General features: G+C 42.7%; 1 protein-coding gene and 1 long non-coding RNA gene across 7 annotated transcripts; both read left to right on the top strand.

Annotated features, from left to right (window-relative positions):
• The first annotated feature begins 404 nt into the window (after nucleotides 1-404).
• On the top strand, nucleotides 405-16,043 carry LOC109284699 (uncharacterized). Of its 3 annotated transcripts, XR_002092253.1 has the most exons (4): nucleotides 405-510; nucleotides 15,310-15,407; nucleotides 15,683-15,811; nucleotides 15,891-16,043. It is a non-coding gene; the product is annotated as an uncharacterized LOC109284699 (long non-coding RNA). The 3 variants fall into 3 exon arrangements; XR_002092252.1 differs by having other exon boundaries at nucleotides 15,683-16,043; XR_002092254.2 differs by lacking the exon at nucleotides 405-510 and adding an exon at nucleotides 14,492-14,632 and having other exon boundaries at nucleotides 15,683-16,043.
• A 2,744-nt stretch (nucleotides 16,044-18,787) lies between these two features.
• NADK (NAD kinase) lies at nucleotides 18,788-59,170 on the top strand. 4 transcript variants are annotated; one of them, XM_014610430.3, is made up of 12 exons: nucleotides 18,788-18,915; nucleotides 26,180-26,399; nucleotides 36,475-36,558; nucleotides 45,753-45,882; nucleotides 46,463-46,571; nucleotides 46,822-46,907; nucleotides 47,626-47,728; nucleotides 48,831-48,982; nucleotides 49,555-49,654; nucleotides 51,601-51,758; nucleotides 54,375-54,457; nucleotides 56,403-59,170. In XM_014610430.3, exons 2-12 carry the CDS (start codon nucleotides 26,221-26,223, stop codon nucleotides 56,548-56,550), a joined length of 1,332 nt encoding a protein of 443 aa, XP_014465916.1. In that variant the 5' UTR covers nucleotides 18,788-18,915; nucleotides 26,180-26,220; the 3' UTR covers nucleotides 56,551-59,170. The 4 variants fall into 4 exon arrangements, with proteins under 4 accessions (XP_014465916.1, XP_014465915.1, XP_019349525.1 ...); XM_014610429.3 differs by lacking the exon at nucleotides 18,788-18,915 and adding an exon at nucleotides 18,949-19,069; XM_019493980.2 differs by lacking the exon at nucleotides 18,788-18,915 and adding an exon at nucleotides 24,230-24,330.
• Nucleotides 59,171-59,538: the final 368 nt, after the last annotated feature.

Here is a 59,538-nt window from a genome sequence, read left to right as displayed (position 1 = left end):
AACAGGTAGACTTTGCAGTCTGAAGTATAATTGTCCACCCCTTACTCACTCACGTAGGGCTCAATCCTGTTTTCCTGAACCTTGTGCATTCTCCTACCAGAGCAACACGAGTACACAAGGCCGCCCCATTGGCATAAATGCATTCTGCACCAATCTTGCAATCACTTTCTGCTGATCTGCAATGGCACAAAGTGCAGTCCAGCAGGGAATCGGACCAAAGTGCTGCTGCTGACTTAGCGGACTGAGCTTGTTCGCAGAACCCCTGGCCTGCCTACGACCCAGGGAGTTCTCCAGGGTTCAGGAACACAAAGTTGTTATCCTTTAAGCTCCTAGGTAACTATTGCTGGTTGAAACTAAACTAATAAACAGAATAAGTGTTTACAGATGCTGGCCCCTGCTGTTGATCTGAATTAGTGAGCTACAAACTTTTAATCACATGTGCTTAACAGGAGGAAAGATGAACTGATGGTGGTGGATGAGGATGTGGACAGACTGCTCCCAGCTGCAAAAGTATGACACACACTTATTTATAGTCCAGTGGCAGATGGGGCTTCCTCATTCTGGGGGCCACACTTTGGGAAGCGGGTAGAGAAGCTCAAGAGTGTCCAAAAGAGGGTCACATGAATGGTTACAGGCCTAGAGACCAGGTCATATGAGGAGAGGCTGAGAGACTTGGGACTGTTCAGCCTGGAGAAGAGAAGACTCAGAGGGGACTTGGTGGCAGCCTATATCAGGAGCATACATCAGGCCCTGGGGGAGCATCTGTTTGCCAAAGCCCCCCAGGGGAGGGCAAGAAACAGTGGGCACAAACTGATTGAAGATCGCGTCAGACTAGACATAAGGAAAAAACTTTCCAAGTCGAGTGCTGAGGGTTTGGAACAGGCTCTCCCCAGAGGTGATGCAGTCACCCACCCTGGCCATCTTCAAAAAGCATCTTGATGCCCATCTTGCTGGGGTCATCTCACCCCAGCGGTCTTTCCTGCCCACGTGCAGTGGGGCTGGACCTGATGATCTTTAAAGTCTCTTCCAGCCCCTAACAGCTATGAAACCATGAATATTTCAAAGGCCCTCAAAAATGTGAAATATTAAAGAAAAGTCAGAAATGTTCCTGTTTTAGTTCTGGTTGCTTTCCCCTGCTTGTTCCACAGCTTTTAATAATATATATTTTTAAGCCAGTAAGTATAATGAGATCTATTTTCATATTAGGAAAATATTAAAAATGAAAATAAACTCATGTCCTCCAGCCCTAAATCAAATGAAGCAGATGTTCATCTCACAGGCACTAGGGGGCACTGCCTCAATGATGTTTAATTGGTGTAGCGCAAGCGATCTTTACCAGGGGCCACATTCATGGCTATGAATTTTGCATCTATAGATCTGATTTTGGCAGGTGAGGTTCCCTGGATAGATGCGACATCCTTTATTAGACTTATTAAATAGCTGGAAAAAAAGTTATTTGAAAGCTTTTGAGCACAAAAGCCCTTTGTCGGGCATAGGGAGACTCCGCTGGTGTTGTGTTCTCCAAGGTAGAAAAAGGGTGGATTTTCACACTCCCCCTCTCCTTATAATTACTCCACATGCTTGCATGGCTGCTTCTCACAAGAGTATTGTATTGCTGATGAATGTCAATCTTGAATGGCATCTGCTTCCACTGTTTGGGTGACCAGAACCGCTGGGCATTGGCAGGCTGGAACAGGGTTTCATCAAAAATTGAAGGAAAATTTAATATTTTGATTTTTTTCTTCCCGAAAATTTGTTCATTTTTGATTCTGTGCGAAAATACCTCCTCCCTCTTTTTCCTTGTCCTGAATGTGAGAGTGCACAGCAATCCCTACTATGGGCTGTGCTCCATCAGTAGTGCCTGTTGGCCTGGTTACTGAGACGTTCTTGATCATTATGTTGGTTTGACACAACAATTTTTTTCCCCTCAACAGATGTGTTGGAGGAGAAAGAATAGCTTAAGGTAAGTCATCTTCCTGCAAAGAGATGAGGGCAATCAAGGGCTAATGCCAGGACTATAAACTGACCACTGTGCCCCCTTCAGAACATGCAAAACTGGTCAGTGTGGACAGGAAAGAGACTTAGAAGTGCAGGAGATGAGCTGTGGGTTTTGAACAGGACCCGTTCCCAAGACTTCTTTTGAGAGGAACAGGCAACATAGGGCCATGCAATGAAGTCTGAAGACTTTAGGTCTGTCTAGGCAATCATAACCTTTGGGTAAAAAAAGGCAGGTGTGGATTTTAAAATAAAGATACTCTTTCTAACTGTAGTTCCTACTGCTCACATAAATGCTGCATTGGTTTTAAAGTTGCCAGCCGATCAGATGCTACAGGTGCCTCACCTCAGCTAGACCGGGCAGGCAAGCACAGTACATACGCAAGGTCCTGAAGGCCATGGCCTGCTCTGAGGTTGGAGATGAAGAATTCCCCCTGTGACAGGCAAAGCCACCAGGCTTGAATAGTCTATTCCTTCCATCCAGGAAGAGCACATATCAACTGCAGAGGCTTCCTCAGCCTGATGAAGGGTTTTTAAACCCAAAAGCTTGCTAAGAAATGTTTTTTCCAACTATTTAAGTTGGTCTGATAAAAGATACCAGATTCACCCAAAGAACTTTGTCTGCCTGTTCTTGGATCAATACGGCTACCACCTACACCCCTGCATGCACCCAGTTATTCCACAGTCTCCCAGGAGAAGTGTGTTCCTGCTTGATCCCAGCGGGAGAGGAGCTTCTTTCACCTGGAACAGCAAAACCTGGCAGTTCCTGTACTCTACTGTACGTACAGATGTTGCTGTTCTTTCATTAACTCTCTAATCCTTTTGATTTGAAATTGAGTTTACTCTGTGTCACCAATGGAAGGAGTGTCAAGTTGGGTGCAGCTTTTCTTTTCATTCAGAGAACCCCTCAACCAAGGTCATCTTCCTTTGTTGCTGAGTTAAGGACTTTATTTCCCTTTACATTTCTATGGCTTCCTGAACTATGAGGAAGGGCACTGAATGATGAGGTTGTCAAATACATCTGTGGCTTACAGCTAAGACAAATGCATGAAAAGAAGATTGTTACTAAGGGTGGGAGAGTGGTGGGGCGGGGGATTGTAATATAAAAGAAACTGGGGTTGAGAGGCTGGATCCCCTTTAATCTGTTTTTGACACTTAGTAGAAAAAGCAATGCTGAGTACAGAAGGGAAGAGTGTAATGTCCATTGTTGCTCAGGGCTTGCAACCATTACCGGTTAGTTCTTCATTTGCACTGTACACGATTGCACAACTTTTTCCACAAGCCCCTGTTCTCAAAACAAGAAGGACTTTTTGCAAGGGTAAAAGAGAAAAATCTCAAGCAGTGTGTTGCAATTGGAGTGTTCCCAGCCGGCCTTCTGCTTAAGTGTTGCTCTTGGTGTTCAGGCTGCTTGGGTCAGTGTGCTCTACAAGGCCATTGCCTGCAATGAACCTCTTGGGGCCTGGGTACAGTGCAGAAATGATGACTCAAATTCATGTTCAATGGTAAAAGTGCAGAGAGGTTTATTGTCTCTTAAGACAGTATATTAGCTGGTCTGTATAGCTGTTGGGCCAGCTCAGTGAAACTACCCAGAAACAATGGTGATGATGTGGTACATACACAGTCCGCGTTCCCCAAGGTCACTACAAGGGGCAAGTTTCATGGCCCCTAATATTTACAATTGACATTCCCCCCCCCCCCCCCCCCGCCCTGTCCTGTCCCAGTTCTTGGTTCTCTTTCTGTTGAGATGTCCCTTGTTACTTGAAAGATGAGGCTGTCATATGTCATTTGGGTCACTGCATGGGGAATGTAGGCGTTCTGTTTATACTAAGCCATATGCTAACCTACTGTTGAGCTAAGGTACTGAAAAGGAGCTTGGGAAGAGCGGGTTTCACTGACCTCTGAATGACCTGGTAAATGAAGCAGTGAGCAAAAACACATTCAAAGAGAAAAAGCAATAGCTGAACAACCTGAGAAGTATAAAGTAGAAGCTCTCTAACCGAGTAGAGGTAACAGCAGTGAGTTGCCAGTGTCCAAAGTTCATAGAAATCATAGAAAATGAGGGTTGGAAGAGACCTCAGGATGTCATCTAGGCCAACCCCCTGCTCAAAGCAGGACCATCCCCAACTAGATCATCCCGACCAAAGCTTTGTCTAGCTGGGTCTTGAAAATGTCCAAGGATGGAGACTCCACCACCTCTCTGGGTAACCTGTTCCAGCATTTTACTACCCTCCTAGTAAGAAAATTCTTCCTAAAATCTAACTTTAAACTTCCCTTGCTGCAACTTGAGCCCGTTCCTCCTTGTTCTCTCATCTGTCACCACTGAGAACAGTCCAGCTCCATCCTCTTTCGAACCCTGCTTCAGGTAGTTGAAGTCCGCTATTAAATCCCCTCTCAGTCTTCTCTTCTCTAGACTAAATAAGTCCAGTTCCCTCAGCCTCTCCTTGCAAATCATGTGCCCCAGCCCCTGAACCATTTTTGTTGCCCTCCGCTGGGCTCTTTCCAATTTGTACACATCCTTGCTGTAGTGGGTAGCCCAAAACTGAACACAGGACTCCAGATGTGGCCTCACCAGTGCTGAATAGAGGGGAATAATCACTTCCCTTGAGCTACTGGCAACCCACTACCAATGCAGCCAGGTATGCTGTTGGCCTTCTTGGCTCATGTTCAGCTTATTGTCTGCTGTAACCCCCAGGTCCTTTTCCACAAAGCTGCTTCCCAGCCAGTCAGCCCCAGCCTGTTCTGGTGCATGGGACTGTTCTGCCTTAAGTGCAGGACTTTGCACTTGTCCTTATTGAACTTCAAGAGATTTCTTTTGGCCCAATCCTCCAATTTGTCTAGGTCATTTTGAATCCAACCCTACCCTCCAGTGTCTACTACTCCTCCCAGCTTGGTGTCATCTGCAAATTTGCTGAGGGTGCACTCTGTGCCATCTTCCAGCTCGCTGATGAAGACATTGAACGCAACCAAGCCCAGGACCAACTCCTGGGGCACTCCACTTCATACCAGCTGCCAACTAGACATCAAGCCATTGATTACTCTCTGAACCTGATGCTCCAGCCAGTTGCCTATCCCCCTTACAGTCCATTCATCCAGCCCATACTTCCCTAGCTTGCCTGTGCGAATGTTGCGGGGGACCGTATCAAAAGTCTTGCTAAAATTACACCACATCCACCAGTCTCCCTGCATCCACACCTCGTCACCTCATCATCCAGTCACCTTGTCACAGAAGGCAATCAGGTTGGTCAGGCAGGACATGCCCTTGGTGAATCCATGCCGACTGTTCCTAATCACCAGGGATCCTGGTTTTCCATGATAAAGAAATCACAAATTCTCTGATAAAGAACTGCAAATTCTCTGATAAAAATCCCAAAATCCATGGTTAAAATTAAATGCCCCCCCAGCAGCCCCTGCCCCCCAGCCCTGCTGAAGAGGGCTCCCAGGGCCATGGGGCTGGGGACCCAGGTCCGCATCCCCCTGCCCCCAATGGAAGGCAGCGGCTCCGACAGTGGGAGCACAAGCCAGCTCCCCGACTTGCTGCTGCCTGCTGCAGGCTCGGGCGGGACTGGCTCTCCGTGACAGAGTACACTCCCAGGGGGGACCCGCGACCCCAGATCTGTGTGCATGGGGGCAGGGCAGGTGCGCGCTGCCTCTGTGCACACAGAGGAAGTGTGGCCAGGGAAGCACGGAGCTTGCAGCGGCAGACAGCTTTCGCAAGTGGCCTGCTGTGCCTTGCTGCGCCAGTCGCACACGCTGTGCTCTGGAAGGCCTGGGGGAGGGCAGCAGGGCAGGGGGCACAGCGTTTGCGATCCAGGATTTGCAGCACTCCAGCTGGGGGGGGATTGCAGTCTCACCACTCCCGGCCAGAGTGGCTGGCTGACTGCAAACCCCCCCTCCTTGCCAGAGCGTGTCCAAGCTGGCTGGGGGCTAAGGGAGCGGGGGAGGCTGCAAACACCACTGCCCCCCCTCCTCCCAGCTAGAGTGCCCAGCTGGCTGCAAACCTCCCCGCTCCCTCAGCCCCCAGCCAACTTGAGTGCTCCCTGGCCAGGCACTCTGGCTGGGGCAGGGGGCAGGAGGGTTTGCAGCTGGCTGAGCACTCCAACCAGGAGCAGGCAGGCTGCAAACCCTCTCCTGGCCGGAGTGCCCAGCCAGGGAGTGCCCAAGATGGCTGGGGGCTGAGAGAGTGGGGAGGTTTGCAGCCGGCCAGGAGCAGTGGGGGTTTGCAGGCAGCCGAGCATAGGTGACTGGTAGGGGGTGAATGGGGATGTACATGCCCCCCCCCCCCCCCCCCCCGACAGGGCCGGTGCCCCCCTGACAGCTGATGCTGATGCTGTCAGTAGGGCTGGTGCCCCTCCTGACAGGGTCAGCGGCTTCTGCGGGTGTCCCCCCAGACTCGGGAGGCACCAGTCACTCATGCGGCCAAGCATTCCAGCCGGGAGCGGGGAGGCTGCAAACTCCCTCCTGGTCGGAGAGTCCGGCCAACTGCAAACCTCCCTGCTCCCTCAGCCCCTAGCCAGCTTCCCACTCCAGCCCTGCCCCGCAACCCTCAAGCCCCACTTACCTCCAGCAAAAACAGTGAGCCTGAAGCAGCCTCCAGTAAGTGCCACTGTTGGGCCCCACCCTTTCTCCCTCTCCCTTCCCCTCCAGGCAGGGTTGGGGCTTTCGTGCCCCTTTTGCAAACAGCTTTTGTAGGCTGGAACTCTGCCAGCCTGCAGAGCTCTTTGCAAAAGGGGGAAATCCGAGGTTTCTCTTCTAAGAGGGAAAATCCACATTTTCTCTGATAAAAATGGGAAATCCATGGTTTTCTCTTTTTTTCCGTGGGAAACAGAAAACCCAGATCCCTGCTAATCACCTTCTCCCCTTCCAAGTGCTTAGAAATGGATTCCTTGAGAGCCAAGACATTCGTTATAGATTTCTTATAACATTTTGGCATACAACTGACATAATCTGGATAGGTAAACTATTTTGAAAACTAAACATATAGCCAGTTTACTAAAACAGAGACATGTATAAATTAAACTTTATGACGCCAACCTTTCTTGAAAAGATTTTAATACTGAGCTCTTTGTGTTTAATTAATGATGTGGACACTGGAGTCAGTCACATTAATGATGTGGACGCTGGAGTCAGAAGCGGACTGGCCAAGTTCGCCGATGACACCAAACTTTGGGGCAAAGCATCCACACCAGAAGACAGGCGGATGATCCAGGCTGACCTGGACAGGCTCAGCAAGTGGGCGGATGAGAATCTGATGGTGTTCAATGCCGATAAATGCAAGGTTCTCCACCTTGGGAAAAAAAACCCGCAGCATCCTTATAGGCTCAGCATTGCTATGTTGGTTAGCACTATGGAAGAAAGAGACTTGGGGGTCATCATTGACCACAAGATGAACATGAGCCTGCAATGCGATGCTGCGGCTAGTAAAGCGACCAAAACACTGGCTTGCATCCATAGATGCTTCTCAAGCAAATCCCGGGATGTCATTCTCCCCCTGTACTCGGCCTTAGTGAGGCCGCAGCTGGAGTACTACGTCCAGTTTTGGGCTCCACAATTCAAAAAGGATGTGGAGAAGCTTGAGAGAGTCCAGAGAAGAGCCACGCGCATGATCAGGGGTCAGGGAAGCAGACCCTACGATGACAGGCTGAGAGCCCTGGGGCTCCTTAGCCTGGAAAAGCGCAGGCTCAGGGGTGATCTGATGGCCACCTACAAGTTTATCAGGGGTGACCACCAGTATCTGGGGGAACGTTTGTTCACCAGAGCGCCCCAAGGGATGACAAGGACGAATGGTCACAAACTACTACAAGATCGTTTCAGGCTGGACATAAGGAAGAATTTCTTTACTGTCCGAGCCCCCAAGGTCTGGAACAGCCTGCCACCGGAGGTTGTTCAAGCGCCTTCATTGAACACCTTCAAGATGAAACTGGATGCTTATCTTGCTGGGATCCTATGACCCCAGCTGACGTCCTGCCCTTTGGGCGGGGGGCTGGACTCGATGATCTTCCGAGGTCCCTTCCAGCCCTAATGTCTATGAAATCTATGAAATTTAGGAAAGAATATTTTTGAGTGATGTTTTTCCCTTTTTTGCAACAGGGTACTTGATAGAAGTTATATTACTTAGAGTGTGTGCACAAAAAAAGAGAAAAGCTTTGTATTTATTGGTTAGAACTCTTCTTTAAAATTAAATAGTACTTTATTTTTTCATTTCTTTTTATTTTGCCAAAATAAATGACAAAAAACCCCCCAAGTGTTGCCTTTAAAAGAAAAAAGGAAAAGTAGTTGCTGAGGAAGGCGTTAAGATCAGGAATACATACAGTAACTGAAGTTTTCTCTCTTTGTTTTTCCCTGCATGCTGCCTCTCTGCTAACCAGCTCATTTTTTCATGCCTTGGTTTAACAGTAGATTAGCATAACTGGAACTCCTATAGGAATCAACTTGAATCTGGCTCAAGTGGAAAGACCTAAAAGCTGGTTGAAGAGAGAACCAGTCTAGTAAGAAGCTACCCACTGCACTCCCTGCCTGCACTGCCTAATCCAAATCCAATGTTCAGTTTTTCTTAAGTTTTTCCCATGAAGCTTTTGAACAGCTCCCGTTTCTGTTAAAACGCCAGGACCCCGGCGGAACGGAGCAGCGTGCTGTTCTGTGACCCACAGCGCAGCTAAACATAAAATACAGTCTGAGAAATAAAAACACTTTCTCCCAGCCCAGTCACCCAGCAGGAGAGGAAGCTCTTGGGCCAAGGACCATCTTGGAGGCTTCACCCTGACCCTGCTGTTCAGGGCCGAGTTCTGCAGAGAGAACACGATAGCTCGACCTCCCTGTTTGCTGCTGCCTGCCCTTGGGTTCCACTCCCAGCATCTGGAAAACACGTTCCATTCAAGCCCTGTCAAAATACTGGGCCTACGAAGATGTGCAATGCTAATCTATCCCAACCTGCCATGTTGCTGACAGCAAGAAAAAGCCTAATTGCATCTCTGGAGTTTTTTTCCACTTAATGCCCTGCTAACTCATGCCCTCATCACCTCAGCTGCCTATTTCATGCTTATAATTACCGGAGGATGTTGAAGCTTAGAAGGTGATGACAATATGCTAGGCTACAAACTATGACACCAAAGCATATGGAATCTATGAGACCAAGCTATGAAAGTACCCTTGTGTTAGAGGATGGACCACAAGCTGTTATATGGAAGTGCTTCATTAAATACTGATGTTTGAAGCAAAAGAGCAATACGCTACTGTGGTGGAGCACAGCTGGGGTGCTCACCACGTGGTAGGGGCTGCAGTAGTCTGGGACAAAGCCAGCAGAGAAGGCAGCCAAGCGAAGCCCCTGAATGTCATTCTAAGGGGGGAGGTGTGTGGCGGAGCACCTTTGGGAGGCAGGGTGTTATTGCAAGAATTGTGTGTGCTGGCAAGCCTGTATTATTTGCAATTTAAGAAAAGCCATAGCCTGCCAAACAGGTTCTAAACAAGTGGCAATGCACATTGGTAACCAGTGATGTATCTAGACCGGGGGCAGGCAATTATTTCAGGTAGAGGGCTGCTTACTGAGTTTTGACAAGCTGTCGAGGGCCACATGGGTAGCCCCGCCTCTTGACAGGTGTCCTGCCCCTGGGTTACCATCTTGTGACCAGAAGTCCCTCCCCTTACCCCAAGAAGTATTCCTTTCAGAAAATGGTTTTGCCATCTCAGAAACAAAAAATACCAAATTATATTCTAAAAACTGGGGGGAAAAAAGCGATCACCTATGGTCCTCCTCTGCCTCCCCGCAACTCTTATCTAAATTTCCTTCTCTGGCGCAGGGAGGCAGGAATAGCCCCACAGTCCCAGGCCAGGCTGTGGCTTCTGGTTTGTGGGGGGTGGGGAGGGGGCAGGGCCAGGCACACCTTGCTGCTGAGTCCTGCTGCAGGCTTTCCCTGGATCCTACTGCCCCTGGCTTTTGTCATGTTTCACAAACAGCCGGGGCAGATAAATATTAATTTTCTAAACTTTTCAGGGGCACCGCAGGCTGGATACAATGCCCTGGCAGGCCGGATTCAGCCCGTGGGCCGTATTTTGCCCCCCCCCGATCTAGACAGTTGTTTAGATTTCAAAATGGAGAAAGTGTTTCTATTACTTCTAGATTTACATTGTTGCCAGGAACTAAGTGTTCTCATAGACCAGGTGGTTTTGAAAGCGCATGACTCAACTTGCTCCATTTTCATGCAGATCATTTCATCTGTTTGAGTTGCCTGGTTTCTGGCAAATAAAGGACTCAAACCAGCTCATTAGTTAGCTAAGGCTGTCTAGTAGATTAATTTGAAGCTTGGAATCTTTTAACTGTAGAGCCCTGTTTCTTCTGTTGTGCTGAGGGAATGTCTGAATCCAGACTAGATGACAGCAGCCAGCCAGTGCTCTCAAGAGTTTGAAAGATGCTTAGATTTCATAAAGTCAAGTTCCAAGTTCCTAAATCATTGAAAACTCCCATGCTTTTTGCCAAAACTTGATGCACTGTTCAGTGTTCACCTTCCTCTAGGACATATAATACAGGGCATTGTTGGTGGCAAGAGACTGGACTGAAGGGACTGTTGGTCTGCTCTGGTACAGCAATTCTTATATACTTTACAGCTGCTTATAACCTAGATAATAGACCAAATGCCTGCAAAATGTTAAGGGTTCTTGGTGTTCAGTTGTTGTTCGTTTTTAGCTTTGTTCTTTTTTAATGTGGAACTTTGGGCGTGACAAGAGGGAGCAAAAGAGATCAAACCCTCCAGGGGCTTCTGAATTTACCATGATTTAAAATAATCCAGTTCACAATTCTTGATCTGAGGGGTTTTTGTTTGGTTGTTTGAATTCAGAATGATGGTTATGCTTCCTGGCCTGGCAACCCTAGGTTGGGGAGAGGCCAACAGTGTTAAACACTACTGAGGTTCTCAAGACTGAGAATGGATGTTTGCCCTCTATCTACCAGCCCAAGGTCCCTGATACAAAGCTGTTCCTGTCCTGTAACCTGGCCTGAATCCAGGTTGCACTGCTCCAATTAGATTATTTTATAGTTGGCTTTTGGTTAGCTCCATCATGTTTGAGACCCAAAGAACACGGTGACCTCTTCTCCTCCTTTTTCAGTACAGACAAAGGTGTTCAGATGAGAAAGCTGTGTTTCCCATAGCCACGTTTCTTGAAGTTCTTACCCCTACATGGCATTCTCTGTAGCTAGACACATTTATCAATGTCTAGCTGACTTTTCAAATCATGGCTCTATGTTCCTTTTGCCCAGTCAAATCTCTGTTTAAACCTCTATTAAGAATGTTTCCCTACAAATAAATCCCTACTTAATGTTGCTAAGAATTCCTCTGAAACTCTTATGAAATCAGTGCACGTGTACAACCCAAAGTGAACCACATGACAAACCCTGTTGCTCTCTACCGCAGCTTCTATTTTGTCCCTTTTGCTCATGAGTAAAGATTTTGCCGTGTGGTTCCCACATGCCCTGTTGTAACATTTCACCTTTCTCCTGTTAAAGTGCTCTGCTCACCATTTAACTGAACTTTACACTACCTGCAAACAGCTCTCAATCTTATTGTTACATTGTCAGAGACAGGCAGCTCAGTCAAGTAGATTAAGCCTGGGTAGGGCCGGAAACCAGAAACTTCAGATCTTAAGGCCCAGTAATGCCACTGACTTGCTAGCTCTTCTGCAAGGCAATTGATCTGTTTCTCAGTCTTTCAAATGGAAATCATAACATTTATGTAACTCAAGAGGTTTTGAGAGATTGTAGTTAGAATTTGTAAATTAGCCTGAAAAAATTAATGCAAGAGGACTGCATAATTTCCAGTCGACTCATTAACTTCGCAGCAAACATTGTATGTCTACACATGCTGCCCTATTAGGCCACAGGAAAATAACTAACTCCACAGGGTAGTACTTGTAAATACAAGTACTATTCTGGTTTGGACTTTTTACTCTGCAGCACCACATGTGTAGACAGGTGGCTGGGGCAGAAGGGTGCTTCGGTGTGGGGGCTGCCTGCTGGTTACCCTCGTGCCCCAGCCAGCCCCTCTGCAGCACATTGAGCTCTGACCCAGCTCAACGTGCTGTGATCCCAGGTGCACATGAAAATGCAGTCAGCGCTCAGGAGCAATAAACTCTGGTACAATATGCACCAGGGTTTATTGCTGTGCGCTAATAGCATGTGTAGATGCGCCCCATCTTTCTGGGAATATTTATGTGGTGCCACAACATCTTAGTGACTGGTATCTCACACCTCCATGTGTCATGGGATCTAATTGCAGGATTTAAGCTTTCTTAAAGATTATGTACATGGTTCATGGCTAGACATGAAATGAATTGGTAGACAGTCAAACTTGAAGGGGTGGCTCTTGAGACTAGAACTGGGTATTCAGCTCGACTGGGTGTTGACTTGGCAGCTTCATTGACAGTTCAGTAGTTGATTATTTCAATTCTTAGTGGAAATATGCCACTATGGTGGGAAGATGGAGCCCGATTACAGCCCATCTACAGGATGGATGTGGCACTAACTTCTTGTGCAATTGGTTGGGATGCTGCCTATCTACATAAACCTGTCTACCTAGTCCTGCAATCCATGGTTCAGAAGGCTAACGACCTAGGTAAGCATGAGCATATCCTGCTTTCTCTGTCCCTGGTTGTTAGCAGGAGAGATTTTTCTTATTGCTCAATCTTACCAAATGGGGCAGAGGGGAGTTTTGAATTCTTCATACCTTTCTCATGCCTTTCTCAGACCTGGGGCCACCTTCCCTACATCTTACTTCTCTTCTCCTCAATCCTTCATACCTCATCCAGAGAATGTATAACCTAAAGCTTCATGCAACCTGAAGGGCTCTGTGCTTGGTACAGACTAGGAGGTGCAGCTCTTTTCTACTGGACTGGTCAAAGCAGTTTGTAGCAAAGAGAGGGTATATCAAAGCATTGTATGCTATATTGCTATCTCCCGCTTCAGGAAGCAGGGCATGCAAATCATTGTTGGACCTGGAAGGCTCACATCACCACTGCCACACCAAAGGGTTTGCTCAAAATAAGAGTCATAGCTGGTTATCCATCTCATCTAATCTCCATCAGTTAATAAAGATAAGTGCTCCCCAAGCCTGGAGTTTGTGGCATTTGCAAGACTTCCAGCAGCTCCATGCAGGCAAGGCATGCAGTCACATGGCTGAAAAATCTGTATTCTTACAGAAGGAGATTGTAACTACTTTCCATCTGAACAAAAACCAAAGGGAAACTCCTGGAGAGTCATTGCCCACTTATCCCCTGTGCAAACTGAACAGCTCATCCAAGGTCTTGGTACAACACCCATTTGGCTCCTTGTCTGGTTATTGTACCAGGGAACTGAAAATGGGTGGTTTATGCACATAGAGTCCCTAAGCATGCCTCCTACCCATGGGGACATACTTGTTTTGCTACTGCTGATAAAAGGAACTGACTCTCTAAGAAGTGCCTTGTGTAGGAAACGAAGAATTGGGAAAGCTGGATTCTGTTTGTGACTCCATGTGGGTCTGGGCGGACCCCTTCCCCTCGCTGTGTCTTTATTTCCTCATTTGTGAAATTGGTCTAAAAAAAAAGCCAGCTCCCCACCTTGCCACTAAAGGCACAAGATGTAGTGCAGGGTATCCCCCTCAGTGCCCCAGAAGCTGACCCTTGATCCCAGCTTAGAGGGAACAGGCATAGGAGAAAACCTTGCAGTTCCTGCCTGGGGAGAAATTCCTTCCTACCCTCAGGTTGCCTCGCTGGTTTACATTTCTGAATCTTTTAAGCATAAAATCATAGGAAACTAGGGTTGGAAGGGACCTCAGGAGGTCATCTAGTCCAACCCCCTGCTCAAAGCAGGACTGTCCCCAACCAAAGCTTTGCCTAGCCAGGTCTTTAAAACCTCCAAGGCTGGAGATGCAACAACCTCTCTAGGTAATCTGTCCCAGTGCTTTAGCATCCTCCAAGTGAGAGAGTTTCTCCTAATATCTCACCTAAACTTCTCCTGCTGCAATTTGGACTTCTCTTCCTACAACTTGAAGCATCATAATAATTTAATCTCCAAGCCACCACTGGCATCAAGAACCTATATGCACTGTTCTCTTCAATGAAAGGGGTGGAGGGGGGAAGAGTAATTACTTGGGGACCTATCAAATTCACAGGCCCCAGCAGCCAATTACACAGCTGTAACATAGCCAGGACCCCCGATTTCACAGCCGTATCGAGGCCGGGGCTGCCATTTGAAGGTGGAGCAAAGCCCCCACACTTCTGATTGGCTGAGGGGTGCTGCAAGTCCCACCCCCACTAGGCATTTATTGAAAGTCCTAGCTGGAGCTGCCTGGTTTGTTATTCAGTAATTATTACCCTCTTCAAGGGTCAGAGAGCGATAATTACTGAGTAAGCAAACAATGAACTCTTGGGGGGGCTTCCCTGCTCCCCCCGCCCCTTCTGGAGACAAAGAGATGGGAACTTTTCCTGCCTCTTTTCCCCCTCGCCCCGTTATGCTGCCTTTTTTTTTTTTTCCTCTCTGCTCCCTTCTCCCTCCTCCTGTCCTTCTAGGAGACGGCTTTTTGAGCATAGCCGGTTTCCTGCACTCTTTCACAGGGGAACCGGCTATTTCACAGGAGACTGCCAATTACACAATTTCTGTGAAACTGTGCATTTGGTAGGTCTCTGCAAATACTGTTTGTTCTCTAATGGGGTGGCAGGAAGGGGAGAAACCGCTTGGGCATTTCTCCACCCAAGCTGGGTGCTTTCTTTTTTTCAGTATGTATTACCATACCATTTCCTCCCATGAACTTCCCCACTGAAACTTCCCAATTCTTTGAAAATACTCTTCTTCTGAGGAAATGTGACTTCTCAAAACAACCCTTCCCAACCCCTCCCCAGTTTCCGTTGGAGCTCCCCGTTTTATGTGTCTTTTGCAGGGGACTGGTACATTTGCTAGGAGGGAAAAAAGCCTTAGTAAGCCAATAATGGATCATATTGTCAGATGGAGAAAACTATCCTGGCTCTGGCTTGGTATTCTTTGGTCAGAGCTGCCTTGGATAAGCCCCGCATTTAAGCCTGGGTTAGCAAATGTTATTGAATGCAACTTAAGTAATATTCAGTCAGTGGACAAGACTTCCTCTCAGACAATTGTGTAGACAGGGGCAGCATTGTATTTACTATGCAGCTGTACCAGGGCCCCATCCTACTCCTTTTCACATCTATGACAAACTTCCTCCAGATTTCCAGGGAAGCAGGAGAAGTAATGTAACCCATCACGTTAATGTCAAAAGGCCAAATCCTAAGATGCTGGAGCCCTCCTGCAATTTCCTGTTGGAATATTTTGTTTTACAGAGTCGGTGGCCAAATCCTACTCCCAATGAAGTGAGTTGCATTTTCTCAGCCTTGCTCAGAAGTTGGGTCCATGTGATCATTTCAAGGTCAAAATGCAGGTTTGTGGCTGTCATTACATTCTCTGTGTTAAGGCAAAGTCCTGAGCAACAGTACAGCAAGCCTTTCCCTGCCAACATGCTTTATACTTGACATGTTGGGGACCTTAAATTTCCATAGTTAATCCAATCCTTGACCTGTCTGCTTGTGATGATCAGGGCAAGGGCCAGTTAGAGACAGTGTTTCTGTGATAAAGATATCCCCTGGGACACTCGTTATCAGTCGGAGTGGAAGTTAGTCTTGCCCAAACTCCATCCCCTGATCTCTTCTTTTTAAGGGTCCTGAAGAACTAATCCTTTCAAGCAGCCCTACCACTGTAATGAAGAAGAATTCCTCATGTGAAAAATGCAGAAGTGGACCTTGGAAGTTATGGGAATGAGATAGTGGATTAGAGTGTCAATCTCAGGTTGGTTTTCGCCTACTCAGTTGGTGATGCATTTTGACAACTATTTGCAACAAGGTGAACTAAAGTTTTATACTTTCAGAAATAACCATGAGAAAAGAATTTAAGACAGAAGTGCCTTCCTGCTGCCCCATCCCTCCATGCAACAACAAAAAATTAACTGATTCTCGGTGTGCTGCCATTATATCACTGTGCCATGCTCGTGTGACTTTGAATCATTAAATGCTCATCCTTCTCCTGTGTCATCATCTTACATAAGCACCTGGACTACATCTTGGCTGAATCATTCCAGGAATTTGCTGTGCGGTCTACCTAACACATCTGTGTTACCTCAGGGGCGGTGATCTGGTAGTATAACTTGAAACTGCAGCAGATAGCATGTTAGGATACTGATTCAAGTTCTTTTTGTTGACTGTATGGGTGACTGGTGCCATTTTAGTCGGCAACCAGTCAGGAACTGGGGGGGGGGGGTCCCCCCACGGCCTATCTCACTGACGTGGCCAATTACACTAACCGGGAAGTGGTCATCTGGGTGCTCCCGCTCCCCAGCCAGCGTTTGCAGGGGGAGCACCCTGCCCATTGCCTAAAATGGGGAGCATGGCCTCTCAGGGGGTGCACATGCACCCCGTGCACCCCCTACTCATTGCCACTGGTTGACTATACGGCACACACAACCCACATTATGTTGCACTTCAGTGAAAGTTGATTAGATTCTGGATTTACCTTTATCCTGCTTCAGCTGAAAAATAAACAGTAAGTCAAAGGCACAACAGATAAAGTTACAGCATAGCTGGAAACCATGTACAGATACAAAAGGCTTACCTTTGAGCTTGATAGCTTGCTGCACAATAATGAAACATGCTAACAACAAGGGGTTGATGCCGTGTGTATTCATAACAGGTTATACTTGGATGCTTGTTGGATGCTTAAAATAAGTAATTGAACAGGATTTTTAATTAATCCTAATCAGAACTCCTTGCCACACATGCTTAGCAAGTCCTGAAGCTGCACCTGACACACATTTAGTGTACCCATAATTACATGAGCTAGAGATCTTGAATGGGATGTGAAAACATTGTAATTCCTACAGTTTCTTACATGTCATTCCATAACAGCAGCACTCCCAATAATAGCCCTGCACCTGTGATCTATCAGCACTCAGAGAGGAGGTACATAGCTCCTCTCCATGTTTTAGGGATGAATGCAAAACAGTCCATGTTTTACAGTGTCTAGGTGTGTGTGAAGCATCCTACACAACTAGCAGAAATACCTAATCCTTGCCTGAGGATATTGCAGTTCACCTGAAGACATCATGACTCCTGATGAACAGGGCCATTATTTCACCAACTATCTAATGAAAGATCCTGCACCTGACGCTGAAGCATCACACCCATTTATCGGAGTTCTGTCTGTGCTCCTGTTTGCAATCCTGTGTAGGAGGCTGCCTGGTGCTAATTTTGCCTGGTGTCTAGATGAAGCCGGTGAGTGAGTCAGTCTTATGATGATACACTTATTATAAGACGCATCTAAACATTTCCAACTATAGCAGCTCCACCTGTAGCATGCTGTGGCCGGAGGAGGGAGTTTGTTATGCTGATGTTCTGTCATATCCCTGCTCCAAGCATGTCTACATGACACTGGTGTCAGCACCTCACCTACTCCAAAGAAATCTACATCACAGCTTCTACAAGTGCATCTGCATTTGCTGGTGAACCTGCTACCACCAGGCAAGTACCTTCCCTCCCAGGCCCATCAGTCTGGGGCTGCTGATACCCACAAATCCTGGCAGGCATCAATGCGCTAGCACCAGGCCCAGAGGCCTTGGCATTTCCTAGCCTCGCATCATCTTAGTCAAACTGGGCTGAGACGTGGGTTGCGGGGCACTCCCTGTGTGTGCCTGCCTTGGGGGGCACTCAGTTGTTCAAGAGCTCACATGTACTGGCCACCTGCGCAGCACTGCCAGGTCTTAAATATGAAATGATCATATTGGAAGCTCAAAATCATCATATTTGCTGGCAAACTTGTACAGTAAAAAATATGCAAATAAGTCACCTGTAGTTTATGTTGCTCACTGCAAGTTGACAGTGAGTGAGGACAACTGGGACATCAAACATGAGGCATTTTTTTATTTGGAGGCAAGCAGTCAGGCATGAGAAAGCGCTGACCGCAAACCCAAAAGTTGGTTAAGACTTCCTGAGAGACGTGGGTTTTGCATGTCCTGTCAATTAGATGCTTCAAAAATTATCAACTGCAACAATTCAGAAGTCTTGGTTCAGAGATGATGCCTTTTATTAGACCAACTAAGAGACTGCAAACAAGTGGTCTTGTTCTGCAAGCTTTGGGGCGCACACGCCCTTCGTCAGGCTCAGGGAAAATTAAAGATGGTAACAAGTCCCCATTGGTAGGAAATAAACTCCATTTTTGCACAAAGGGCACTTAAGACGGAGGCCTGTCCCTCTGGGTCCATGAGAGTCTCTCTGTTGTGCAGATCAGGCGGGGTAATCTTTCATTTTCCCTGCGCCCCGTAAAGGCCGCGAGCCCGAAAGCTTGCAGAAAGCGACAGGTTTGTTGTGATTTCGTAGTTGGTCTAATAAAAGGTATCCTGTCTGAACCAAAACTTCTAGATCTGTGCATTTCTTTTGTCTCACACCAACACGGCTACTAAACTCAAAACTCCTCGTACGTTTTGAACACTTTTATTCTTGTAAAGGGCTGAAACGGCGCGCACGGGATAGTATCGCGCACACGCACCCCAAACGCGTGGGAAGAAGCGCTCAGCACGCCCGCGCATGCGTAGTAATGATCCCACCATTGGCCCGACTCGCGCAGGCGCGATGTGTGTTCTCCCCTCCCAACTGCCGGGACTGCGGAACGCAATCGCGCTTGCGTCACGACGCTACTGTCCGGGTAGAAGCCGGCGCCCCCACTGCGCATGCGCGCCGTGCCCTCCCCGCCTGCCCGGGGCCGGGCCTGCTGAGGAGGCGGAGGCGGACGATGGAGGCGCGCGGGGGCGGGCGGCCGCGCTCCCGGGACAGCCGCATCAGCAGCCGCCGTCGCCCCCGCCCCCATCTCCACCGGGGCGGGCCCGCGGGCCTTTGAGGGGCTCGGTGAGTGCGGGGCGGCGCGGCCGCGAAAGTTGCCTAAGGCCCGGCGGTGCGCGGGGTGCGGGCTCCGGCTGCCCCGCCCGGGCCCGCCGTGTTGCGGGCGCAGCGGCGTGAAGCGGCCGGAGCGGGAGCGCTGCAGTGCGGCGGCAGGACCCGGGTCAGTCGCTTGTGCGCGTGCACACGTGCGCCCCTCGCGAAGAAGCGCGGGCCGACTTGGGGGTGCTCGGGCTGGGGCTGGTGCTGCTCCGAGCAGGGGGGTGGCCCCCATGACCTCTTCGCCCCCCTCCCGGCCTCATCTTCTGTGCTCTTTTGTTTCTTTTGTTTGGAGCTAACTTTTTTCTGAAGGCAGCACTGAGTCGAGTCTTGTTAACGGCGGCGGCGGCAGGAGTTTGGTGATGTAAGACGGTTAGGTGACTCCACCCCGAGGATGGTTTTGATGGAGGCTGGTGACAGCCATTCTTGTGGATGCTTCAGGTGTAATGGTGTATGAATGGGAGCTGCGTTACAAAAGTGCTTGGTGCTTTGTTAAGAAAGGTGTCTCATCTGGCAAACTTGGGGTCTCATCTCTGAAGTTAATGAGTTTTAAAATGCGAGGGGGGAGGGAGGAAGCTGCCATGTTTCTCCTTGTGCTTCAAAAATTGAAGAAACTGACTTGTAGGTAACTTTAATATTTGGGTTTCAGCAATCTTAAAATCTTGTTTGTGAATATGGATCTATGGACAAGACTGATCCCTAAACTAGAGATCTGTTGGAAAAAGAATTGGATCCCAAAATCCTTGTGTCCTGTACTGATCTCCCAAGAGTCTTAAAAGAAGATAGTTTGGAAGTAGCATGTAATCTTAACTGGTAGACAAGGATCTTTGGGTAGATGTGACCTTTTTATTATTATTATTAAACCAACTAAATAGTTGGAAACTGTTCTTTGCAAGCTTTTGGGTACAGACACCCTTCTTCAGGCAGAGGGAGTGTGGGTTGCAGTTGTCTGAGGATTTCCTGTATCGGTTCCAGGGAGGGATGGTATGTCATGTAACTAATGGTGTGTGCTTCGTAGGGACTTCCATATTGTACTGCAGAACAGCAGCAGATTCCCCCTATGCCTGAAGAAGGATGTTTGTGCCCAAGGGCTTGCAAAGAATAATTTTCCAACTACTCAGTTGGTCTAATGAAAGATATCACATCTACCCAAAGAAGCTTGTCTGCGTGTGTCTGTAGACCAGCACAGCTATAACCAACACCCCTAATGTAATCTGAACAGTCATTTATACAGTCTGAGGTGGGAAACATTGTGTGGTTGAAGACTGTGGGCTCCCTATAGGGCTCCTTCCACCTTGATTTGTAGTTTTAAGCTAGCGTTCTCCACTGATGCTGCATTTGGCAGGTACATATCCGAGAGACTCTTTTTAGTAACATCTACCTTATTTATTACCATGCTGGTACTTGATAGAGAATCCAGGGGAAGAGAGAGACAAAAGAAAATAACTTACTGGTAATAGCAAGTTGTCAGTTTTCTTCCATCTCATCTTCCTGCCCCTGCGTGGCATTTTAAATCTGTCTTTCCCGAAAGGCTGTTTGAGAAGTTCTCACAGACATCTGCCTGTAGAGGCATAACAGGTGTCTATGCAGGTGTTTGAGAGCAAACTTGTAGGAGGGAAAACATTTGCCTTTTTGCTGCAGCTGCAGGGTAGAGGAGTGAGCAGGATATAAATGACTAAAGACAAGCTATTGGTGAGTTTCCTTAAAAATCCTGAAACAGTTTGTAGGAGGTTTTTTTTAGATCAGACTCTTCTTTAGATAAAAACAAATATTCATTTTGCTTCAAGAGACCTCCTTGAGGATCAAGTGTTTGTTGTAAATAAAGTTGGAATTTCTTAATTGGTCCTTTATCTGCAATGTTGACTTTATTGCCTTGTACACACAGTGCTGCAAGTTGGTCCCAGTTTCTTCAGGCTTCAGTTTTAGTGACTGAATATTGAATACAGAACGATCTTTGGTGGAGGGAGGATTGCACTAGATTTAAAACAAACAAAGACCCGGTTTTTGAGAGTTCACTTTTACATTGGGGCTTTGCCATCTAAGATAGTTTAACTTTTTTAAAACTCCAGTTGTAAGCTCTGCTCTTTGTAATAATAACCTGTGACAAAAAATGATTTGTCAAGTCTTCACTTACTATGGCACCTTTAGAAATTTAAACATTTATCTGTTGCTCAAGTGCTTTATACCCGTTTTTAATAAATCATAGATCATTCAAAATTTAGGGGGGCTGGGGTGATACAGGAGCTAAGGTGCAGGATTGACAGTCCAGAGGTCACAAGTTCAGGGCCATAACAGAAGTGCTCATGGCACGGCTATGTCAGATTCCAACAAATCTGTGAATTCTGCTAAATATCTTGTCATAAGGACATGAAAAAGGAAGGATTCAAAATATGTATCAAGACTGCTGCCTGGAGTGTGTGTCTTCATGTTGACTGACTAATAAGTTTACAGTGTAAAATTATGGGGAAACTTGTATAAAATTTGATACTTGGGAATATGTTCCAACAGTCATAAGGACTGGTATATCCAAAACAGTGAAATATATTAAACTGTTGAAACTGTGTCGTTTATTGGTAAGCCGGTAGTAGTTTCTACCATTTGAGAAGCTTGCATATTTGGGCAGGTGGAGGAGGGAGGGGGAGAGTCATTTTGAGGACCAACTTCACTTTGAAAATAAATTTCCTTCCCAAAATATTTGAGATCACAACCTTATATGCTCATGAGACGTAAAGGCACTTCGAAGGGATCAGTGAGTTACCTAGTTGGGTGATGAATTTGCAAAATATTCACAGCCTGGAAAACATTAGTGTGCTTTTGGATATCTCATGTTTGACTATGTGAAATTGCCTGAGTGATCAGCATCCTAATAATGTACAAAAGCTATGCCAGAGAAATATTTTGATCTTTACTAGTTCAGATTTTTTCCTTCAGACAATTTTACAATGAAACATATCTTTAAAGATCAAGATGATATTACCAGGCTTCTTAGTTGAAGTTAGTACAAAAAAGGAAACTGTGTTTCCTGATTAGAGCGAACAGTTGTTATATGTTCTAACACATAAGGTATGTTGCTTCTGAGATTTGCAAACTAAATACTTGGAAGTAGGTGTGTGGGAGGTTATTAGTCACTTTTGCAGAAGAATTGAATAGCATTTGGCTTTGGGTAAGCATAAAAATATTGGCTATTAGGCATGACTTGCTACAAGCATACCGGAATTGGCTAATGGTAGCTTAATAAGCAGCAATCAAAGTAAAATATAATGACAAGTCAGAACAGTAATTCCTTTGACCTGGGATATGATGGCACATAGTACAATTTCATGGAAATAACAAGATGCTGGAGACTGAAGGAACCAATGTTTGGATATTGTATGTCATGTACATTAGCTGTATTCATGTGCTTAACAATTACAAAATCCTTAGTGTATCTTGGATTATAATTTTACTGATAAAGAGGATTGCAAAACTCTAGAACTGTTGGTTCAGAGATGATACCTTTTATTAGACCAACTAAGAATTCACAAAAAAATTATAATTTTTTTGTGAATTCTTAGTTGGTCTAATAAAAGGTATCATCTCTGAACCAACAGTTCTAGAGTTTTGCATTTCTTTTTGTCTCAGACCAACACAGTTACCTAATACATCACTGATAAAGGATGACACTTACAGACTTAAGGCACTGGATTGTGTCTTTAAAATGTTAAATTTGATTTTTGGATACAATATATTGGAATGGTGTGTGTTTCATAAAGCAGCTCTGTGTATAGACAGTCAATAAAAAATTATTTTCTTATTTATGTATGGTGCTTTCCTTGGAAGCTAATAGGCTGAAAGAAACTTGGCTATATATTTGTAGGTAAGTTGTAAGGAAAAACTTGAAGTTGAAACTTCCTGCTATTTGATCTTCAAAGCTACTTTACTTTAAATTAAGAATCCTGTATAGGATTGCCAATGCCCATGAGAAACCATTGATCCCTGAATCTCCAAAATAAAAGCAGTGGTTCGCTTCAGAACGGGGTGGCCAACCTGTGGTACAGGCAGCCTCTGTGTGTAGCATGTGACAGATTGGAGAGGGAAGAAGCAGTACAGTGGCAGACGGGGTAGGGAACAGAAAGAGCAGCAGCTTGGGCAGGAAGCAGAGCAGTGGATTGGAGTGGTACTTGGGAAGGTGCAGGGCTAATTTGTGGAAAGCCTGTCAAAAACATTGGCCTGTACTGCTTCAGAAGATGAATAAATACAAGGGGCTTTCCAGCACATCATATTTTAAATACCAGTATGATGAAATACTTCTTCACATTTCATTTGAAGCGTATAATGTCTAATTTTTAAACTTTCTGTAACTAATAATTCCCTAAAGTGAACTGCATTGTATAACTAGTTCAGCAGTAGCCTGCCAGGAATCCTGAGAAATTGTATAAAACTCTAGGATAAAACAACCACTTTTTCTGGTAGTAATTACTTCCATCATATTGAATCCAAATTCTCAGTCTTCTTTAATACATAATAGCATAAACCAATTAAATAACGGACTCCCAAACAGGTATGTTGTTTTGCTCAGTCTTTCTGAAATTGGGCCCCCTCTTCAGTAATTACTAGACAGCAGGAAAGTCAAAAGCATGTTGAAATGAGCCTTTCCCAGCTCAAGGTCATGGGTGGTTCTAAGCAATGAGTAACTAGCAACTAAACACTGGTTTCTTAACACATTCACCATGTTACAAATTATTAATGCATGCTGGTAATTGTAGCTTTTCTTTTTGTAGTTGTGGCCTTTAGGGGACAAATGCATACCAGAAATGAATGAAGCAGTGGTTATTGATATGTTAAGTATCACTTCCAACCAATTCATTAATGAACCAGTGCTAGCTCTAAAACATCTCCTCAGGGACAGTTTCCCTATGCATAACAAGAGGGGATTATAAAGTGTCTTCTTATTTGTAAGATATCTTGTGGTATTTGGAAGTTGCTGTAGTACGGCAAAGAACCATTACTGTTGTTAACATCTTTCTGCTTCCAAGTCTCTTCTAATTTTATGCTATCTTGTCCATTTACAGCATGCATGGGGATTCTATGCAGTAGAAGAATAGACATGTTAAAAATGCAATCCTGCAAATATTATAGCAAGATAAGCTTCCACCAAAGTTATTAAAGAGTAAAATATTTATCCATGCTTAATTATCTTGGTTACTGTTTGTCTCCAGATTAGCTTTCCTTTATACACTTAGTCTTGTTTGCTAGTTATACATTGCTAAGGATTCTTAAACTAGGTGAAGCCATAGTGAGAAACTGCCTAGATACAGAATTCTTAGTATTGGTGGAAAAAGCAGCACCGAATGTAGGAGCAGACTCTGGAGCTGTGTGGTGGAGTGCTTTGTTTCTAACTAAAAGGTATTCATTTTTGAAGTTGAAATCCCAAAGGGAGCTTTGGTAAGGAGAAGATTTGGGGACTCAGATTTTGGTGATGCACTGGAACCTTTGGTCACTTTTCTTGCAGTGAAGAATATTTCATACCTCCATTTAATGTTCAGCATCAAATGTCTGTTTTGGCTTCATGAAATCCAAGGCAAGAGAAGAGTACTGTAGTGAAAAATATATACTTGGGTTTGAATGCTTGGTAGGGCCCTGCTCTCTTTAAATAGGGTTTGAAGGGAGAAAGTAGTTAAAGTGTCTGTGTGTGCATGTGTGCACATCCACTATAAAGCTGTTGCTGCTATTACTTACACACTGCCTATTACTTAATCAGAGTCAGGCTGAAAGTAGCAAGGAAAGCAGAGTTTAGAGCTAGTTCGCTGAAGCTGTAACACAACTGTAGCTATCATATTTTCATAAAGTTTATTTGGTTTTTTTACTCAGCAGGTCCATTCCTTCCTCTAGTTCAGCCTGTCTTAATACCACTTCTTCAATCAACTCCATGCAACAGGAAGTTTAATACATTTCCTGTTGCCTGAAACTTAGCATGAAGTGCCTGTCTGGAAGCTTTTTGCTATTCAGTTTTCCTAACAGGTCTCTCTCAACTACTTTAAAATGTGTGTATGAATCTCTACAAACAGCTTTATAGAACTGAGTTGCTCTGCATTTTGTAACCTTGAAGTCAATGCTTCGTCTTTAATGTATATTGTTGTATATTTTTATTTTCTTCAAGTTTCGTGACGCACAGTTTGTGCTCAGGGTTCTGGGATCCAGAACTCCAAAGTTCTAATTCTGGCTCTGATACTGACTATCCTTGTACTGGTGCCAACAGCCAAATCTTGCTTTCTTAATATCTCTGTGTGGAGAGCAGGCAGATTGCTTGGTGCCCTTACAAGGGGATTAAGATTAATCTTTTGTGAAGTATTTTAAACCAAGAACTTCTATATTATCTAATGTTGACTCCTTTGAGACTTAATTGAATGTCATTTATTCATTTGCTCCACATCTTCAGTATTGTAGTTGCTGAGATACAAAGCTGCACTGAAAAAAATATTTGATTTTATAACAAGATGCTTTTAATCCTGTTAGCACCTAAACCCAGACAAGGCACTTAAGTTGGATTGTACAAAGCATTAAAGGCGTTTGTACACATGCTTACGCCACTGCTGGGTGCTTTTTACAAGAACCTGGCACTGTGTCGCCTGCAGTTATATAAGTGACAGAATGCACATCATAGCTGAGAGAATGATGGCAGCGTGCTTTTGAACTAAAACACATCAAAGGGGTTTTAGTTCAAAAGCGTGCTGCTACCATTTTCTGTGCGCTGATGTACATTTTGCTGCCTATACAACTGCATGCAACGCAGTGCGGTGCGTGTCAGCTTGTGTGGAGCAGACTTGATGAATTGAGTCTGCTTCAACACACCGGAGCACGAAAATGTATATATAAAAATGTCCTAAATGCCTTTATCTGATGGGGATAAAACCAAGTATATGAATGTATTTACATATTTTGATGTTGCATATCAAAGGGAAACATTTTTGCTTTTGTACAACATTCCTTATAGAATGGGAAAAACTGTTATCAACTCTGCAAATTGCAGGTGCAAGTTGTGCCAAACTACCCAAGCCACTGTCATCAGGAGCATCTAATGTGCATCACTTCTCCTCTATCTTCTGCTAGCTTCCTTCTTGTGATATGGCAAAGCATTGGAGTTTTCCAGATTGCTCTGAAAATTGTCAAATTCTAAGACTATCAACTTAATGTCTCTGTCAGTTTTGGTATGTTTACTCTCTTAAATTAAAACTTTATTTTCTTTTTCCCATAGGATTTTATATTTCCCCTGACTGAAGTTTCTTTACCTTCACTATGGAGATAGAACCAGAAAAATTTCACAGTAGTAGAGATGAAGTGAGCTCAGAAACAGCTTATCATTGCTCAGCCTGTCACGATGATGAGGAGTGGAGCTGTGCTAACCCTATCCGGGGTCGGGCTAAGTCTCGCAGTTTGTCTGCTTCACCAGCCCTAGGGAGCACCAAAGAATTCAGGTATGAAATCAGCTAAACTTTAGTTGATGGTTATTTTATGTTTTTTTTTAAGTGGGCAGAATTGACTGCCTGCATGATTCTACCAGCTGCTTGTTTCTGCCTATTTCACTGCAACATTTAAGACTACCAAAAGTAGTATACCTTTTCAGATATTGCTCTTTGATTTCAACAACTGCTGTTGTTGCTATCGGTGTGTCGTTTGAAAATGCACAAAAAAAGAAGAGGTCTGTGCGGGAGCAGACCAGTAGTTTTTTATACATCACCTACATGTGTGCAGACCACACTATGGAAAAGCTACGCCTACATTAAACCATTAGCCTACTTCTATTATTGAGTTTTTTTTTTTATTAATAGCTTTTAATTTGTATTAGTAGTTTTTTATTAGTTGCTGCAGTTGACATAATTTGAATAGAAGACAGATAAAGGTGTAGTTTTCCAACGTATCTCTTGTGTGAAGTTTGCTGTTTCTTCGGTAAGTAATTTCTCGATGCTTTGTATTTGCATAACAAACATCTAATCACACATGAAATTTTTCATGATTTTTGTCTTCACAAGAATGTAATATCCTTTAAAGTATTAGATAAGTCTTCTAACAAAGAAGAGGTGTATATATGGAATGATTCACATACTCAAAGTGCTTGCCTATGGTTGAGAAAATTGACTTAAAGAAAGTCTGTGTACACTTCTAGTTGTGACAAGTTCTTTATAGACAAAATCTTATTATGTCTCCATAGCTTATTGGTACAGACCTTGCTGTCAGAAACAGGTGAGAGTGTGGTTTCTCTTAAGGTAATTGTCAGTTTTTAAGACCACCATCACAAAAAGGTATCCAACTTACAATATCTCAGAATAGCTTGGCCTTCTGACAGATTTCTGTATTCTGTCATGTTTTAGTCTAACTTAATGAGCCTTATACATCTTTACAAAATCAAAGCATGTAACAAATTTTGATGTTACAGGTACACTGATTTGAAGTTTGATATTCAAGACAAAGGAAAAGTTCCAGGTTTTTTTAGAATGTAGGAGCAGGGCTGGACTTGGTATTTTAGATCTTTCTCCTTGTGATGGGATCTGGCAGAGCCATTTTCTCTGGGTCACTCACCAGATTGCTATTGAGGGATTCAGCTACCAAACCTCCAGGTGTTTTTAAGCTGCTAAAGTACGATGAGAATCTAGGCACTCCTCTTTAGCCATGGACCTCTAAGCTGACTCCTGGGATATAGACCTCTTCAGCATCTTCTCCTGAGACCTAGGACCAGTTGCCTGTAAACTGCATTCAAGTACTTGTATAAAAATGTTTCTTAGCAAATGCAGCCTTGACAGAGTCCTTGCAAGTGCATAGAGTCAATACTAAAAAGTCTTTGCAGGACCGTGGAAACTTTGTTAACACCTAAAGGTTCTATAGTTACCTGTTTGACAGCAATGTATAACATAAGAAAGCGGTCTTTTTATGTGTAAGATGCCAGATAGCCAACAGTATTTAAATGCAGATTGTGTGCACAGGATTTTAAACTTTTTAATGTTTCTCTATGTGCAAATGGCTATTTAGTTCAAATTCTGCTCTCTTTTCTAGGTGTGAATATTTTAGGTAATTTCTTCCAGTATAGAAACTTGTTCTTCTTTTCTGCTGGTTGATTACCTCTCATCTTTTTTCACTTTTTCCTTTTCTTGTCAATTGGTGTGTTCTCTGGACAGATAATAATTTCAAAGTATTACATATAACTGTAGTTCAGGGGTGTCCATTGTGGTTTCAGTGAGGCTTGCTATTTAAAAGGTCACTCCTTCAAGATTTACTTAAGCCATTCATTGACTGATGTTATAATAGGTTTACTTTCAAAGTGACTTCTAAAATATCAAAATTCTGAGGCTCACTTTGTTGTATTTGAATAATAGCCTGTATGTACAGACTTGGGAGACACGTCTCACAGTGATAAACATTTCTAAAGCACTAACATGCATTCTTAGTCTAATAGTAAGTGGTAGTAATACTGTCTCATCCCTTTTCATGCTAAGGAATCCTTTCCTTTGCTGATTAAAAGGGTACATATATTAAAGTCTCACAAAATTCTTACTTAAAATGCATATGAGCTATTTGGGCGTGGTGATAACAATGAGTAAATTATACTTAGCAAATACAGATTCCTTCACCAGGGTTCAAGCTGTGATTCTGCAAGCTGCTGATCTGCTTTTACTTGTATTGATCTCAGCAGGAGTTGTGCTCAGCAGTTTGCAGTATGGGCCTTACAGTACACAAATCTAAACAGTGTGTACTGTAATATTACAAATGCATTACACCCAGTGTAGCCTTTGTTACTTGAATGCTGTATAGGACAGGTATTTAAGGGTAGGGAGGTAGTTAAATCATGCTACTCTGAAGTCAGGCAGAAAGTAGTGCAGGGTGGCATCTTTGAGCAGTGGTTCTCAGCCTTTTTGGTCACAAGGCACCCCTCTGTAACTTCTGAAAATGGGTGCCACTCAATCCACAACAGCTGATTTATATACCACAGTGTTTACCTCATTGCAGACAGCCTGGAAAGTGGCTGTGGGCAGGGGGAAGGGCACAAACATGTGCTTATCTGCTTTTCTCCTCACCCTTTGCTTATGTCTGCACACTGCTTGGCACCCTTCAAAAGATCTGGCGGCAGCTTAGGCTACTGTAGCAGCCTGGTTGAGAATCACTGCTTTAGAGATTAACTGGTTCAGAGAGGCATAAGCTTTCTTGGTGCCTACCCAGGCTGTGGGACAAAAGGGAAGGAGTTTAGCCATACTCGGAGTACTGTGAAGGAGGCCCTCCGAGTAGAGGGTAGAACTGTTGAGAGGAACTTGTGGAAGCTATGCAATGGGATGGGAGCAGGAGATTATTTTAGTACCCAATTAAAAGCAAGATCATTCCGAAGAGTGTAGAAGCTTCTTAGTACTGTTTTTGCTCTTATGCATTGTGGTAACTGATTTTCTTTCATTAGACTTAAGAAACATTCATTAAACACTTGCATTTCTGTTTCTCTATTGATGAAATAAACGTAGGCAGCTTTCAAACATTTTCTGTTTATGCCTCCTTATCAGACAAGTTCAGCCATGCCTAAAATTTCATGAATGTGCAAACACATTGTTCTGTTGTATGGATCCAATGTTACTTCTGTCGTCCTGCTAGAGGAAAGGAAACATATTTGCTTTTGTTACTAGAATGCAAAGTTTACTCAGCTTCATTTTATTAAGCATGAAACCAACAGGATATTGCCCTGGTTGCCTGCCTGTGCTTGTATCGCTTTCCTCCAGTCTTCATCTCCTGTCTGTGTTGTGCAGACTGTGACTCTTGGGATGAGTTGCCACAAATGTTGAATGTTTTCTCACCTCTTGGGTTCTGCTACTATATAACAAAATTACTCCACTACTAATATTGTGTTTGCAGATCCATAAACTTTCTTTGAACAGCTGTTACCATGTTACTGGAGTGAAGCACAGGAAAAGCACTCTCCTGCTGGGAGTGACTTGAATGCTTATAGTACTTCTCACTTAGTTGCTGGAATTCGTTTTTTATTTTACGTCAGGTAAGCTTTATCCCCATTTTACAGCTTTGTTGAAATGGAGGAAGTTGGGGCTCAAGGTAATTAGAAGTAGGAGAAGTCCTGTGTCTAGACCATGCACATTTAAGTTCAGAGCTTATGTGTAACAATGAAGTATAACGCAGCAATGACTACTCATACAATTTTAACAAAAGCATTACATCTTAGAAAAGTAGGGCTGGAAGGAATCTGGAGAAATCTTGTAGTAATCATGCTCAAGGAAGGAACATCCCTGTCTGAACCATCCTACGCAAACTTATCCACCCTGCAGATCAGGCAAACAAGGTGATTTTATTATTTTTTTTTTTAATTAAAAAATCAGATTAAAAACATTAGTCAGATTTTAAAATATATTTAAATTTATAGTTTTCCTTTTTCAAAATAAACCAGCTTAAAATGAAATTTGAATTTAGCACAGCATAGGCTAAGGTATAAATTTAATGCAGTCCATTTAAAATAATTTAAATAAAACAATATACTGCGTTAATGAGCTTTTACTAAAAACCCTGGAGTTAAAGGCTGATTTTTCTTCTATATGTTGGGGGGTGGAATCTAACTTTTGAGGTTAAGCTTCAAAAATATGGTGCAATACTTCATGTATTAGGACCTTGATCCTGCAAGGGATGCAGGGTCTATACTACTAGATGCAAAGGAGCAGCAAACTCATCACAAGTGTTGGAACCTAATGCTGCAAATGTAGCAAAGATGAGAAGAAACTTAGAAGAAGATATAATGACGCAAACCTGAAACTTATATGGAAGCTAGAGGTACACCAATACATTGGTCGCATATTGGATTGGCACTGATGTAGGAGAAAATTGAGAGTATCAGCAAACGGCTTTTTTGCCTGATGTGGCCGATAAATGCCCTGTGCATATGCATCGGCACAGCATGCACGTGGCCAGGAGTGCAGTCCGGCTGTTTGGAGAGAAGCATTGGGTGATAAGTCTGTGGGGAGAAGAGGGAGGGAAAGGGCAGGGGGGCCAGATTGAGGCCCCCATGGCAAGGGAGGGAGTGGAGCTGGGGCAGGCACTGCTCAGCCAGCTCGGGACAGAGCCACAAGTGGCTCATCCGGGGGGGGCAGGGGGGGTGTGGGGATGGCTGCCGCAGGCACCCCGGGAGGGCATGGGAGCGTGCACCCCCAGATCTGCACAGGGCAGGGTGGGCTGCCACTGCGGGCTGGGGCTGGGGTGGCGCCAGGCTCTTCCTGGTGGAGGGCCTGGGCTCGGCTGCACTCAGGGCGTGCGGCAGTGGCACTGAGGGTGGGGCTACAGGGAGGCTACGGCAAATTTTGGGGTGGCTGAAGCCCCTCTCAGTGCCACTGCTGCCTGCCCCGAGAAAAGCTCAGTCCAGTCCAGCGGCATCCCACCTTGCCCTGCATGCAGATCCAGGGGCACATGTGCTCCTGGGGTGCCTGCCCCAGTGAGTCACCAGCGCCCCCCAGACAAGCTGCTTACGGTTCTGTCCTGCGCCCCACCCCGCCTAGGCTCAGCAATGCCTGCCCCAGCCCCACTCCCTCCCTCACCGTGGGGGGCCTTGATCTGTGCCCCCACATCCCTTCCCTTCTCCCACAACAGACTTACCAGCCCAACACTGGTCTCCAAGCTGCCTGGCTGCATATCAGAATTGGATCGGTATCGGCCAGTATGGCTCCTTAAAAATCATCCGTCAGTACCAGCCCAAAAAATCTCTATTGGTGGTGCACCCCTAATGGAAGCTGTGCTCATTTGCTGCATCTTTTAGCCAAAGGTTTAAGTACTCCAGGAATAAAGTAAAATCCTGTTGAAACTGCACAATACTTCTGTGACAACTAGTTTGCTTCAGTTTCATTGAAGACAGCTAGGAGATGCAAGGTAATTCTTCCCTAAACGGCACCCTGAAATTCAGTGATTGACTGCTTTGAGCTATTTGTTAAGAACCGGCCTATTCTAATGACGATCTGTGAAGAAAACTGTGACAAAATTGATGGAAGTATCACAGCTAGAGTAGTCAACATTGGACTAAAGAGAAATGTAGAACATTTGCTGAATACACTAAAACCTATTTTCCGAGCCTTGGACAAACTACAGAAAGATTGCTGTTGTAGTGCAGATACTGTTAAAATTTGGAAAGAACTTCAAGAAACATTTAAGCAAGAAATACTAAACAGCAAAGTTAAACTGCAAGCAGTAAAGAAGCAGATGGATCAAGCACTTACTCCACCTCATTTTCTCCCCAATATTCTTAACACAAAGTACTGGAGTAGATACTAGGGCTGCATAAAGCTTTGGGTGGTGATTTGATTTGGAGGAGATTCAGCCCAACTTGGTGGCTGAATCTCCAAATCAAAATCGAATCAGGGGACCAGTTAAAAAGTCCAAATTGATTCAAAGCTCTCCGAATCTTTATAAAAGATTTGGAGAGCTTTGATTGTTCGGGTAGTTCGTGGTGACTGCAGCAGGGAGCTGCAGCTTTCTTGGGGCAGGGGAGAGGGGGCTGGGGGAGGGGACCATGGGGGGGCCCTGCCCCAGCTCCTGGCCCTTTAAAGAAAAACCCCCCCATGCAGTGGGGGGCAATGGGGATCACCCCCCCCCCCCCCTGCCTGGCAACACCCACTAAGTTGGGCCTTTTTTTTAACAAGTGCTGGGAGCTGGTGCAGGCTGGGCAGCCATTGCCAGGCTGCGGGAGATGGGCCTGGCTGATTTGGGGATTCAGTAGCAGCCAAATCTCCAAATCAATTCAGGACAGTGATTCAAATCACCAAATCGAATCACCACCCCCCGAAACGGCCAAATCCGAAGTAAATACTAGCCGCTTTGCACAGGCCTAATAAATACCTAACTGCTGAAGAGGTAAATGCTGCTATGATGAGGGAATCTACTAAACACCCATCAGCCATGCCAGCCATAATTAATTTCAGGGCTAGAAGTGAACCATTCAAGCAATATTTGTTTGCTGAGGGCATTTAAAAGAAAGCCACACCACTAAATTGGTGGAAGTCACTAGCAAAGCACCTGGAACCAGAGTTTGTTGAAGTGCTGAACCAGCTTTTACCACCAGCAGCCTCTTCTGCAGATGCAGAAAGAATATTTTCATTTGGACTGGTACATTCAAAGCTAAGAAATTGATTGGGAGCTAAAAAAACATGAAAGCTCATCTTTCTCTTCCAGTCCATGAATAAAAAGGGGGAGGAGGAGGAGGAGATTTTATGCATTCCAAAATCTTGAAAGGGGGTAAAATTTTTCAAAACGGTCTAGGTAAAAAAAAATAACTCTCATTTTAAAGAGAATTGGGCATGTAGAAACTTAAGCTCAAATTACTTTCCTGTAGGCATTTTAGAAGATGTTCCCCAGGGTGACATGCAATAATTGGTTTAATTCATTAACTACAGTTCATACTTCTAATACTATAACAATACAGTAGATTAGTTAGTTGTAAGTGTGCACCAAGTTTTAAACTATTAGTTTCTGAATCAAAAACTTTAAAGTTTTGTTTAATAAATTTGTAGTGCTGGTTTTGTTCAGTTAAATTCAGGTTACCATCTTAATATGCAGCTCGATACAAACATGAGCAAAAAGTTAATCATCTAGTGAATAAGAAATATATATTTCACCATTTTGTAGCATACTAAAATGTAGGATTTTTAACAGTACGCATATGTTAAGCTATATATCTTGTTTGCATACCTAGGAAACATGTACTAAATCTACTGTAAAAAACATTATTTAGCTGTAAATCAACACGTTTTAATTGCTATATCAACCAATGAAAATACCTTTCTTTTTTATTTGTTTGTTTTTTAAATACAGCGGGAAAGTTGTTAAAAATCAGCAAGAGAGAAGCCCAATTTTTAAATTTTTGATTTAAATCAGTCCCCCTGCATTGAAATCTTCCAGTGATGGAGATTCCACCACTTCTCTGGATAATAGGCTCCAATACTTAACCACTCTCATAGAGAGAAAGTTAATGTATATAATGGAAAACTGAAACACTTCTTATTTATGCTGGAAATACTTGCCTGAGTTTCACTTGGTGTGGTATTTTGGGATCTCTTTGCATGGATTTTCAAGTTGGTGTCTCAACTCTGAAGTTCGGAAGATCAGTATCTTGGATTATGAGAGAATTCAAGGGTGAAGTAATATATAGTGGTTGGCAAACAATGGCTTTAAACAGAACTCACAAAGAAAGTATTTTTTCCACAGCTCTGTCTCTGCATGAGGCCTCTGGCAGCTTCATGCTGCTTTGAGTCAGCTTTACAATAGGAACCAAGAGTCTCATAGTCTAAAAAGGACTCTTTGGCATTGCATCTATTTGCTGAAAAAAAAAAATTATGGGTATTTTTTTCTAATTTTTGAGTCAGAATTAATTTTTGGAGAGAATTTCTAGCCTTACAGGTGTTTCTGGTCATTTGGGAATGGATCCCCTCAGCAAATTGTACAGTTTAACAATAGGTAACTCAAATGTTGTAATTTGGGATTTCTGCTCTGTGCTGGAGGTAAAACATTACTTGAGTAGCTTAAAAGGACTTCTCCTGGATTTATAAAAAATAATTTATTTTGGTGTAATTTACCTTTGGCCAGTCCTTAATAATCTAGACCTGTTCCTCAAAGGTAACAGAATGTACTGCCACATTACGCAGCAGAATGACTCCTGATTTGTTAATGAGACTGAACCTTGACAACCAAAATATCCTCAGGAAACCCTCCACCTCGTTGGTTTCCTTAATTATTTAACATTTAAACTAATCTGTACTAGTAGAGCTGTTAGGGTTAGTGGACCTTTGACCACTTCTTTGATCTTATTAAGTGCATGCCAATTAAGAAAATGTGTTGTGATGTTTTATGTGCACTGGCCCAGTGCACTGCATTTAATCACTTTGCACAGTCTATTCATTCTCAAATTAGAAATTGTTGCTTTTGTTGTAGATTTACTGTAAAGACATAACATTTTTTAAAAGTTAGAAAAGAAGTGTACTGAACTGACATCAATGTCTGTGCTATAGTAGGGACTGAATTCCCCTGGAAATTAGTCCTCTACAGTTGTCTAGCCACAGAAACAACCAGTTACTGCAGTCTTGGGAAGAACATGGCCTGAGAAAATAAAAGGCTATATCCTAGAGTTATATATAGCAGCGGTTCTCAACCTTCTTTGTACCAGGACCCATTTGTAAACATCAGTGGCCAGTCCTGACCCGCTGCCCCCTGCCCCCAAGTGTGTGGGGTGGGGGGGTTGGGTGTGTGGGGCATAGAGATGCCCCCAAGTAGCACCCTACTGGCTGGGACTCTGCCAGCCTGCAAGGGAAAAGCCAGAGTTTCCCACATTTTTCTCTTTTAAAGGACAATCCTTTTTCAAAGTTTGTTCATGACCCTTTCATATATTTTTGCGACCCACAGGTTGAGAAACGCTGATATATAGTAAATGTACACACATGCACACATGTATATGCACGTTTTGTTAATTCATCGGTTACAGAACTTAAATTGTTAAAATAAGGTATGTATATGCTCTAAAATACTGCATGGCAAGTCTTGGCAGCTCTTCACTTTGTATTTTAAATATTTGGTTAGGCATACTTGTTCACTTGCAAAATGTTTGAAGGTCATGAAACTGTTGAGCTATATAACAGACTACTGACTTTTTTGCTGAGCTGTATTATAAGCGAGGTACTTTAAAAGCTTTTATTAAATTTTGCCATAAGGCTCATATTTAATAGTGACTTAACTTTGTAGTGCAACTTTTCTGTGCTACCTGAAAAATGCTAATCTTGTAGTTAATCCAGGAGGTGAAATAGAGTAATCTAGGTGCTTATTTTTCAGGGGTGTTGCATAAGTAGTAGTTTATGATTACATGGTTGCATAGTTGATAAACCTGTCTGGTCATTCAGATTCTTTACTGTAGCTTTGAAAAGAGCTGAAACTTGCTGTTTAAGAATTATACGTTTTGAATTCTCTTTTTCTTTAAACAGTTTTCCTTTTCAAAACGAACATGGAGGTTATTGTTGCTTTTATTCATTCACTTTTTATATTTAAGTTCTAGTTAGGTCCCAATCAAGTGAGTTTGATCTCTTCCTAGTATCTCTGGGTGCTTGCTTACCCTATTACAAAATAAATTCAGGAGAGGACGAGGACTGGAAAACAGACGTTTTGCTTATCAGGCTTGACATGACTGGCAAAACTGTACAGAAGAAATTTTACCGTAACATCTCTGGCGTATTGAAAATGTGGGGATTCCTTTAGAGAATAGAGGTTGAGTTGGAGTAAGTTTAATGAAATCTTTAGTTCTAGAATTTAGTAAGTATAGTAGCATTCCTATAAACTTTCACATGCTGTGAATGAATCTTCAGTGTATTGCACTAAATAATTGGCCCAAAGACTTCAACTGCAATAATCAGTAAAGACACCATGTGGTGCTCAAATACAGCATTAGATGCAGGGACCACATCTTGGCTTCTGGGATCTGCAGTCACAGGTATAGAGACTGTAGGAACTAATTACACTCAGTTTTCCTTTATTTGCCTTTCTTTTTTTTATCAGGAGGACACGCTCCTTGCATGGACCATGCCCGGTGACTACATTTGGACCAAAGGCCTGTATGCTGCAGAACCCAAAAACGATAATGTAAGTGCCTGTTGTTCAAACGCACACTAATGTGGTTATTCTGCATTCAAAACCATTCCTTGATAACTTTTGTTGAAATCACCTTCAAGTAGATACACACAGTGCTTAAAGGTTTGTTTCTAATGCTTAATTCAGGGGTGTCATATTCACCTTGCACCCTGGGTTGGATCTGGACCGTAGAGCTCCTTGCAGGCTAGATTCATTCAGGGGCACGCAGTGGCAACTCTGGCTCTGACCTGGGGCATGTGGCAGTGACAGCAAAAGCAGCTCCAGATCCTTCTGCATTTAATGTGCCAGAGCTGCTGTTGTGTGCTGTACTGAAGGGGCAGTTCTAGCCCCAGCATGTCAGCTCCAGGATGGGGTGGTGGTGGGGCTGGCAGCCCCAAAGCTGAAGCCACAACGGTGGTGGTGAGCCAAGAGCTCTGGTTGTCCTCCAGCTGCTGTCATGCCTTACTTGTCTTCCTGCCACTGATCGCCATATCCACAGGGCCCAGTGACCCTAAATTCTGTGACAGGCCACTTCCCTACCATGTCCCCCAACCTTTGGTGGCTACTGGCAGGCTGGATAGAGCAGCTATGTGTGCTATATGTTTGACTCCCCTGCCGCCCCAACTTAATTAAATGCCTGGATAGGGTCTGATGCAGCCAAAAATTAGTGCAGCATTTACAGCACACAAGCTCTCAAAAATCATCTTATGAAGACAGATGGTGTTTCTTGAACTGCAGTCTCAAAAATAAAAACACAATATGCATGTATTAACTTACTGTTGTATTCAATAAGCATAAATAAAAGCTAAGAAAGTCATTGCTTTCCCCCACCCCCTCTTCTTTTGCTTCTCCAAAAAGATAATAGGATACAATTAATATTTCTTTTTATAAATGTAAAGGATCTTGTCTGCCTAAAGATATCTCTACATTCTCTCACGTGTCTTATTTGTGTAGCTCAGCATGGTTAACTAGTCTTAATGAACAGGGTCAGTAAGGGTTGCCATAATACATCACCTTAGATGAAGTTTCAGGAATGCACTGCATTCTTTCAAACAGTTAGAAATATTGGATTGAAACAAAGGAAATGGTATGCATAATCTAATTTTACAAATGAACAAAAATTAACTTTTTTTCCTTAATTTAACAGCAGTTGTCAAATAATCTTGCATTTCTAGCTAGGGACATTGTATTCTTCCTTCTGCTTGCTGGTAGTAGCCAGTATCTTGGGGATGCAAGGCTGGGTCTGATAATCAACTTGCGTGTATAAACACTGGGCACTAGAGTTGAACTTTAAGCAGCCGCAAGAATGGGAATCCTCAGGGAGGAACTGAGATGTCCTATACAGCGTATGGGGAAAGATAGGCATTTCAGGATGAGAAGGGGATATGGCCAGTAGGCTGGTTGTGAAGCTGCCTTCATCTGTCTAGAGCTAGGTGATAGGGACTGGTGAGGGCAAGAGCATGCCATAAATTCTGACCCCAGGATACTCCATTAAAGGCTGAAGGGAGGCACCTCTACTGGAGGTCCACAGTAGCGCTGTGCAAAATGACACTGTTCCATTTCGCCTTGAGTTTTGACGGTTTGACAGAACAGTGGTTTGTCTCCAATTTCATTTAGAGTCAAAACAGCTGTTCCGTTCTGTTCCATCAAAATAGGCTGTTTCAATGCTGTTTTGAGTTTTGCTGGGGATGGGGAGTCAGAGCAGATGGGCTGAATTCCCATCCCCCAGCACTAGATCGCGCTGGGGCTGCTTCCCCATCCCCTGTGCTAGGTAGCACCAAGCTGGGCTGCCTCCCGCACCCGGTGCGATCTAGTGCGGGGGATGGTCGAAACATTTCGAAAGTTGAAATGTTTCAACCAGCCTCGTTTTGTTTCAAGGTAATTTTGACGGCCTTTGTTTTGTTTCGATTTTGCTGTTTAGACCTCAGAATTGGTCAAAATGGAACAGACGGTAAAATTTTGCACAGCCCTGAGTCCTCTGCTGAAAGTAGGAGTTTATGTCACTTCTTTTAGACAACTGAGCAAAGTTTGCTCCTGTTCCTTAACATAACTGGTGGTGTTGCATCCCTTTTATAGAAGTCTCACCCTCAAGTACTTGCTCAGGAAGGGGTGGATCCAAGTTCTGTTCCCTCTTGTTTGGCAGTGCCCCCACCCAAAATAGCCTCCAGGCCACTCATGGGAGGTGGGACTGTGGGTTTGGATCCCCTCAGGCAGGGGGACAGACTGCCCCGGGCCCCATGGACAGTGTCATACAGGCCACACTGCCAGCAGCTTCTGTGGGCAGTTGCCACCCCCTCCTCCCCCCCCACCATTGGCTTCTGCCGGTGGTTGCCACTCCACTCCCCCTTCCCACACGCACACAGGCTGATGTGCCCCAGGCCTCGCACACCCCTAGGGATGGCTCTGCCCTCGGGTAAGAAGAGGGATTCAGCCATACCTCCCTTTTCCCTTTCTGGGCAAGTGTTTACCCCAGGCTGTTATGCAAATTGGGTATCACCAGCAAGCTCTGAAAGTGCCATAACTGTCTTATGTGGTCCCTGATTCTGCAGTATATTAGGCATTGTCGGAGAACACCTGCTGGATTGAGTTTCTTTTATGGTGCTTAGGTGAAGGCTTATCTGCTTTCTGGAGCCTGAGTGAGCTTAAGCACGAGCTTGGTGAGCTGCTCAGCTTTGGCAAGACTTTGGCAGTTCTATGTACCCCATGCACTTGGGGAACTTTGAAGTCAAACAAGGAGGTGCTTAAGGTTAGAGTTTTTGACGTCTCCTGAGCTAGACAACAGCTGAGCAAGGGTTTTCAGGATTGCAGCTCTGGTTTTAAGCACCCAAATTCTGCATAGGTGGGTTTTTTTTGTTTGTCTGTTTTAAAGATCTGGTTCCTCTCTTCTGGCCCCTTGTATAGATGCTTCCCTTTCTCCTCTATAGTCTAATTTGCAAAAGGGAGATTTCCTGCTAATACTGACTAAACTTATTGTTAGTTGTAGTGCATACAAGGGACAGAATAGTTCCTGTAGGTAGTACGCTCTTGTGCTTTCTCCCCATCCCACCCCCCCCAAGTTGCAGATTGGTGTCACCTTTCAGTGTCCCACTTTGCATTTTTTGTTGTTGTTTACTGCATGCTTCATTTCCTTTGTTGTTGTCAGGTTGCTTTAATCTCTTTTATAAGTTACTTGCCCTCAAAAGTTTATCATGGAACAATAACGAATATAGGGGTTTGTTACTTTTAGTGTGTGAAGTGTGTAGTAGGTCCAAAGCAATAATGAGACATGTTGCATTGCTTTATGGGGTCATATCACCAGATTCTGGCATTTTTCTGGATCATTGAAACCTGGTCTTATCTTGGTTCTGCCAGATGTGGTGTCTGGAGGAGGAAGCAAATAAATGCACTGTTCTCTTAGTGTGGGCCTTCAGCTAGCTGTCAAAGTGGCTGTTGGTCATGAACCTAACTGATTCAACATCTCATTTAGTTCATATATGCTCAACCTGTTTTTACATTGTAAAGGAAGTGGATGCATGCAGGCTCTATTCTAAAAGATCTTTACAGCACATTTCTCAAAATAAATTATGTTAGATTCTATTAACAGATTTATAGTAACCAGGAGGAATGGGTAAAATGATTAGTGCTGTATGGCAGGATGTTTTTTGAACCATGCCCTTTTGTTAGATTAAAGTTCAAATCACATATTTCTGTTGATCTATATTGGATTAATTCAGAGGGAGACTGTCAAGGTATCACCTATGTTGCAGGTTTTGTGTGGCAAAATCTAGACTTATAAAATGGTGCATTTGGCACTATGGTTGCCTGTGCCTGTGCTCCAGTGGTTTCTGCCTAGAACATGTTGGCCCAGATTTGATAAATGGAGTCTTCTGGAGCATGATTAAAACACTCCAGCATGCTGCAGTGCCTCGTGTATTCAGTGTCCTGTGTTTCAAAGTTGCAGTGGGAGTGTTTTAACTAACATTCAAGGTTTAGTTAAAGTGCCCCTGCCACCATTTTGAAAGGCAGGATGCTGAATACACAAGACAGTGTGGGCATTTTAATTAGAGCAGCTCCCAAGAGCCACACCAATTAAAATGTCGTGTTTCCCCCCTCCCCCCCCCAAAAAACAAAACAAAACAAAACCCTGCAGCACGTGTATAGGCACCATATATTTAGTTCTAAAACTTCAGTGAATATGTTTAAGGCACTGTTAATGTTGTTCTCCTACTGCTGAAAAGAGAAATGAGCAGTTACAGAGAACAATTGCATATTCAGTAAAGCAATTACTGTTTTACCGTTTGGAGCATTTTGGGGAGATTATTCCTTTAATCTTATTGCTTCCCACAAGAAGAGTGAATTTTTTCAAAGCTTAATGAGAGTGCACATAGAAACTACAGGAAAATGTTCGAGAGCACTGCCAATATGTTTTATCAAGCAGTGCTTTTTCCACTAACTGAGCAACCAGTAGCAAGCAATGTAGCCAGCAGGCCTGGGCTGTTTGTTACGTCCTGAAGCCAGTTTATTAGGCTCAAAGAAGAGTGAATCATTCCCCAGATCGCACCCACTGGTATTTTAAAGGGCAGGTTAACAAAAATTAGTGGATACCCATGTAGAATGGCAGAATTATATATTTTACAACTAACCTAACCAAAATATGTAATCCTGCCAACCCCCTGCTCCCTCCTACCCGTCCTTCCCCCCACACTTCCAAACCCACTACTTTCTCCCCACCTTCTCTGAAGTTTTGAAGCCATGTGTTCTAGCACATGGGTAAAACGAAGATCCACCGGGCAGTCCTCTTTACAGAATACCCTGGTGGTAAAGTTGGTATTGAAACAAGGGGTTACTTGGGTTCTGCACTTGCTGTCTGTCTGTTGGTAGACATGAGATGGATAACACAGAACTAAAGCACTGAATTCATTCCTAACCTGGTAAACAGAGTTGGTGTCAGGGGAGGTAGGCAAATACAAATACGGACTAATCGGCTTGTTTTAAAAGGATGTTTACCTTTTCTTTGAATTGAAAATCAGAGTAATCATTATGAAGTGAAGCAGTCTGGAATTTTAGATGATCATAAGGATTACTTTTTCCCAACTTGGCATTGTAGTGATATTTTGACTTTTCCAGTGAAAGTGTGGAGGGACTTTGATGGGCAAAAAGACTAACTTCCTCAAGTCTTATGTCAACACTAGAGCCTGTGGCTAAGATGACTCTAATTTGTTTGAAGATTTTATTTACGTCATTCATTTCACCACCTGACCGTGGCAAATACACTCCTCCCCATGGGCTGAGCCAACGCTGTACAATATAATGATAGTGTGTCAAGATTAGTCCGGTACAGAGGCTGTCGGCAGTACTAAGAGCACCGTGGTTGCCAAGAAAAAGACAGTTAATGCAGTGTTTAAATTAGTTGAAGAGATGAGGACATTCGCGGGTCATTGGAGTAGAAGGCTATTAAGAATCTAAACTGCCGATGATAGTTTCAGCTTTTAAGAGTTCTCTTTCTTATGTCTTTGGGCTTCTAAAATGTCATCTGATTTTTCCTGGTTACTGAAAATATTTTTAACAAGTGGACTATAATGGAAAATCCTGGACTAGAGTGTGGTGGCAACAGTTTGTATGTTAGTGTAAAATCTGAGTGTCTTCTGTAATGCTAGTGTTGGTGACTGTCTTTTATAAGCAAGCCTTCCAAAATAATGTTAAATGATCCAGATGAATGGAATTAATTTTTAATGACAATACAGTGGTTTGAATATATTATTGTGTTAGCTTTAGGCTTAGTTAAACTTTTTTTTGAAAGGGAGTTTGGCTTTTTGAAACATTAAGAACCTATTGAAGATTTTTAACACTCTTTTTAAAGGGATTTTTCTTTGAAACTGAAACTACCCCCCACACCATTTATTAGGATTATTTGAAACATCAAATTAAATAGTCATCTTGGACAAAACTAATGATAAAATAAAAAGTGATTAGGTCTAAGACTTTTCCAGAGCTCTTTTTTACCTTGCCTGACTTTTTTTGAAGTAAATCATGAAGATCTTTGAACATGTTATGAATAATCTCTACTTAAATAGAACTACGGGGAAGTGGTAAGTACAGCATAATAAATGCAAGTTGTTTGCAGGAAGTCGGGGTTTGAATAAAGTCTGTATTGGTTTTGATGTATTCTCAGATTACGGGGTGAAACAGTGTTGATGCAACCTTTAGTTCCTAAAGTTGGCAGGGAGTTACCATGATTACATTGAAACCTTTTAATTCCTTCTCATGCTTTTTGTTTTAGATACAGGGGTATACATGTAAAACTTCTGCAATCTCATGTATTGTTTTTCTTCTGCAATTTATTTAGGGGTCATTAATATTGAAAATGGCTTGTGAAATTTTAATCCATTTTCCTTGGCACTTGTTTTTGCAGCAATAAAATATTAATCTCGGGTTTACTACCTGTAACTTTCTGTCTTGTATAGTTCCTTTTTCATATGTAGACCTTCAAAGCAGCATTTTTTGGGGGGTTCATTCTACTACAGTTAATAGTTTGATTAGGATACCAGAGAGGGTTTCCCAGTGCATGTTAGTCCTACTGCGTGGTGATCTCTGAGGCTCACCATTAAATGCAGTATTAAAAAGAAAAGAAATTTAGGGTCTTAGATGGGCATGGATGTAGCTGAAATCCAATCCCTGTGTTTCCCCTTGAAATTCTGTCATTGTGTATAAGAAAATATACAGTGTTATCTTGTTTCAGTGACTGCATTTGGGGCTTCTGTATTACTCTATAGTCTTTAGTTAGCGCTATATTTGTACATGCAATATATATACAAGCAGCTCTACTTCTATAGCGAGCTGATCTCTTCAGCTTTCTTACAATTCAAGGAATTGCCACTCTGCAGGTTGGAGCAGTCAGTGACAGTAAAATATCCCTGCTTTTTCTTAACTGTTAAACTGCCAATAGAAGGCTATTCCAAATCTGTTTGTGAATTTGGCTTGTTCAGCATTTGCAGTAATCCTCTTTTCTACATGGATTATACCAGCAGCACATGGGGAAAAAATGAGATGCTTATAAACCACTAATTACAAGTAAGAAATTGTTTGCTTAGCTTTGCAAGTTTGTCATTTAAGCAATTAAGTAAAGCAAAGAAGCAGTTGCATGTTTTCAAATTGGCAAAATGGATTATAGAACAATAAGTGTTGCTTCATAGATATGGTTGCAGCTGAGGTTCCATTATTACATTGATTTTTTTGTTTGTTTTGCCCTTAAAAATTCATAGCAAGCAATATGAGCTTATAATTCATAATTTATATGGAATTTGAAGAGAATTCAATAACCTGAAAATAAAATAATAATAAAAAATCTATTTTTGCCAGTGTGACAAAATCCAATTTCGCCAGGTATTGATGTACTTTTATTTAGGTGCTCTTTTACAGATGTGGGAAGTAAAGTGGTGGGTAGGAGGGTGGGTGGCTCTTCTTTTGTTTTATCTGGGTTCAAAAAGAGCCCCATAAGGATAAATAAATTGGTATGTTTTTTTCCTCTTTTCTGTGTTGGCACGGGCAAGCCTGTTAGTATGTCCTTTCCATTTTTTAATGTTGAAGTTGTTGTTACTGTGTACCAAAAGGGGGAACATGTACTTATCTGCCAAGATGTGCCTGAAGTCTTAACTTCGCCTTGATTTTACTTTTATCAAAGAATACAATGAGTTTGGTAGCTTTTATTTCTCAGTAAGCTATTTAGGTATGTTAACTATCGTTAGCACCGTTGCAGTATCACAGAAGAGGAAATAGGAAATGTTTGCATTGGGAGCTTTCCAGACCAGAGTTAAAAAAACATTAAAATTCCTTGCATAATGTATGCAGGGGTTTAGGTTGTAGCCGTGTTGGTCTAAGGACATAGGCAGACAAGGTTCCTTGGGTGAATTTGATATCTTTTATTAGACCAACCCAAATAGTTGGAGAAAAGTTATTAAGCAAGCTTTCGGGTTCAAAAACCCTTCGTCAGGCTAAGGAAGTTTCAGCAGTTGGTGTGTGCTCTTCCTGGATGGAAAAGCACACACCATCCAGGAAGAGCACACACCAACTGCTGAAACTTCCTTAGCCTGACGAAGGGTTTTTGAACCCGAAAGCTTGCTTAATAACTTTTCTCCAACTATTTGGGTTGGTCTAATAAAAGATATCAAATTCACCCAAGGAACCTTGTTTGCATAATGTATGACGCTTTTGATTTTAATATGATTTCATATTAAGAATCGTACTGATGTTTAAGTAATACTCCAAACAACAGTAATGAGAGGCAGAAAGTAAGTTAGCTATATTTGTCTGAAGAAAAACTCTGCAGTTGAGAGATCCTGCACCCACAGAATGTCTTAATTTAGCCAGAAAACAGGTTCTGGCTGAAACTAGGTCTGATTCCATGAACTTGCTAGGAGAAATGTACGTTTAAAAGAATGAATTGAGATAAAACTGTTTCTCCCCTTTCTTACACCAACATAGACTCAAGATGAATGTTTAATTTATATTGGTGTTGAAGGAAAAAATATATTTTTCATGCTGCTGCTTTTTCAAGTTCTCTAATTGGATGTTTCATGCCATTAAGGAAGCAGACCAAACAGAGTCATCCTCCATGAAAGGGTGAGGGGAGGACCACTGCTACCAGTGTTAAGGCAGTGGTGTGGTAGTTGAAGTGTTTTAGTGGCGGTTGCAATGCTTCTGGCAGAATTAGAGCCCCTGGTCATGAACATGACTAGCGTGTTTGCAGCTGCAGGAATGGACACCTTCATCAATATAATGTGAGTTTATCAACCCAATGGGGAAGCTTTTGTATACTCGGAAGTAAACCATTTTTGTTTTAGAATACCCATCTAGTCAGAACCCTGTATAGAAGAGCACTGTTTGACTAAAAAAAAAAAAAAAAAAAATTGTGTGTGTATACGTATTATTAATAATCCTATAAACTAACTTGAACTGTATCCTGGGTCTCTAATTTTTTTTTTTTTTAAAGCATTCTACACTTCCATACAGACTGAACCAGAATAGTCTCACTGCAAAATTCAGCAAGATATTTGCTGAAAGTTGGAAAAGCTCTGCATTTTAGGCAATATGAATATTTAGCTGTTTGTGTTAATATTTTTAGTGTTTTACTTGCTTTCTATTTTTTAATGACAAAATGTGGTCAGGGGATTTTTAACACAGTCCACCTTTTCAGGTAAAGCTTTTATTCTTTGGATTCTTCTCCATAGGCACATTCAGGATCCAGCAAGCCAGCGGTTGACATGGAACAAACCTCCCAAGAGTGTCCTTGTTATCAAAAAGATTCGTGATGCTAGTCTGCTACAGCCCTTTAAAGAACTGTGTGTGTATCTTACTGAGGTAATACCCCTAGGGAGAGATCAGAGCTTTTGGTACTTAAGTTTAAATGAAATGTTCTTATTTGCTGTTCTAGCTTTATTATAAATGGAATTAGAATCATATGTGGCGAATGAGTCCAAACATACAGAGAACAATAGAAATAATTGATTGCAAAACTCAGCATGGAACCAGTCTTTTTCCTGCTAAACGAGCTCAGCGCTTAGTTTCCCTTTAAAGAAAACTACCCTTCTCATTGCATATTATATGAAGGATCTTATTCTGCAGTTTTAATACAGAACAAGGATAAATATTTATTCCATTAAACTGAGAAAATAATTAGCTAATTTGGAAGTATGGTTATGTCACAGGTGCATAGTTAAGATTCCAAAGGCTTGTTAATTTTTATTATGTGACCTTTGTATGAAAGTTTCAATAATAAAATATAGTAATAATTGCTGTAGGTTTTAACAATACATATAGAAGCTAAAAAGCACTTGTGAAAATCACAACATTTTAAACCAGTATCAAATACTAGTGGAAGTATCAGATGTGGTGTTATATTGTTAAAAGATTTATTAGTAAATGTTTTTGCTTCTTTTAGGAGAACAACATGATTGTTTATGTAGAAAAGAAAGTGTTAGAAGACCCAGCCATAGCTCATGATGAAAATTTTGGACCAGTGAAGAAAAAATTTTGCACTTTCAGCGAAGGTAGAGTAATGTTTCTTTAAAACTGGAGTTCTGATATATTGCCTTTTCATCTTCTGGTTTCCCTAGTGATTTGTTCAGATGAATCAAGTTTCTCTGAAATCTATTCTTGATAAACTCAAGCAGATGTTGTTTTGATGGTCTGTTCATTATTTCCACTTCTAAATTAACATTAGTGTGCTGCACCAAATTTACATGTGTAAATTGAAATCTTTAAGTTATGTAAATTAACCTTTTTAATGATATCCTCTAGATTATGATGATATCTCTAATCAGATAGACTTCATCATATGCCTGGGAGGAGATGGGACCTTACTTTATGCTTCTTCACTTTTCCAGGTTAGTTCTATAGAAAATAAATATTTATTATTTGAGGCGCTCTTCCCAATCAGAACTTTTGTGCAGGAGTCAGTCTTGAAGATTTTTGCAAGCTTTCTTCTTAGTTGTTCAGACTTTTCTGGCTAGCCACCTTTCTCTGTTCCTCCACTACGAGAGCTCTTTAGGTTAGTAGTGCTCAAGTTTTTGGCCCCGCACCAGACAATGAGCCAGTTTGGCCCTTGTGCACTGGGATCAGGCCCTAAGTCCTCACATTGTCTTCAGCTGGCCAGAGCCCAATCCTGGCCAGGTTGGGGCAGCACAGGACCCTGAGGCCTGGTTCTGATGTGTGGGGCAGTATGGGGTCCTAAAGCCCAGTCCCAGCAGTGCAGGGCTCAGTGCTGCCTCTGTCCAGCTTGGGCACTCTGCTGCCTTGTACACCCGGCCTCTAGCATGCAGGAGCATACCCTGCAGCCTGAGGGCTCCCCACAGCATCTGTGAGAAGCCCCATGGGCCAGAGTACATGGCACCAGGGACCTGATCTGGCCTGCAGCACAGTGTTGAGCATCCCTGTGTTGCCAGTTCTATCTTTGTTTTTATTTTTGCACATAATTGAGGTCAAGCACATTTAGGATATTTGCAGACAAGTTGTTATGGTACTACTTAAACATAAAAAGAATAAGGATAACACACGCTTTAGTTGTGTAACACTGAACAACTTCTAAATTATTCCTTTTGACAGGGTAGCGTACCTCCAGTTATGGCTTTTCATCTTGGATCTCTTGGATTTCTTACTCCATTTAACTTTGAGAACTTTCAGTCCCAAGTTACTCAGGTTATAGAAGGTAAGAATTTTTTTTCCACTGTAATAAAAATAGAAGATTATCTTTGCAACTTTTAAAAGGCTTTTTCTCTCCCTGTTTTGTTAGGGTTTCCTTTAACAACTGAACTGTCTAAAATCAGTCATTTGATACTGCAGTGATTATTGCAGTATCATTTTTTACATTGTTTCGTAAAGTTGGGATGGCCTTGTGCTTGTAGCATGTAAGGAAAGATCAGGGAAATAATGTGGGTGTACTCATCAACCCCCACAGTAACAATCTAGGAGTGATGGTACTAGAAGATCTTAATGACCTAACTTCTCTGTTCCTGTGAACATTATCACATTAAAGTGGTAGGAAATTGGACCTACAGTGATCAGGAAACTTTTAAATGTTCCAGGTTTTTTTGTTTTTTTGTTTTTTTAGTTAATGCATAGTTTACATATGTTTTTGTCATTTTCATAAACAGTTGACATGGAGAATCAGAAAAATTACATGCTGTGTAAGTTCTCACTGAACAGGAAACCTTGACTCTTGAGTGCTTGATTTTCTAACCTGAATGTGCATTTAAACTAGTTCTTGGTATTTAAAGTCTTTTTGAGAGAGAGAAAGAAAAAAAATGCTATAACTTGTCACCTTGGTATAAAGCTATTCTGGTTGTGTAATTAAAAAGCATTAATGTAAGTCTCATGTTGCTAAATTGATATGTTTGTGAATTTATAAAGATGAACTGGTTTCTTTATGCCAAGTTTAAGTGTCAGTGAGGATTATCGAACAAACCAACTGCCTAGCTTCTGACTTCAGCAGTTATAGGCCATTTGCACATAAAGCTTTAAGAGTCTCATTGAATTTTCAAAGGGATAGTTGGTTTATATGTTTGCATTATTTAAAGTTATCTCTTTCATTCCCACCCAACTTCAGTTTTGAGGAGAATTTAAGCCCACAACTTTCTGTTGTAAAAAACCTAAGGAAAATATTATGAGCAAGTGAAAAGTGGAGAAGAGCATTTCATAGCAGTTTGTTAGTAACTTATTGTGAAAATAGTAAAGTTGCTTATAATATAGTAGGTACACTCTAGTGTGCGTGCGTGTGTGGGTTTCATCCTTTCCTTCCTTTTGGATTGCAGGCAATGCAGCACTTGTTTTGCGGAGCAGGCTGAAAGTGAGAGTAGTAAAGGAGCACAGAGAGAAGAAAGTGATACAAAATGGTATAGAAGAAAATGGAATGGTACCTACAAGTCTAGAGAAAGAAGTGGTCAAGCAAATCATGCAATATCAGGTCAGAGCCAGAAGAGTGTAAAATGGAAAACAGGCAAAAGAACTAAGAAATAATTCATCCTACACTCAAGTTTCTCTAGTTTTTTCTTTTTCATCATATTCTGTTAACCCAGTATTATGACACTTTCTATATTGCTTCCAGGTAATTTCCTAAATAGGCAGTAAAGAAAAGGGTGTATTGTATAACTTAGCATTTGCTATAATGCTGCATATGCTATAATCATAATACTTTGTTTATATATTGCTCTGCACCAGAAGTTTTCTTGTATTTTGAAACCAGTAAATTGATTACAGTGGCCTTTACAATTGAATGCCTCACTGGTGGATATAACCGAAGGGAGAATCCTATTAGCGCCATCAGCAACTTGCTTTCGGAAAATATATTTTTATCCCTAGCACCAAGTAACTATTTCTGCTAGTGATCACTAAGACAGGATTATATAGCAACTCAAAGACCAAGATAGGCTGGTGAAGATTGGGGTGAAACTTTCAAAAACATATGTTACTTGTCCCTTGTCAATTACTATCTTGTCAAGCAAAAAAGAATAATTAACTGGTTTGGTGTCATGCCAGGTCCTAAACGAAGTTGTTGTCGATCGTGGTCCTTCCTCCTACCTTTCCAACGTAGATGTTTATCTGGATGGGCACCTTATAACCACAGTGCAAGGAGATGGTAAGTTAACGGCTCTTGATAAAAAGCTTAACCAGTCCCTATCTAAATACTAAAAGGAAACTAACTTCTACTTAGCTTGCCTCTACTTCTTTACTTTTTCCATCTCACTGTTTTTGTGAGATGGTAATAAAAGCTTGGGTTTCAGCTCCTGGGCTATTGAAAACTGGGTGTGCAGAAGAAGTGAGAGTTTAGGCAACTGGCACAGTCCACAAAGCAGCACTGACATCAGTGTAAAAAAAAAAAAAAAAAGCTTACAGAACACATCTTATGTGGAGGTGTCATATGGCAACTTGTTTGTATAAGAGAACTGGGGACAAAAGGAAGAAGTTAGAAGATGGTGCTTGGTTGCCTAGCAAGTAGGGGTGCAGCAATAAAGATTTTTTTGATAATACCAATGGTTGATTATTAACAAGCCATATTGACTGATCCAATTGCCAATATGCAGCCCAGCACCTTGGAGAGCAGTGTCTGGCTGGTAAGTCTGTTGGGGTGTAGAGGAAGGAGTGTGAAGGGGAAGCAGATTGAGGTCCCCACGGTGAGGGAGGAAGTGGGGTTGGGGCAGGGTGTGGGACAGAGCCGTGAGCAGCTTTTGCACGGGGGGTGGCTCCTGCTACTGCACACATCCCGGGGAGGCATGGGGGGGCATGCATCCCCTGGATCTGTGCATGAGGCTAGGGTGAGGCTGTGTGCTTGGGGTAGAGGGTGGTACCAGGCTTTTCCCAGTTAGGACTGGACCAGGGCTACACTCATGGCGGGTGGTGGTGCTGGGAGGGTGGGCTACGGCAAATTTTGGGGTGGCTGTAGTCCACCCTATAGCCCCCTCTCCTAGCACCACTGTTGCCTGCCCCAAGCGCACCCCTGGTCCAGGCCCTGCCGGAAGGAATCCAGCACTGCCCCCGGCCCTGAGCATGCAGCGGGGAGCCTGCCCTCACCAGTGCCTCTCCTGGGGTGCATGCAGTGACAGGAGCTGCACCCCTCCCCCCCCACCCCTGGATGAGTTGCTTATGGCTCTCTCCTGCCCCCTGCCCCACCCAGCCCCATTCCCTGCCTCACTGTGGGGGGGCCTCTATCTGCCCGTGCGCCTGTGTCTCTTTCCCCTTCTCTCCCCCAACTTACCAGCTGGACACTGTTCTCCAAAGCACAGGAAGCCCTTGCTCTCCAAGCTGTCGGGCTGCATTCCTGGCCATGTGTGTGCTGTGGCTGTGCACATGCACACAGCATTTATCGGCGACATTATCAGCCACACCAGCTAAAAAACCTGATTTGCCAATGTCAGTTTTCCTTTTATCAGTGCTGATCCGATATGGACCCAATGTATCAGTGTATCTCTAATATTAAATATTGACATTTCATCCTTAAAGCTCTTAACAGATATGAATCTTCCTACCCTCGTAGGTATGTGTGTATGTGCAATGTACAGATGCGCAAATTGAGGCAAGAAAAGGAGTCTGTCAATGCTTGAATTGGAAGTTTCTGGCCCCCATTCATGTATCTGGATCACTCCTTTCCTTGAAAGTCTGAGTTCATCCTGTAGACTTCCCAATTTCATTTAACTCAGTCTCTTTAATATTTTAAAAGCTTATAGCTGAAATCAAGCTTCAGCTGACTCATGGTGGAGAAATCCAACTTGGGATAAGGTCAAATGTTTTTTAGTAGCTTTAAATAAAGGAAGCACAACTTCCTGTTACCTAGCCTTACTTTAAAGCAGTTGTTTTCAGCCTGTGGTCTCCAGACTCCTGGGGGGGCTATAGACTACATCTAAGGGGTTTGCAAAAGTTGACTGATTGATCAAAAATGTGAATACCCACACCTACAATTCAGAGGGGTTGGCACCTCCATTCAAAACTTCCAAAGGGGTCTGCAAATGAAAAAAGGTTGAAAACCACTGCTTTAAAGAATTACCTTCAGCTGAGCATGCGTAAGTAAAACTTGTGTTCCGTTCGCAGGCGTTATCGTTTCCACACCGACTGGTAGCACTGCTTATGCTGCTGCAGCTGGAGCTTCAATGATTCATCCAAATGTTCCTGCAATCATGATCACCCCAATCTGTCCTCACTCATTGTCCTTCAGACCCATTGTTGTCCCTGCAGGAGTGGAGCTCAAGGTTAGCTTTTGTTCTCTTTGTTCAAAGACGTAAATTATCGGAGATAAGAACATTGGCCCAGGAAGCCCTTTCTCATCCCTAAATCTAGGCCCCTGCATTTGCAGACAGCCGTTTACCCAAGGTTTCCTCAGAATGGCTACTTGAAACCTCACACACCACTACAGGTACAAAATGGGTGCATCTACACAAGACGTTTACTATGGAGCTTCCTAATTAGCTCCACAGTAATCATCTCAGCGTCCACACATGTAGCCCTATTAGGCCACAGTAAACTAATAAACTCTGCCACAGGTTAGTACTTGTAAATACAAATACTAACCTGTGGCAGAGTTTTTTAGTGCATAGCAGTGCACGTGTAGACGCTGACAGGGCTGACTGGGGCACAAGAGTGTGGGGGCTGCCTCCTGGCTAGCCCCACACTGGAGCACCCTTGTGTCCATCCAGCCCCGCTGCAGCACATTGAGCTGGATCAGGGCAGCCTTAGACTGGCAGTCTGACCTCGTGGACCCTCTGCTAGCTGGGGCTGCTTCAACCCGGCTCGACATGCTGTGGTCCTGGGTGCATGTTCAAACGCAGAGCCCAGGAGCAATAAATTCCAGTGTAGTATGTGCCGGGGTTATTGCTGTGAATTAATTGCACCTCTAGATGTGCCCAATAAGAAGATAAATATTATAAGACTGACCAAAGCAAAGGACATAAAGTTTGTTTATTATTAGGCACCATGCCCATATGTAGAATAACGGTTCTCAACCATATTGATTCATGGCAGCACTCCATAACTTTTGTGAATTAAGCAGCACCCCAATCCTAAAACTAATTTATTTATTACAGTGCTTAGCTCCTTGCAGGAGTGTTGGGCAGTAGAAGCAGGCCACCTGCCAGGCAGAGAAGCGCCTGAGCCTGCACTTAGCTGTTCATATCTGCTTATCTTCCTTGTGTCTCATAGCACCCTTTTAAAAGATCACAAGTCACCTCAGGGTGCCCCGATACCATGGTTAAGAATCATTGATGTAGAACTGTTAGGAATGGGAATTTTCCAGACTAGCAGATGTGAGCAGATATACTTATTTAGAAGGATGATAATCTTAATTGCATATAGCTTTGCAAAAAAAAAAAAAAAGCCCCCAAAACTTGTCATGTCCAGTCTGTACTCAGAGTGGATTTTCTTTTAATAGATGTTGGCCACAGATAAATTTATTTCACTGGCTTTGTGTTTTAATATTTTGCACAACTGTTTTAGTCTGCTAGTCCTATATAATGGAGAAATCTTGGTGTTTTGTATGAGAAGTTTAAAAAAGATTTTCTTACCGTTTGAATTGCTTGCTTATTCATGGCACCTACATCACGCTACAGTTTATCTATACAGTTGGCAGTATGGCGGAAGTCAATCATCTCGATGACTCATACCATAAATTATGTGTATGGTAAAGTTGGCAAGTGGTCAGTTGGCTAAACAAATACAGTCAGTTGACCATTTATTTGGCCATGGTCAGATACTGTTAAATACTCCACGAAGCCATGAATGCCCTTGTATAGGTGGTGGTCTACCATTTTTTTTCTGTCATGCTGTCATTTGTTAGCAAGGGGCAGAAGTGAGGGCTCCTTGCCTCCCAGTCCTGCAGGAGGCAAAACATACATATGCATCACCTCCTCATCCCCTTTTTCAAGGAGCAGGCATCCTTGCCCTGAGCTCTTCCAGCCAATTCTCTCATTCCCTCCTCTCATCCATTAAGCCATGTGGGGCTGCAAGAACTAACTCTGGGTTGAGGAGAGAATGAAAACCAGCAGCATGGAAAAGGTGACCTTTATAGTTTCTATGTATGTTTCAATTTCATTTTTTTCTTATAATTTGTAACTGTTTGAGCTGACCCTGACATTCCAGGATAAACGCCAAGAAAAAGAACAGTTGAATTTCATTCACACATGTTGCTAGTTAGAATAAATTTGAAAAACTTGTAATAAATTAGTTTAGTTGTTTCACAGTAACAGTCAACAATCTTGTGTTTTAACATAACTTATGTGATTTTATGTAATTAACATAAATATCTAATTTATTGAAGATTAAAGTCTCTCACTGTTCTAATAAATTAATCCTTAAATTACTTGACACTTTTTACAATATTTGAGCAGTCAATTGACCCAGGTAATTTTGACTCCTCAAATACCCAGATCTAACTATAGCCTCTTCAATTTGAAAGTTTTACATAAAGCTTACAAAGTTCAAAGTCTGTATTTCAAAATGCCAATCACAAGTCTGCCCAGAAGTAAAATTAAGACTACTGATCTCATTGAATTAGGCAATATGTTAACTCTTATATGAAGTTCAAGTCTTCTGTAACTGGAATGCCTTTATAGTAAATAACCTTACTAGAATTGTTAGGGAAGGCTTTGCTGTGCATGTAACTGTATGCCTCCATTATATTTGCACTATGCATAATATTAAACTTGTGTCCACAGCCCTGTAAAACTTTCAGCAGAAAAAGACAGCAGAGGAAATAAAATCTCTACGTACACTAGATACAGGAGAGTAAAAAAAGGATATGTTCTTTTCTCAGTCTTTCAGCTCGGAAAGCTGCATTTTTAATTCTTGTATTCTTGTGTTTTGTCCTTTCTTAGATTACACTGTCCCCTGATGCCCGGAATACAGCATGGGTTTCATTTGATGGGAGGAAGAGACAGGAAATCTGCCATGGAGACAGGTGAGAATTTCTCTTTGGTTGCGATTTGCATTGAGAGAGTTGTGCAGCCACACTTTTGAATTTCCCTCATGTTGGCTAGGACTGTAAGGTATTGGTGGTGGCAGCAGAAATGAATATTTTATAAGTTATAATTGCTTGTAAGTGGCAAGGTTAGCAAAAATGTTTTGGATACTCCTGCTTGGAAAAAAAAAAATAGGCACATTTATAAAAGCAGGTGAAATGTTGGCAGTGGGGAAAAGGACATCCAAATAGGACTTAGAGAAGAAGGGCTTGCCCTTAAAGAAATCTGTGAACTTCAGCTCTTGGACTAGATCTTGGGACTGTTGAACACGGTGAAGTCAATGGGAGTAGCTTGTGCTCATTACCTCTCAAGAAGGCATTGTTTGGCACATATACCATTGAATACAATTGCAAAGCCAATCTAGAAAAAAGAGCAAGGGTCTTCATAGAAAAGTAGGGCTGGAACAGGCCTCCTGAGGTCATCTAATCCAACCCCCTCTTGAAGTAGGTTCATCCCTACCCAAGCCATCCCGTACAAGTTTTCCTTTAACTTATTCCTGTAGCTACACAATCAACCCTGCTGCACAGTTATGAGGCGTATTGCCCAAAGGCACCAAAAGCTCCATAACTTGCCACAGGTAAAGCAGGAAGATGAGGGCTGTCAGTGTCCCACTGCTGCAAAGGATTCTTATTATACTCGAGATCCAAAAAAGAGTGCTATGCCCCCCGCCATAGATGAAGGTACTCTGCCTGTATTCAGATGAGCTTTTATAATAGCAGATACATTGGGCCCTTATTACAAGTGGCAGGAGTCTGCAGCTCCTGAGACACAGTGCAGTGCTTTAAAGCAGTGGTTCTCAATATTATTATTATTTCTCTTTTTTTTTTTTTTTTTGTATCAGGACCCATTTGTAAACATCAGTGGCCAGTCCCGACCCAGGAAATAGTTTAAGGAGAAAACAGTCCCCTGGCCCTGCTGGTGCACTCCACTCCCAACCCACTGTCCTTTGCCACTGCCCCCCAGTGTATGGGGCAGGGTAGGAGGAAGTGTGGGCCATGGGGTCCCCAAGCATGGGGGAACTCTGCCAGCCTGCAAGGGAAAAGCCATGGTTTCCCAGGTTTTTGTCCTTTAAAGGAGAATCCATTTTTAAAGTTTGTTCACAACCCTTTCATATGTTCTTGCAACCCACTTTTGGGTTGTGACCCATGGGTTGGGAAACTCTAGTTTAAAGGACTTGTCCTCTTTCCCAGTACAGAAATGTGGATTCGTAAGAAAGAGGTCAGATAAACCCCAAGCTTTCTGCTGCATAGTTTATTATATTCTTATAGATCCATTTTGCTGTCTGATCACTATGCTTTTCTGCTCCATATTTGTGGGAAGATGAAGAACAGGACAATGCAAGGATCTTTCACTTTGGGGTTTGTTTTTTTTTCCCTGCAGTTGAGCAGTAAGACACATTAGGAGTCTGCACATTTGATCAGATTGATGCTATGGCAGTGATGTTGGACTTTGTTATTTGCTGCCTTTAGGTTTTAGGACTTGAGGTTTAAGGATCAAGGTGACATGTAGTAATTATATTTTTGAGCTGAACCAAGGGTGGTCTTGTGAACCCCAGCAAAGGGTGCAAGGCTCTCTAGATCAGGGAAGAGAAATAGGGGGATAAGGCAGGCAGGCTGGCTGTGGACTCTGCTCACAGTAATTCTTACCTATAGAATTGTATCTCTACTGATGTTTCTAAGGCATCCTGCTTGTTGTATTATGTAGGTACTGTGTCCCAACTTGGCCAACAACAAATTTCAGAAACTAACCATTGCCCAAAGATTTAAATACTTATAGACCTAAGGATTAAAAAAGGTTTCCTTATTTTACAAATACCAAAGTACAATTTTATTGCATTTTTTTAATGTTACTCCTTTACTAATTGAGGGTATTCCTGTGTTGCAGTATTAGCATCACTACCTCTTGCTATCCCCTTCCTTCAATCTGTTTCCGAGATCCTGTGAGCGACTGGTTCGAAAGCCTGGCTGAGTGTTTACACTGGAACGTTCGGAAGAAGCAAAATAACTTTGCTGTTGAAGAAGAAGAATTTTGAATGTTGAAAGCTAACGATGCTCATGTGGTTTAATGTGGCAGTATCCCTTGTGATAAAATTTTGGTTTTAAAGCCTGTAGCTCCTGGGAATAAACACAATAGACACATATTTTAAACAGTGATGTACCTCATATCAGTCAGATCTGCTGATGACCAGAAGTGATCACGTTATATCCAATCCACTGGCAGTAGGAATTCAAGGTTTAAAAATCTGACTCTTGCCATCTAAACTTAATTTTTTTTATTTTAAAATTTTAAAATGGGTTGAAATTGCTAATCAGCAGGGCTGTCCCTAGGGGGGGTGGGGCACAAATCAGGGCAACCGTCCTGGGCCCTGCACTTTGTGGGGCCCTGTGGAGCCAGGTGGAGTGGCTGTGGCACCTCTGTGCTGCTACCACCGGCTTCGCATCCAGCTGCTTGCTGCTACCCTACACGCCGCCCCCCTCCCTCCCCCCCCCACTGGCGCCACCGCCATTGGCTTCTTCATATCCAGGGTGTGCAGGATCGAGTCGGGGGTGGGGCCCCATACAAGCTGATTTGCACCCTGTTCGGGTCAGCTCTGCTAATCAGTATCCAAAACACCTACAATCTTGATTGTAATCAGCAATTTGCAAAGTGACATGGTAGGTTGTATACATAAATAATAGAAAAGTGAATTAAAATATTCCAATTAGTTTGGAATATTTGTTATTCTCTGTTAAGATTTCTCTTCCTTTAAAACAAAGGAATCTTACTCAGAATGCCTTCCCATTGAGACAACACTTAAATCCTTTGCCCTTACATGCAAGTGTGGCAAGAATTTTGGTGGAAAGAAACAGTTAGTTATACTGATTAAACTCTCTATTTTTAGTAGTTAAAACTGTTGAAAACCCTCTTATTTCTGCCACTTAAATTAACATTGTCTGGTCTTATCACTTTGTTCTTACCATCCAAAAAGACAGGGTTGACTGGACAGAGTTGGTAAAGTGTTACTCTATTAATGTGTACATTAACTGATTTATCCTCAGCAGTTCCCTGCTTTTTCAGCATGGTTGGGAGCTTTAGAAATGTGTAGAATTTTTGTAATCCCTGAAATAAACATCATTTGAGATTGTAAATGACAAACTTTTGCCAGAGCCAGAAGAGCCTGGACTTGGACTACTACTATGTTGTCTAAAATCACTGACCACTAGTGCTGTTTCTTATTCTGAGAAATATGAGCATTGTGAGTTAGGACCTGAATGCCCTTAACTAACTCCCCCTTGAAGTCTAAGGGTGCTCAGTACTCAAGGGTTGGGCCCTTGAGTAACAAGAAAGGGATACTGCATTGGTAGGCTGATAAGAAACAGGACACATTCCCAGCATAGTAGCGATGGTGCCTTCAGCACACTTCAAGATGTTTTAAGTCTTGTATGTACTTTTTTAAGATTCTTTCAAATGTTTCTAACTTGTTTATGTACATAATTTTATTGTACATGCTTTTATGAAGATAAGTAGTTTAAAAAAAGGGTTTGTACTCAGCTTTTACTAAGAAAAAATCAAACCCAGTTATAATGTTTACATTAATGTTCTTTGTGGTGTAGTCTCTCACTACCATGCTATCCTAATCCTAATATTTTCAAATAACCTCTGCATAGACCATTAAAGGGATGGACGATCTCTGCTAGCCTTGCAGTATATGGCATGTTATGGCAGAAGAATCTGTTTCTTCTTGATTAAGTGTGGGGTTTCCTGTAAGTGAAATGAGTTCTGTTGAACTTTTCATGGTTGTCTTACTCTTGTTTGTGTGGTCAGGGTTAATAATGGGAAATGTACTAATTCCCATGCTCTACCTAGCCTGAAGTCCTTCGAGTTAATATCTCTTCCTTTGTTGGATGTTGCCCTAGTGTGTTTAATTTTGTCCAGTTAAGATGAGAGCACTTTGCGTGAAGCAGATTGTAGCTCTCCACTAAAATTGTGTTAATATAAATTAATGTTCGATTTGTAAATACTTTGTAAATTAGACTATTGTTTAGTTTGGTCTGGACAAGCAAAACTTGTGATGTTATCTTTGAGCATGTTCAGATATCTTTGGAGCTTTTGTTTTTTTGTTGGGTTTTTTTTTTCACTTGAATTTACAGTAACCATTTTATCACTGTTTAAAGCTGCTTACGGGTTTCCTAGACAGTATTCAGTTTCTGAATAGCTGTTTACTTTCTGAGCTATAGAAACATTATATTTTGCTTTGAAAAATATACATTTCCTTATTTAAACATGCAATAACTGAAAAAGGAACAGGGTAAAGCCTTTAATTTTTAGTGGAGGTATAAATATCCTGATAAAAAAATATAAGCCAGAAGGTTTAGTAAGATAGGAAGCAGAAATAACCTGCTGAAGTGATGATAAGGCAAAATGACTAAGAGCCTTATACTGAACTTAGAATTTTTTAAAAACTAAAATTGCATCTTCAGCACCTTTTTTTATTTGTGCTTTTTTTATAATAGTAAACATCTTTCATGACATGGAACAGATCGTGGAACATTAATTTTCAGAGTGTACACTTCCTAAAATGTAATTTCTAAACACATCCTATGTAACTACTCCCTCCAAATTGGACTTATGCGGTTTTATTAAATTTAATCTAACATGCAGAGGCAATTGCATTATTTGGCTCTGAGTGAATTTCTTCATAGTTTCGCTTGTGAAAGGCACCTTCTCTTCCCACTCAGTGACAAAATCTTGTTTGGATCGCTAGCCAGCTGAAATGAAAACTACAATCAGAGACGTCTGGAAAGTAATGTGTTTGGATGCATGCTCCTGCTTTAACTTTGGAAAAAGTTATTTAATCCTGTTTTTCTTACTAATTTTTTGTAAACAAAGTGACTCAAATGATTTGCATTAATACTTGAAAGAATTTGTTTAATTGTAAGAGCCCTCCTTCTAGACTCTTAATTCTTCTAAATGGCCCTCCACAAGCAAGTAACTAGAACCTTGTCTGTACTTTAAAAGTTTTGCCCACATGGTTATGTTG

Source organism: Alligator mississippiensis, chromosome 13, assembly GCF_030867095.1.
Source record: "Alligator mississippiensis isolate rAllMis1 chromosome 13, rAllMis1, whole genome shotgun sequence".
NCBI classification, from domain to species: Eukaryota; Metazoa; Chordata; order Crocodylia; family Alligatoridae; genus Alligator; species Alligator mississippiensis.
Note: the sequence above shows the minus strand (reverse complement) of the source record. Positions and strands in the feature narration are given on the sequence as shown.

Coding starts and splice junctions, on each gene's coding strand:
- NADK (XM_014610430.3), top strand. CDS start 26,221: ATGGAGATAGAACCAGAAAAATTTCACAGTAGTAGAGATGAAGTGAGC. Junction 45,883..46,462: donor TGTGTGTGTATCTTACTGAG/GTAATACCCCTA, acceptor TGCTTCTTTTAG/GAGAACAACATGATTGTTTA. Junction 49,655..51,600: donor AACCACAGTGCAAGGAGATG/GTAAGTTAACGG, acceptor TTCCGTTCGCAG/GCGTTATCGTTTCCACACCG.